The sequence below is a fragment of the Mytilus galloprovincialis genome, chromosome 11, assembly GCF_965363235.1.
Source record: "Mytilus galloprovincialis chromosome 11, xbMytGall1.hap1.1, whole genome shotgun sequence".
NCBI lineage: Eukaryota > Metazoa > Mollusca > Bivalvia > Mytilida > Mytilidae > Mytilus > Mytilus galloprovincialis.
The window spans coordinates 62,109,209-62,181,297 of record NC_134848.1 but is presented as its reverse complement, the minus strand read 5'-3'; the positions used below and the strand labels follow the sequence as shown (position 1 = coordinate 62,181,297).

At 34.6% G+C, this 72,089-nt stretch overlaps 2 protein-coding genes across 2 annotated transcripts; one reads left to right on the top strand and one right to left on the bottom strand.

Annotated features, from left to right (window-relative positions):
• The first annotated feature begins 25,803 nt into the window (after window positions 1-25,803).
• LOC143051295 (neuronal acetylcholine receptor subunit alpha-10-like) lies at window positions 25,804-56,819 on the top strand. The gene is made up of 7 exons (XM_076224245.1): window positions 25,804-26,123; window positions 45,426-45,565; window positions 49,083-49,127; window positions 50,826-50,935; window positions 51,532-51,712; window positions 54,562-54,916; window positions 56,129-56,819. The coding sequence occupies exons 1-7, from the start codon at window positions 26,006-26,008 to the stop codon at window positions 56,728-56,730; spliced, it is 1,551 nt and encodes a 516-aa protein (XP_076080360.1). The 5' UTR covers window positions 25,804-26,005; the 3' UTR covers window positions 56,731-56,819.
• Window positions 56,820-58,577: 1,758 nt separating this feature from the next.
• LOC143052565 (L-proline trans-4-hydroxylase-like) lies at window positions 58,578-70,844 on the bottom strand. The gene is made up of 10 exons (XM_076225620.1): window positions 70,789-70,844; window positions 69,549-69,565; window positions 68,727-68,805; window positions 67,997-68,078; window positions 66,841-66,948; window positions 65,215-65,306; window positions 64,621-64,711; window positions 62,133-62,262; window positions 61,060-61,211; window positions 58,578-58,899 (listed from the first exon to the last, which is right to left on the bottom strand). The coding sequence occupies exons 2-10, from the start codon at window positions 69,562-69,564 to the stop codon at window positions 58,774-58,776; spliced, it is 876 nt and encodes a 291-aa protein (XP_076081735.1). The 5' UTR covers window position 69,565; window positions 70,789-70,844; the 3' UTR covers window positions 58,578-58,773.
• Window positions 70,845-72,089: the final 1,245 nt, after the last annotated feature.

The following is a 72,089-nucleotide window of genomic DNA, read 5'->3' as shown; positions in this document are numbered from 1 at the left end:
CCCATAATCAAAAATCTAAGTACATGTTTAGATTCAGCATATCAAAAAAGCCCAAGAATTCAAATTTTGTTAAAATCAAACTTAGTTTAATTTTGGACCCTTTGGACTTTAATGTAGAACAATTTGAAAACGGGACCAAAAATTAAGAATCTACATACACAGTTAGATTTGGCATATCAAAGAACCCCAATTATTCAATTTTTGATGAAATCAAACAAAGTTTAATTTTGGACCCCGATTTGGACCAACTTGAAAATTGGGCCAATAATAAACAAATTGAGTACATTTTTAGATTCAGCATATCTAAAATTTCTATTTACTTAAACTAAAGTTATAGTGCGAAAACTAAGAAAATGCTTATTTGGGCCCTTTTTGGCCCCTAATTCCTAAAATGCTGGGACCAAAACTCCCAAAATCAATCCCAACCTTCCTTTTGTGGTCATAAACCTTGTGTCAAAATTTCATAGATTTCTATTTACTTAAACTAAAGTTATAGTGCGAAAACTAAGAAAATGCTTATTTGGGCCCTTTTTGGCCCCTAATTCCTAAAATATAGGGACCAAAACTCCCAAAATCAATCCCAACCTTCCTTTTGTGGTCATAAACCTTGTGTTAAAATTTCATAGATTTCTATTCACTTTTACTAAAGTTAGAGTGCGAAAACTAAAAGTATTCGGACGACAACGACGACGACGACGCAGACGACGACGCCAACGTGCAGTGGCGGATCCAGAGGGGGGGTTCCGGGGGTCCGCACCCCCCCTTTATTTTGGCGATCAATGCATTTGAATCGGGACATATGTTTGCACCCCCCTGCACCCCCCCTTTGCCCTGGGCTAGCACCCCCCCTTTCGAAAATACCTGCATCCGCCACTGACGTGATACCAATATACGACGAAAAATTTTTCAATTTTTGCAGTCGTATAAAAACCACAGAAACTCAGTTATATATTGTACTTGTAGACTCAATTATTTGCAAAAGTTTTTAAGTTTCTTTTACGACAATAAATTTTGAAATTGTATTATAAATGTTGATCTCCTGAATCATCCCCTGTTGTAATCATATATCATCTAGACTGTTTTACTGTCAATAACTACGTGGGAAACATATATAGATTGCAATACAATCAATCGCTCAACACATCCGTCACATTGAATAACCTACAGATTTTACAAGATTGCAAAATGAAGACTTGAAGCCAACTTATTGTCACTCTTTTTACTAAAACGGACAAACGCCCCGTTTGAACAATATAAATTGTAAATGAGAAAAATGCCCATCAAAGTTAATTTATTCATGAGTATGTTCTTATCTTTAGATGTTTTTGTCATATGATGAAATTGGCGGTTAAGTACAATATCAGTCTCTGCTGCTATCGATAAAAGCCTGAATATCGAATGGAATATCTAATTTACTGTACTTTTTAACATAGTAAATACTTGAATCTTACAATATAAAAACCTTCCTTACAATATTGCTATTTCCGATTCAAAAGTTGTTTACATTTGTCGGGACAGTAAAGTGTAAATATTTGATATTCATATTGTTTTTCTCATCATGTCATAGACGACATTACATAATGTATGACATGTTCAAATATTATGATGACATTAGGCAAAACAGCAATGCTTTGTTAGATACGAAGTTCTATATGTCATAAATTTTCCGGAATGGTCCTGTTTTCTTTTTCATTACATACCACCACTAGAACTAGATGCTCCCAAGAGCCTGTGTCGCTCACCTGTATCTACTGTGGTTTTTGTATCATCTTGTAAAATAATGTTACAATCATAATAAATAGTAAAAGATAGCCTAATAATGATTCACGCAAGTTGGGTTTAATTTGACTCAGTTGTTAAAATAAAAGCAGGTCATCCCATTGAAATATTACAACAGTCGTTTTTTTGTTTGAATTTTTCAATATAAAAAAGAAGATGTGGTATGATTGCCAATGAGACAACTATCCACAAAAGACCAATATGAAACAGACATTAACAACTATAGGTCACCGTACGGCCTTCAACAATGAGTAAAGCCCATACCGCATAGTCAGCTATAAAAGCCCCCGATAAGACAATGTAAAACAATTCAAACGAGAAAACTAACGGCCTTTTTTATGTAAAAAAAATGAACGAAAAACAAATATGTAACACAAAAAACAAACGACAACCACTGAATTACAGGCTCCTGGCTTGGGACAGGCACATACATAAATAATGTGGCGGGGTTAAACATGTTAGCGGGATCCACCCCCCCCCCCCCCCCCTAAACCCGAGACAGTGGTATAACAGTACAACATAAGAACGAACTATAAAAATCAGTTGAAAAAGGCTTAACTCATCAGATGGACAAAAATACAAGTGGACGTGGCTAGATACTTATACATCCCGACACAAAAAGACACAAATAGACTTCTATAGTAAAACATCTATGTTCTAATTTTACTGCCATGGCGGCTATGTTGATTGGGTGACAGGGTCATCGGATATATTTTTCAATCAAGATTCCCGATTAAAAATTGGCTAAGTTTAATTCTATTTAGCCAGCCCACGATGATTAAAGGGAGAAGATTTTCGTAAAAGATTACAAACATTTAAAAAAAATTGTTAAAATTTGACTATGTATGACATTAACTCCTTAAGGGATTAATTGACAATTTTAGTCATGTTGACTTATTTGTAGATCGTACGTTGCTGAACATTATTGCTGCTTACAGTTTGTTTATTATCTAAATAATATCTAGGATAATAATAAAAACTGCAAGATTTCCTCAAAATTAACAATTTAGGAGCAGTAACCTAACACAAAATGTCTGATTTGTCTGTTTTTGGACACATTTCTTTAACTAGATACCACAATAATGATTTTAAGAAAATTGTGTACATGTAATAACTTTTGTATATGTTATAACTTGTACACGACATATACATATACGGAATTATTTAATGATTATGTTTTCATCAGCCGTAATGAGGATAATATTAAAAAAGCTTTCCGCCTCAAATCCAATACAGAGAGGAGACTCAACAACCCATGGACACTGGGAAATCAAGTGTTATTACTGTAAACAAACTTTTTTTATGGATACTTTATTTCGCGTTTTACATGTACCTTTTCTATAACACTTTGAGGCTATTTAATTTCGCGATTTTCTGATTAACTTGATGTAGTTTAATGAGGAAGGTTCTAAGTTTTTCATATTTACGTTATTTTTCTATTCACGAAAGTCGCGAAATCAAGTGGTTTACATTTTATTATATCAAATTCCCTGATAACGCTGAAACCTTTATCTTTACGATATGTGCCCTTTTTAAGCAAAGGCGCTTTTAATTATAGATTAACAAAAATATGTCCTGGTAAAAAAGTAACACTACTTTTTTTGTATTGTATGTTCTTTAGCGTGTTTTGTTAAATTTATGAATTTCTATTGTAAAAGGGGACTTCGTCCCCATATAATGTTCTGCTATTGTTGGTTTTCCTTTTGTCGCTTTTGTTTTTGGTCAGGGTGCTGTCTAGTCTGTCTCTTAAGACCTATGTTTTTGGTCAGGGTGCTGTCTAGTCTGTCTCTTTAGACCTATGTTTTTGGTCAGGGTGCTGTCTAGTCTGTCTCTTTAGACCTATGTTTTTGGTCATGGTGCTGTCTAGTCTGTCTCTTTAGACCTATGTTTTTGGTCAGGGTGCTGTCTAGTCTGTCTCTTTAGACCTATGTTTTTGGTCAGGGTGCTGTCTAGTCTGTCTCTTTAGACCTATGTTTTTGGTCAGGGTGCTGTCTAGTCTGTCTCTTTAGACCTATGTTTTTGGTCAGGGTGATGTCTAGTCTGTCTCTTTAGACCTATGTTTTTGGTCAGGGTGATGTCTAGTCTGTCTCTTTAGACCTATGTTTTTGGTCAGGGTGATGTCTAGTCTGTCTCTTTAGACATGTTTTTGGTCAGGGTGATGTCTAGTCTGTCTCTTTAGACCTATGTTTTTGGTCAGGGTGATGTCTAGTCTGTCTCTTTAGACATGTTTTTGGTCAGGGTGCTGTCTAGTCTGTCTCTTTAGACCTATGTGTTTGGTCAGGGTGATGTCTAGTCTGTCTCTTTAGACCTATGTTTTTGGTCAGGGTGATGTCTAGTCTGTCTCTTTAGACATGTTTTTGGTCAGGGTGATGTCTAGTCTGTCTCTTTAGACCTATGTTTTTGGTCAGGGTGATGTCTAGTCTGTCTCTTTAGACCTATGTTTTTGGTCAGGGTGATGTCTAGTCTGTCTCTTTAGACATGTTTTTGGTCAGGGTGATGTCTAGTCTGTCTCTTTAGACCTATGTTTTTGGTCAGGGTGATGTCTAGTCTGTCTCTTTAGACCTATGTTTTTGGTCAGGGTGATGTCTAGTCTGTCTCTTTAGACCTATGTTTTTGGTCAGGGTGCTGTCTAGTCTGTCTCTTTAGACCTATGTTTTTGGTCAGGGTGATGTCTAGTCTGTCTCTTTAGACCTATGTTTTTGGTCAGGGTGATGTCTAGTCTGTCTCTTTAGACCTATGTTTTTGGTCAGGGTGCTGTCTAGTCTGTCTCTTTAGACCTATGTTTTTGGTCAGGGTGATGTCTAGTCTGTCTCTTTAGACCTATGTTTTTGGTCAGGGTGCTGTCTAGTCTGTCTCTTAAGACCTATGTTTTTGGTCAGGGTGCTGTCTAGTCTGTCTCTTTAGACCTATGTTTTTGGTCAGGGTGCTGTCTAGTCTGTCTCTTTAGACCTATGTTTTTGGTCAGGGTGATGTCTAGTCTGTCTCTTTAGACCTATGTTTTTGGTCAGGGTGATGTCTAGTCTGTCTCTTTAGACCTATGTTTTTGGTCAGGGTGCTGTCTAGTCTGTCTCTTTAGACCTATGTTTTTGGTCAGGGTGATGTCTAGTCTGTCTCTTTAGACCTATGTTTTTGGTCAGGGTGATGTCTAGTCTGTCTCTTTAGACCTATGTTTTTGGTCAGGGTGATGTCTAGTCTGTCTCTTTAGACCTATGTTTTTGGTCAGGGTGATGTCTAGTCTGTCTCTTTAGACATGTTTTTGGTCAGGGTGATGTCTAGTCTGTCTCTTTAGACCTATGTTTTTGGTCAGGGTGATGTCTAGTCTGTCTCTTTAGACCTATGTTTTTGGTCAGGGTGATGTCTAGTCTGTCTCTTTAGACATGTTTTTGGTCAGGGTGATGTCTAGTCTGTCTCTTTAGACCTATGTTTTTGGTCAGGGTGATGTCTAGTCTGTCTCTTTAGACCTATGTTTTTGGTCAGGGTGATGTCTAGTCTGTCTCTTTAGACCTATGTTTTTGGTCAGGGTGATGTCTAGTCTGTCTCTTTAGACCTATGTTTTTGGTCAGGGTGCTGTCTAGTCTGTCTCTTTAGACCTATGTTTTTGGTCAGGGTGCTGTCTAGTCTGTCTCTTTAGACCTATGTTTTTGGTCAGGGTGCTGTCTAGTCTGTCTCTTTAGACCTATGTTTTTGGTCAGGGTGCCGTCTAGTCTGTCTCTTTAGACCTATGTTTTTGGTCAGGGTGCTGTCTAGTCTGTCTCTTTAGACCTATGTTTTTGGTCATGGTGCTGTCTAGTCTGTCTCTTTAGACCTATGTTTTTTGGTCAGGGTGCTGTCTAGTCTGTCTCTTTAGACCTATGTTTTTGGTCAGGGTGCTGTCTAGTCTGTCTCTTTAGACCTATGTTTTTGGTCAGGGTGCTGTCTAGTCTGTCTCTTTAGACCTATGTTTTTGGTCAGGGTGCTGTCTAGTCTGTCTCTTTAGACCTATGTTTTTGGTCAGGGTGCTGTCTAGTCTGTCTCTTTAGACCTATGTTTTTTGGTCAGGGTGCTGTCTAGTCTGTCTCTTAAGACCTATGTGTTTGGTCAGGGTGCTGTCTAGTCTGTCTCTTAAGACCTATGTGTTTGGTCAGGGTGCTGTCTAGTCTGTCTCTTTAGACCTATGTGTTTGGTCAGGGTGCTGTCTAGTCTGTCTCTTTAGACCTATGTGTTTGGTCACGGTGCTGTCTAGTCTGTCTCTTTAGACCTATGTGTTTGGTCAGGGTGCTGTCTAGTCTGTCTCTTTAGACCTATGTGTTTGGTCAGGGTGCTGTCTAGTCTGTCTCTTTAGGCCTATGTGTTTGGTCAGGGTCCTGTCTAGTCTGTCTCTTTAGACCTATGTTTTTGGTCAGGGTGCTGTCTAGTCTGTCTCTTAAGATCTATGTTTTTGGTCAGGGTGCTGCCTAGTCTGTCTCTTTAGACCTATGTTTTTGGTCAGGGTGCTGTCTAGTCTGTCTCTTTAGACCTATGTTTTTGGTCAGGGTGCTGTCTAGTCTGTCTCTTTAGACGTATGTTTTTGGTCAGGGTGCTGTCTAGTCTGTCTCTTTAGACCTATGTTTTTGGTCAGGGTGCTGTCTAGTCTGTCTCTTTAGACCTATGTGTTTGGTCACGGTGCTGTCTAGTCTGTCTCTTTAGACCTATGTTTTTGGTCATGGTGCTGTCTAGTCTGTCTCTTTAGACCTATGTTTTTGGTCATGGTGCTGTCTAGTCTGTCTCTTTAGACCTATGTTTTGGTCATGGTGCTGTCTAGTCTGTCTCTTTAGACCTATGTTTTTGGTCATGGTGCTGTCTAGTCTGTCTCTTTAGATCTATGTTTTTGGTCATGGTGCTGTCTAGTCTGTCTCTTTAGACCTATGTTTTTGGTCAGGGTGCTGTCTAGTCTGTCTCTTTAGACCTATGTTTTTGGTCAGGGTGCTGTCTAGTCTGTCTCTTTAGACCTATGTTTTTGGTCATGGTGCTGTCTAGTCTGTCTCTTTAGACCTATGTTTTTGGTCAGGGTGCTGTCTAGTCTGTCTCTTTAGACCTATGTTTTTGGTCAGGGTGCTGTCTAGTCTGTCTCTTTAGACCTATGTTTTTGGTCAGGGTGCTGTCTAGTCTGTCTCTTTAGACCTTTGTTTTTGGTCATGGTGCTGTCTAGTCTGTCTCTTTAGACCTATGTTTTTGGTCATGGTGCTGTCTAGTCTGTCTCTTTAGACCTTTGTTTTTGGTCAGGGTGCTGTCTAGTCTGTCTCTTTAGACCTATGTTTTTGGTCAGGGTGCTGTCTAGTCTGTCTCTTTAGACCTATGTTTTTGGTCAGGGTGCTGTCTAGTCTGTCTCTTTAGACCTATGTTTTTGGTCAGGGTGCTGTCTAGTCTGTCTCTTTAGGCCTATGTTTTTGGTCATGGTGCTGTCTAGTCTGTCTCTTTAGACCTATGTTTTTGGTCATGGTGCTGTCTAGTCTGTCTCTTTAGACCTTTGTTTTTGGTCATGGTGCTGTCTAGTCTGTCTCTTTAGACCTTTGTTTTTGGTCAGGGTGCTGTCTAGTCTGTCTCTTTAGACCTTTGTTTTTGGTCATGGTGCTGTCTAGTCTGTCTCTTTAGACCTATGTTTTTGGTCAGGGTGCTGTCTAGTCTGTCTCTTTAGACCTTTGTTTTTGGTCATGGTGCTGTCTAGTCTGTCTCTTTAGACCTATGTTTTTGGTCATGGTGCTGTCTAGTCTGTCTCTTTAGACCTTTGTTTTTGGTCATGGTGCTGTCTAGTCTGTCTCTTTAGACCTATGTTTTTGGTCATGGTGCTGTCTAGTCTGTCTCTTTAGATCTATGTTTTTGGTCATGGTGCTGTCTAGTCTGTCTCTTTAGAACTTTGTTTTTGGTCAGGGTGCTGTCTAGTCTGTCTCTTTAGACGTATGTTTTTGGTCAGGGTGCTGTCTAGTCTGTCTCTTTAGACCTATGTTTTTGGTCAGGGTGCTGTCTAGTCTGTCTCTTTAGACCTATGTTTTTGGTCAGGGTGCTGTCTAGTCTGTCTCTTTAGATCTATGTTTTTGGTCAGGGTGCTGTCTAGTCTGTCTCTTTAGACCTATATTTTTGGTCAGGGTGCTGTCTAGTTTGTCTCTTTAGACCTATGTTTTTGGTCAGGATGCTGTCTAGTCTGTCTCTTTAGACCTATGTTTTTGGTCATGGTGCTGTCTAGTCTGTCTCTTTAGACCTATGTTTTTGGTCATGGTGCTGTCTAGTCTGTCTCTTTAGACCTATGTTTTTGGTCAGGGTGCTGTCTAGTCTGTCTCTTTAGACCTATGTTTTTGGTCAGGGTGCTGTCTAGTCTGTCTCTTTAGACCTATGTTTTTGGTCAGGGTGCTGTCTAGTCTGTCTCTTTAGACCTATGTTTTTGGTCAGGGTGCTGTCTAGTCTGTCTCTTTAGATCTATGTTTTTGGTCAGGGTGCTGTCTAGTCTGTCTCTTTAGACCTATATTTTTGGTCAGGGTGCTGTCTAGTTTGTCTCTTTAGACCTATGTTTTTGGTCAGGATGCTGTCTAGTCTGTCTCTTTAGACCTATGTTTTTGGTCATGGTGCTGTCTAGTCTGTCTCTTTAGACCTATGTTTTTGGTCATGGTGCTGTCTAGTCTGTCTCTTTAGACCTATGTTTTTGGTCAGGGTGCTGTCTAGTCTGTCTCTTTAGACCTATGTTTTTGGTCAGGGTGCTGTCTAGTCTGTCTCTTTAGACCTATGTTTTTGGTCAGGGTGCTGTCTAGTCTGTCTCTTTAGACCTATGTTTTTGGTCAGGGTGCCGTCTAGTCTGTCTCTTTAGACCTATGTTTTTGGTCAGGGTGCTGTCTAGTCTGTCTCTTTAGACCTATGTTTTTGGTCATGGTGCTGTCTAGTCTGTCTCTTTAGACCTATGTTTTTTGGTCAGGGTGCTGTCTAGTCTGTCTCTTTAGACCTATGTTTTTGGTCAGGGTGCTGTCTAGTCTGTCTCTTTAGACCTATGTTTTTGGTCAGGGTGCTGTCTAGTCTGTCTCTTTAGACCTATGTTTTTGGTCAGGGTGCTGTCTAGTCTGTCTCTTTAGACCTATGTTTTTGGTCAGGGTGCTGTCTAGTCTGTCTCTTTAGACCTATGTTTTTTGGTCAGGGTGCTGTCTAGTCTGTCTCTTAAGACCTATGTGTTTGGTCAGGGTGCTGTCTAGTCTGTCTCTTAAGACCTATGTGTTTGGTCAGGGTGCTGTCTAGTCTGTCTCTTTAGACCTATGTGTTTGGTCAGGGTGCTGTCTAGTCTGTCTCTTTAGACCTATGTGTTTGGTCACGGTGCTGTCTAGTCTGTCTCTTTAGACCTATGTGTTTGGTCAGGGTGCTGTCTAGTCTGTCTCTTTAGACCTATGTGTTTGGTCAGGGTGCTGTCTAGTCTGTCTCTTTAGGCCTATGTGTTTGGTCAGGGTCCTGTCTAGTCTGTCTCTTTAGACCTATGTTTTTGGTCAGGGTGCTGTCTAGTCTGTCTCTTAAGATCTATGTTTTTGGTCAGGGTGCTGCCTAGTCTGTCTCTTTAGACCTATGTTTTTGGTCAGGGTGCTGTCTAGTCTGTCTCTTTAGACCTATGTTTTTGGTCAGGGTGCTGTCTAGTCTGTCTCTTTAGACGTATGTTTTTGGTCAGGGTGCTGTCTAGTCTGTCTCTTTAGACCTATGTTTTTGGTCAGGGTGCTGTCTAGTCTGTCTCTTTAGACCTATGTGTTTGGTCACGGTGCTGTCTAGTCTGTCTCTTTAGACCTATGTTTTTGGTCATGGTGCTGTCTAGTCTGTCTCTTTAGACCTATGTTTTTGGTCATGGTGCTGTCTAGTCTGTCTCTTTAGACCTATGTTTTGGTCATGGTGCTGTCTAGTCTGTCTCTTTAGACCTATGTTTTTGGTCATGGTGCTGTCTAGTCTGTCTCTTTAGATCTATGTTTTTGGTCATGGTGCTGTCTAGTCTGTCTCTTTAGACCTATGTTTTTGGTCAGGGTGCTGTCTAGTCTGTCTCTTTAGACCTATGTTTTTGGTCAGGGTGCTGTCTAGTCTGTCTCTTTAGACCTATGTTTTTGGTCATGGTGCTGTCTAGTCTGTCTCTTTAGACCTATGTTTTTGGTCAGGGTGCTGTCTAGTCTGTCTCTTTAGACCTATGTTTTTGGTCAGGGTGCTGTCTAGTCTGTCTCTTTAGACCTATGTTTTTGGTCAGGGTGCTGTCTAGTCTGTCTCTTTAGGCCTATGTTTTTGGTCATGGTGCTGTCTAGTCTGTCTCTTTAGACCTATGTTTTTGGTCAGGGTGCTGTCTAGTCTGTCTCTTTAGACCTTTGTTTTTGGTCATGGTGCTGTCTAGTCTGTCTCTTTAGACCTATGTTTTTGGTCATGGTGCTGTCTAGTCTGTCTCTTTAGACCTTTGTTTTTGGTCAGGGTGCTGTCTAGTCTGTCTCTTTAGACCTTTGTTTTTGGTCATGGTGCTGTCTAGTCTGTCTCTTTAGACCTATGTTTTTGGTCATGGTGCTGTCTAGTCTGTCTCTTTAGACCTTTGTTTTTGGTCAGGGTGCTGTCTAGTCTGTCTCTTTAGACCTATGTTTTTGGTCAGGGTGCTGTCTAGTCTGTCTCTTTAGACCTTTGTTTTTGGTCATGGTGCTGTCTAGTCTGTCTCTTTAGACCTATGTTTTTGGTCATGGTGCTGTCTAGTCTGTCTCTTTAGACCTTTGTTTTTGGTCAGGGTGCTGTCTAGTCTGTCTCTTTAGACCTATGTTTTTGGTCAGGGTGCTGTCTAGTCTGTCTCTTTAGACCTATGTTTTTGGTCAGGGTGCTGTCTAGTCTGTCTCTTTAGACCTATGTTTTTGGTCAGGGTGCTGTCTAGTCTGTCTCTTTAGGCCTATGTTTTTGGTCATGGTGCTGTCTAGTCTGTCTCTTTAGACCTATGTTTTTGGTCATGGTGCTGTCTAGTCTGTCTCTTTAGACCTTTGTTTTTGGTCATGGTGCTGTCTAGTCTGTCTCTTTAGACCTTTGTTTTTGGTCAGGGTGCTGTCTAGTCTGTCTCTTTAGACCTTTGTTTTTGGTCATGGTGCTGTCTAGTCTGTCTCTTTAGACCTATGTTTTTGGTCATGGTGCTGTCTAGTCTGTCTCTTTAGACCTATGTTTTTGGTCAGGGTGCTGTCTAGTCTGTCTCTTTAGACCTTTGTTTTTGGTCATGGTGCTGTCTAGTCTGTCTCTTTAGACCTATGTTTTTGGTCATGGTGCTGTCTAGTCTGTCTCTTTAGACCTTTGTTTTTGGTCAGGGTGCTGTCTAGTCTGTCTCTTTAGACCTATGTTTTTGGTCAGGGTGCTGTCTAGTCTGTCTCTTTAGACCTATGTTTTTGGTCAGGGTGCTGTCTAGTCTGTCTCTTTAGACCTATGTTTTTGGTCAGGGTGCTGTCTAGTCTGTCTCTTTAGGCCTATGTTTTTGGTCATGGTGCTGTCTAGTCTGTCTCTTTAGACCTATGTTTTTGGTCATGGTGCTGTCTAGTCTGTCTCTTTAGACCTTTGTTTTTGGTCATGGTGCTGTCTAGTCTGTCTCTTTAGACCTTTGTTTTTGGTCAGGGTGCTGTCTAGTCTGTCTCTTTAGACCTTTGTTTTTGGTCATGGTGCTGTCTAGTCTGTCTCTTTAGACCTATGTTTTTGGTCATGGTGCTGTCTAGTCTGTCTCTTTAGACCTATGTTTTTGGTCAGGGTGCTGTCTAGTCTGTCTCTTTAGACCTTTGTTTTTGGTCATGGTGCTGTCTAGTCTGTCTCTTTAGACCTATGTTTTTGGTCATGGTGCTGTCTAGTCTGTCTCTTTAGACCTTTGTTTTTGGTCATGGTGCTGTCTAGTCTGTCTCTTTAGACCTATGTTTTTGGTCATGGTGCTGTCTAGTCTGTCTCTTTAGATCTATGTTTTTGGTCATGGTGCTGTCTAGTCTGTCTCTTTAGAACTTTGTTTTTGGTCAGGGTGCTGTCTAGTCTGTCTCTTTAGACGTATGTTTTTGGTCAGGGTGCTGTCTAGTCTGTCTCTTTAGACCTATGTTTTTGGTCAGGGTGCTGTCTAGTCTGTCTCTTTAGACCTATGTTTTTGGTCAGGGTGCTGTCTAGTCTGTCTCTTTAGATCTATGTTTTTGGTCAGGGTGCTGTCTAGTCTGTCTCTTTAGACCTATATTTTTGGTCAGGGTGCTGTCTAGTTTGTCTCTTTAGACCTATGTTTTTGGTCAGGATGCTGTCTAGTCTGTCTCTTTAGACCTATGTTTTTGGTCATGGTGCTGTCTAGTCTGTCTCTTTAGACCTATGTTTTTGGTCATGGTGCTGTCTAGTCTGTCTCTTTAGACCTATGTTTTTGGTCAGGGTGCTGTCTAGTCTGTCTCTTTAGACCTATGTTTTTGGTCAGGGTGCTGTCTAGTCTGTCTCTTTAGACCTATGTTTTTGGTCAGGGTGCTGTCTAGTCTGTCTCTTTAGACCTATGTTTTTGGTCAGGGTGCTGTCTAGTCTGTCTCTTTAGATCTATGTTTTTGGTCAGGGTGCTGTCTAGTCTGTCTCTTTAGACCTATATTTTTGGTCAGGGTGCTGTCTAGTTTGTCTCTTTAGACCTATGTTTTTGGTCAGGATGCTGTCTAGTCTGTCTCTTTAGACCTATGTTTTTGGTCATGGTGCTGTCTAGTCTGTCTCTTTAGACCTATGTTTTTGGTCATGGTGCTGTCTAGTCTGTCTCTTTAGACCTATGTTTTTGGTCAGGGTGCTGTCTAGTCTGTCTCTTTAGACCTATGTTTTTGGTCAGGGTGCTGTCTAGTCTGTCTCTTTAGACCTATGTTTTTGGTCAGGGTGCTGTCTAGTCTGTCTCTTTAGACCTATGTTTTTGGTCAGGGTGCCGTCTAGTCTGTCTCTTTAGACCTATGTTTTTGGTCAGGGTGCTGTCTAGTCTGTCTCTTTAGACCTATGTTTTTGGTCATGGTGCTGTCTAGTCTGTCTCTTTAGACCTATGTTTTTTGGTCAGGGTGCTGTCTAGTCTGTCTCTTTAGACCTATGTTTTTGGTCAGGGTGCTGTCTAGTCTGTCTCTTTAGACCTATGTTTTTGGTCAGGGTGCTGTCTAGTCTGTCTCTTTAGACCTATGTTTTTGGTCAGGGTGCTGTCTAGTCTGTCTCTTTAGACCTATGTTTTTGGTCAGGGTGCTGTCTAGTCTGTCTCTTTAGACCTATGTTTTTTGGTCAGGGTGCTGTCTAGTCTGTCTCTTAAGACCTATGTGTTTGGTCAGGGTGCTGTCTAGTCTGTCTCTTAAGACCTATGTGTTTGGTCAGGGTGCTGTCTAGTCTGTCTCTTTAGACCTATGTGTTTGGTCAGGGTGCTGTCTAGTCTGTCTCTTTAGACCTATGTGTTTGGTCACGGTGCTGTCTAGTCTGTCTCTTTAGACCTATGTGTTTGGTCAGGGTGCTGTCTAGTCTGTCTCTTTAGACCTATGTGTTTGGTCAGGGTGCTGTCTAGTCTGTCTCTTTAGGCCTATGTGTTTGGTCAGGGTCCTGTCTAGTCTGTCTCTTTAGACCTATGTTTTTGGTCAGGGTGCTGTCTAGTCTGTCTCTTAAGATCTATGTTTTTGGTCAGGGTGCTGCCTAGTCTGTCTCTTTAGACCTATGTTTTTGGTCAGGGTGCTGTCTAGTCTGTCTCTTTAGACCTATGTTTTTGGTCAGGGTGCTGTCTAGTCTGTCTCTTTAGACGTATGTTTTTGGTCAGGGTGCTGTCTAGTCTGTCTCTTTAGACCTATGTTTTTGGTCAGGGTGCTGTCTAGTCTGTCTCTTTAGACCTATGTGTTTGGTCACGGTGCTGTCTAGTCTGTCTCTTTAGACCTATGTTTTTGGTCATGGTGCTGTCTAGTCTGTCTCTTTAGACCTATGTTTTTGGTCATGGTGCTGTCTAGTCTGTCTCTTTAGACCTATGTTTTGGTCATGGTGCTGTCTAGTCTGTCTCTTTAGACCTATGTTTTTGGTCATGGTGCTGTCTAGTCTGTCTCTTTAGATCTATGTTTTTGGTCATGGTGCTGTCTAGTCTGTCTCTTTAGACCTATGTTTTTGGTCAGGGTGCTGTCTAGTCTGTCTCTTTAGACCTATGTTTTTGGTCAGGGTGCTGTCTAGTCTGTCTCTTTAGACCTATGTTTTTGGTCATGGTGCTGTCTAGTCTGTCTCTTTAGACCTATGTTTTTGGTCAGGGTGCTGTCTAGTCTGTCTCTTTAGACCTATGTTTTTGGTCAGGGTGCTGTCTAGTCTGTCTCTTTAGACCTATGTTTTTGGTCAGGGTGCTGTCTAGTCTGTCTCTTTATGCCTATGTTTTTGGTCATGGTGCTGTCTAGTCTGTCTCTTTAGACCTATGTTTTTGGTCAGGGTGCTGTCTAGTCTGTCTCTTTAGACCTTTGTTTTTGGTCATGGTGCTGTCTAGTCTGTCTCTTTAGACCTATGTTTTTGGTCATGGTGCTGTCTAGTCTGTCTCTTTAGACCTTTGTTTTTGGTCAGGGTGCTGTCTAGTCTGTCTCTTTAGACCTTTGTTTTTGGTCATGGTGCTGTCTAGTCTGTCTCTTTAGACCTATGTTTTTGGTCATGGTGCTGTCTAGTCTGTCTCTTTAGACCTTTGTTTTTGGTCAGGGTGCTGTCTAGTCTGTCTCTTTAGACCTATGTTTTTGGTCAGGGTGCTGTCTAGTCTGTCTCTTTAGACCTTTGTTTTTGGTCATGGTGCTGTCTAGTCTGTCTCTTTAGACCTATGTTTTTGGTCATGGTGCTGTCTAGTCTGTCTCTTTAGACCTTTGTTTTTGGTCAGGGTGCTGTCTAGTCTGTCTCTTTAGACCTATGTTTTTGGTCAGGGTGCTGTCTAGTCTGTCTCTTTAGACCTATGTTTTTGGTCAGGGTGCTGTCTAGTCTGTCTCTTTAGACCTATGTTTTTGGTCAGGGTGCTGTCTAGTCTGTCTCTTTAGGCCTATGTTTTTGGTCATGGTGCTGTCTAGTCTGTCTCTTTAGACCTATGTTTTTGGTCATGGTGCTGTCTAGTCTGTCTCTTTAGACCTTTGTTTTTGGTCATGGTGCTGTCTAGTCTGTCTCTTTAGACCTTTGTTTTTGGTCAGGGTGCTGTCTAGTCTGTCTCTTTAGACCTTTGTTTTTGGTCATGGTGCTGTCTAGTCTGTCTCTTTAGACCTATGTTTTTGGTCATGGTGCTGTCTAGTCTGTCTCTTTAGACCTATGTTTTTGGTCAGGGTGCTGTCTAGTCTGTCTCTTTAGACCTTTGTTTTTGGTCATGGTGCTGTCTAGTCTGTCTCTTTAGACCTATGTTTTTGGTCATGGTGCTGTCTAGTCTGTCTCTTTAGACCTTTGTTTTTGGTCATGGTGCTGTCTAGTCTGTCTCTTTAGACCTATGTTTTTGGTCATGGTGCTGTCTAGTCTGTCTCTTTAGATCTATGTTTTTGGTCATGGTGCTGTCTAGTCTGTCTCTTTAGAACTTTGTTTTTGGTCAGGGTGCTGTCTAGTCTGTCTCTTTAGACGTATGTTTTTGGTCAGGGTGCTGTCTAGTCTGTCTCTTTAGACCTATGTTTTTGGTCAGGGTGCTGTCTAGTCTGTCTCTTTAGACCTATGTTTTTGGTCAGGGTGCTGTCTAGTCTGTCTCTTTAGATCTATGTTTTTGGTCAGGGTGCTGTCTAGTCTGTCTCTTTAGACCTATATTTTTGGTCAGGGTGCTGTCTAGTTTGTCTCTTTAGACCTATGTTTTTGGTCAGGATGCTGTCTAGTCTGTCTCTTTAGACCTATGTTTTTGGTCATGGTGCTGTCTAGTCTGTCTCTTTAGACCTATGTTTTTGGTCATGGTGCTGTCTAGTCTGTCTCTTTAGACCTATGTTTTTGGTCAGGGTGCTGTCTAGTCTGTCTCTTTAGACCTATGTTTTTGGTCAGGGTGCTGTCTAGTCTGTCTCTTTAGACCTATGTTTTTGGTCAGGGTGCTGTCTAGTCTGTCTCTTTAGACCTATGTTTTTGGTCAGGGTGCTGTCTAGTCTGTCTCTTTAGATCTATGTTTTTGGTCAGGGTGCTGTCTAGTCTGTCTCTTTAGACCTATATTTTTGGTCAGGGTGCTGTCTAGTTTGTCTCTTTAGACCTATGTTTTTGGTCAGGATGCTGTCTAGTCTGTCTCTTTAGACCTATGTTTTTGGTCATGGTGCTGTCTAGTCTGTCTCTTTAGACCTATGTTTTTGGTCATGGTGCTGTCTAGTCTGTCTCTTTAGACCTATGTTTTTGGTCAGGGTGCTGTCTAGTCTGTCTCTTTAGACCTATGTTTTTGGTCAGGGTGCTGTCTAGTCTGTCTCTTTAGACCTATGTTTTTGGTCAGGGTGCTGTCTAGTCTGTCTCTTTAGACCTATGTTTTTGGTCAGGGTGCTGTCTAGTCTGTCTCTTTAGACCTATGTTTTTGGTCAGGGTGCTGTCTAGTCTGTCTCTTTAGACCTATGTTTTTGGTCAGGGTGCTGTCTAGTCTGTCTCTTTAGGCATGTTTTTGGTCAGGGTGCTGTCTAGTCTGTCTCTTTAGACCTATGTTTTTGGTCAGGGTGCTGTCTAGTCTGTCTCTTTAGACCTATGTTTTTGGTCAGGGTGCTGTCTAGTCTGTCTCTTTAGACCTATGTTTTTGGTCAGGGTGCTGTCTAGTCTGTCTCTTTAGACCTATGTTTTTAGTCAGGGTGCTGTCTAGTCTGTTTCTTTAGACCTATGTTTTTGGTCAGGGTGCTGTCTAGTCTGTCTCTTTAGACCTATGTGTTTGGTCAGGGTGCTGTCTAGTCTGTCTCTTTAGACCTTTGTTTTTGGTCAGGGTGCTGTCTAGTCTGTCTCTTTAGACCTTTGTTTTTGGTCAGGGTGCTGTCTAGTCTGTCTCTTTAGACCTATGTTTTTAGTCAGGGTGCTGTCTAGTCTGTTTCTTTAGACCTATGTTTTTGGTCAGGGTGCTGTCTAGTCTGTCTCTTTAGACCTATGTGTTTGGTCAGGGTGCTGTCTAGTCTGTCTCTTTAGACCTTTGTTTTTGGTCAGGGTGCTGTCTAGTCTGTCTCTTTAGACCTTTGTTTTTGGTCAGGGTGCTGTCTAGTCTGTCTCTTTAGACCTATGTGTTTGGTCAGGGTGCTGTCTAGTCTGTCTCTTTAGACCTATGTTTTTAGTCAGGGTGCTGTCTAGTCTGTTTCTTTAGACCTATGTTTTTGGTCAGGGTGCTGTCTAGTCTGTCTCTTTAGACCTATGTGTTTGGTCAGGGTGCTGTCTAGTCTGTCTCTTTAGACCTATGTTTTTGGTCAGGGTGCTGTCTAGTCTGTCTCTTTAGAACTTTGTTTTTGGTCATGGTGCTGTCTAGTCTGTCTCTTTAGACCTAGTATGTTTTTGGAATGCTCCCTTAGTATTATCTTCTTTCTCTTTTTTTTCTCTCTTTTTTTACTTGTTCACTTTTTATCTGTAAATTATTCGCAACTTTTATAAACAAGGAGCGATTAAAAGCTTAACATCATTAATTGTTACGAAACCTTTAAGCTGTCCTCTACAAGTATATGTCTTTATTTTATTTATTTTTTTTTTCTGTTGTTGGTTAATTGTTGTCTCGTTGACGTTTACCTATGTATTTATATTCTAATTTTAGAGAACGAAACTCGTTTGATAACGTTTTGCAAACTCTATTTGTATCATCATTAAAAGTAATCCACTCAAACGTTTACGTATCAAAACTTATCCCTGTGTTTCAGATCATGATCTTCCTTCACTGGAAATAGAGTATTAATAGGCGAGTGACTTATTTCAAAAAGACGCTTAGTTAACGACTTTAATGCACCCACCTAACACACGGCTGTATTATATATCATTCGAAAGCTGTTAATCTGTACTTTCTGTTTTGCCCGGTCGTAAAAAAATCGTACGGTGCAATTTTTGTTAAATCAAGGTCAAAGGTCATGAAAAAACATTCCAATTTTTGCGATTACTAAATAAAACGCCATTTTCTAATTCTTGTACCATAAAATTTTCCAAAAGATCATATGAACTTTATGGAACATGATACATAATTTCCAAATCAAACAAAAAATACGAGATTCGATGCGCAAAATTTCCCGAAAATTGAAATTTATCACAAATCCTAAAAAAATGAAAAATTATTCAAAAAGCAAAAAATATCTTGGGGAATCGATATTTGTATGCTCAAAAAATTGATCAATGTATATGTTTTAGGTCAAGGAATATTTGTTTTGTAATTTTAAGATGCAATTATAAATTATTGTTCATGGAACAGCCTTCTATTGAAGTGTTTGCAGTTGCCCAAAAATCTGCCATCTGCAAATAGCGATCATTTTGTTAATCTATGTTAAAATAGCACATCGCTAATTGTGAATATCAGGGAGGGGAATGATTTTCCATAATAAAAGAAGGGGTATTTAAAGTAAGAAAAGAATATATGCGAGGTAATTGAGGTTAAAATATGTTTTTTACGAAGTCAAACTTTTTTACTTTTTGTAATTATGTTTAAATGCAAACATTACTTTGCGACTAAATCGTAGGCAACATTGAAATAAGTAACCTTGTTTAGAAACACTTGGTTGTCTAAAGCGGGATGTAAACGAACTAAATAAAATGCGGCTGCTTCTTATTTAGTTTAAAATCGTGTTATAGTAAGTCATATTAAATGTGTTTAGAAGTTTAATCGCTTTAATTATTTGAATAAAAGATGCTTTGAGTATTTTCTACATAAGCTTTAAAAATACAAATGTATTTCATTGTGTATGTAAAACACTATAAGCAGTTGTGAAATAACAAAATGAAAAAGTTAAATACCCTTCCTGACCTCATGAGATCATTCGCTGTTTTAGGAGTGTTCGTTTTCATGGTATGCTGTGTTTTTTGGACTGTTGTTCGTCTCTTGGACTTTAATTTTATTTTGTTCATGGTTTTAATTAACTTTATTTGATTCAATGGTTTGAGATGTTGATTGTCCCTTTGGTATTATTTTACTTTAAAGACATTAACTTGCAGTAATGAAAATCGGCCAAAAACCACCTCAAAGTAAAGTGAAGAAGATTAACGCAATAAGACAAATATCCGCGAAAAAAACTTAATTTGCTCACGGTGATATATATATAGAACCAAATCGTTATCATGATACATTTAGCTACACTGATATATAATTGTTAAACCTTTTACTACTTGAATAGTGACGAAATATATCAAAGGGACATCAAACTAATAATTAAAAACGAACTGACAAAGCCGGGCAAAAAACGAACAAGACAAGCAACAGTATACAAAACACAACATATAAAACTACAGATTGAGTAACACCCCCCCCCCCCCCCAAAAAAAAAAAAAAAAAAAAAAATTAGAGTGAACTCAGCGGCTCCCAAAGGGTAGGCAGATCATGTTCTACATGTGACACTCGTCTTAGTTTAAACATATTTATTTATAGTGGATTGGGAAACAAGTTTTGCAACTTAAATTATTCGCTTTTCACTTTGCGGGTGCGAGTGCTGCCTTGTAGCGGCATTAGCCTGCTCTTTTTCGAAATCTACAAAGGTGTGTTTAACGTGCAAGAGATATGGCTCTCTCTTAACACAGGTCTGCCATTTATCGTCCCCTTCCGATGGACTTTCATCGTTTCCTCAAGACCATACTCACAAATGGTGTCAAGGAAGAGCCGAAAATTCAGTCCCTGAAATTTTCATCACGGAACGGGAATCGAACCAGAAACCTTTGTGTTAGTAGTCCGATGCACTAACCACTACACCACGGCTCTCTTTTACCCGTCTTGTGGCTCATGTATTTCCTAACTCGGTGCCAAGCCTTATTCGGTTGGTGACATTCATGACAGAATTGACGGCAATTTAGTTACGTCGATGGAACTTATCAGTCGTCATCTGGCGAAACAGATATCTCATAATTGTCAACCAACTCGTAGTGGCGTCCATGAAATTTTCAAAGGGATGATTTCAACTTTGCATTTGAACTCTGGTTTAAAACATGTTTAAACCACCATTTTCTTCAAATGTCCTGTACCAAGTCAGGCATATGGCAGTTGGTATCGAATAATTTGTTTCTTTGTATGTTGGCGTTTGTTTTTGTAGCAGTTCTGTGTTTCTGTTATATCGTTGTGATCCTCTTATAGTTGATGAGTTTTCCTAGTTTTTGCTTTGTGACCCGGATTTATTTCAGTTACTAGTAAATCGATTGATGACCATTGAATAGCGGTATACTATAGTTGCCTTTATTTCAGAGGAGTTGAGGCTCAATGAAATCGGTCTCCTCCTTTAGTAGTATAGATATGCAGGCGTTGCTATAATGTTGTTACATAGAAATGAAAAGTTTATAATTTGGTAGTAAGGGGTGTTTTTATGGGTTGTTTTATGCTCATCTCTTTTTTCGTAAAACTTGTTCTCAACCAACCCTTATCAACGATTTCAAGATACGTGATAGAGTAAACTATATTTGTTGAGTCTTTTATTTTCAATTTCAATGGAAAATACGAGTCCAACATTGTCACAAATTTTACACTATTCAGTGAGATGACATCATCTATATAATGGAAAGTGAAGTTTCAAGATAATGATAGCTTCTTGTCAGTCGTCATCAGAAACTTTTGCATGAAGTCATTCTCGTATGAAAAATGAACTAGTCATTCAAGCTATTCAGGAAGTCTAGAATCGTTGCGTATTAATGGATATTTTTTCTTCAAAATTATTCTTATTTGATGAATTGATGCATGTAAACTATAAACAACACAATTCAAGCAATCAAGTAGTCAAGTTTTATAATGTGTTTACTAGTTTTTGAAATTCTTTGAAATTTCAATTTTCATCAATTTATTTTCTATTTATTTTGGTCTAGATTTTCAATTCACATTAAATAAATAAAAGGTCTTTTCACTACATCAATATTTATAATGAAGCTACAAATCAAACAATTAGAAAAGTCGAAATATGTTTATTTCAGTCTGGTACATGTAGTTACAATGCAGATTGCAATCTCTTGGTTTCACCCCCTTTATTTCAAGCAATAAGATGATTCGCGCACATATTTTTTTACTCTAAATTTTTCAGATTCTTAAGAATTTGTTTATTAAATCTTATATTGACCACAAACAATGTTTAAATAGGAAGAAATGCTTAAAAGCTGTTTTTTCGCAGATGGTGGTATTTGGGCAACTGTATGAGTTGTTATGATTTGCTGTTTAGAAGTAAGCATAATTTTAGGAAATTTAATGATGTTAAAAACTTCTTTGATAGTCATTACAGGGTTTTACTTAGTTTTAATTGATTAGCTTTTGCACCAAAAAGAAAAATTTGGGTTTTCACATATTTTGTTAACTTTTACTCGAATTTCAGGAAACATGTGCTCTCTGTCAAACATGTCAAAAACACGCTTTAAATATTAAAAAATGCATTTGAATAATGACTGTTAATCTCTCTGCTAAAAGTTTAAATTTTTTGCATATGTGAATTTAGTATATAAAAGTCATATTATGCAATCAGGCTGAAATCTTAGAAAATATGCACTTATTCGTCCTTGACCTTTGATCTTGATTTGACGGAAATTGCACCGTACGATTTTTTTACGACCGGGCAAAACAGATAGTACAGATGTGTAGCTTTCAAATGATATATAATTTAGCCGTGTGTTAGGTAGGTGCATTAAAAATTTAATTTTATGGTTAAAGTCACTCGCCTATAACTTTGATATTAAAGTCTTTTGACACTATACAAGATTTGTGTAAGGAAATTGTCAGCTTATATACGGTAAATGATTTATATGTCGAAACTTTACGACTATTTTTGATCGATATGTCCAAAGGAATCTTGTTATTAGAGAGAATACGAATGTGACCGTTCGGATCTCCCTCAGGAACCAGGATACATCCATTAGTTCATGGATAAAACGTGTTTCTGTCTTAACAGATAATTGACAAAGATTTTGTTAAATCCCACAGTGAAATTGGAAGTAAATGTTAAATAAAACAAGTTTCGATATCAAATCTTTATAAAATCACGTGTTTCTGTCTTAACAGTTAATTGATAAAGATTTTGTTAAATCCCACAGTGAAATTGGAAGCAAATGTTAGTAAAACAAGTTTCGATATCAAATCTTTATAAAATCACGTGTTTCTGTCTTAACAGATAATTGACAAATATTTTGTTAAAAACCCTCAGTGAAAGTTGGAAGCAAATGTTTGTAAAACAAGTTTTCGATATCAAATCTTTATAAAATCATGATAATAAAGTTGTTTTTCACGTTAAAGTTTCGTACAGATTTGCCTTACTATCTATCTTCATTAGTTCTAAATCCGATGATAGACGTATGTATATTACTACGTGACAAGAGGGTCTAGAATATACAAACTATGTTCAACAAAATATTTCGTTAAATATATCTGATGTTCTATCTTCATTATTTGCAAATCGGATGATTGATTTATATGTCTGACTATTTCTCATTGTTGAAGGTCTTGTGGTCGCCTATAATTGCTAACAGTTACTTTCTTTGAACTCTGGCGGAGAGTTGCATAAATGACAATCTGTTTATTATGCCCCACCTACGATAGTAGAGGGGTATTATGTTTTTTTGGTCTGTGCGTCCGTTCGTTCGTCCGTCCGTCCATCTGTCCCGCTTCAGGTTAAAGTTTTTGGTCAAGGTAGTTTTTGATGAAGTTGAGGTCCAATCAACTTGAAACTTAGTAAACATATTCCCTATGATATGATCTTTCTAATTTAAATGCCAAATTAGAGGTATTACCCCATTTTCACGGTCCACTGAACATAGAAAATGATAGTGGGGATCATCTGTGTACTGGGAACATGTTCTTGTTATATTTTATGAACATAACAACTAAAAATTTTAGACATGTACGAAATTGAAAATGTGTATAACGAAGAATTGGTTTTTTTTTCAGACGGTTTTCTATCTTCAGTTATAAACCTTGTTTGATATTATATTCCAGCTGACATTTTATTCAAAAGTTATTTTATTGACATACAATCTCAAATCTTCCTAACATTCACGTTATGTATATGTTATAATCAACCTACCAAAGAACGAGAATGCAATTAACTATAAGTTCATGAACGACCTGTAACCAACTGTCGGATGCCATATGTGGTGCAGGATCTGCTTACCCTTCCGGAGCACCGGATATCACCCCTAGTTTTTGGTGGGGTTTGTGTTGCCTATGATCGAGAATTATGACAGACAGCAAACCATCAAAAACCACTAAATTACAGAAGTAGGACCGGCAGCAGCCCATCAAAAACGATTAAATTACAAAAGTTGGACCGACAGCAGGCCATCAAAAACGATTAAATTACAGAAGTTGGACTGACAAAGACCATCAAAAACCACTAAATTACAGAAGTATGACCGACAGCACACCATAAAAAAAACCCACTAAATTACAGAAGTTGGACCGACAGCAGACCATCGACAACCACTAAACATTAATTTCGCCTTATATATCTGAATGAGTGATATGTGTTTTTTTTTTATTGCTGAAGGCCATACCATGTATGCATATTTAAAGAAAAATGCATACATTAATAAAAAAAAAAAAATAAGAAGATCTTTCCTCCAGGTTCAATACTTTGCTGATTAAGTATATATAGGCACACATACAATACATATTTGTTTGTCGTTTTTAAGATGTATTATTTTTTTGAGAATTATTGTGTTAATTCAAGATGATACATTATCTAAAGAGCGTATTTGAAATATTGATGTGTAGTTAAATATTTAATTAAAGCTACAAGGGCCATTTATTAAATTTGTTCACAATCCAATATTATACACGGTGCTCATTTTACAAGTTCTTATATAGCCATGTTGCGTTTTGTATTACAAAAAAGTTAAATCACAAAAATACTAAACTCCGAGGAAAATTCAAAACCGAAAGTCGCTATTCAAATGGCAAAATCAAAAGCTCAAACACATCATACGAACGGAAAACAACTGTCATATTCCTGACTTTGTACTCGTATTTTTGAACCAACATTACCAGTCTTCAAAATTAAAAAATACTTTTTTTATTATTATCTAACTACAAATTGAAATATTTGAAAAATTACATGAATGAAACTGTTAAAAGTAACCTATGAAATTTATGGATGACGTCATGACACTTTGACCTTGATGCCATTGGTGTTTTCATGGTTATCATTCTCTAATGTAACATATTCACGTGCTTAATCTAGCGAAATACCGCTCAATAAGACAATCACTTTACAATAGACAAACCAACGACGGAAACAATATAGCTGTACTGGTTTGTAGTATTTTATCTAACATTCAATCTTTTCTTATTCGTAAACTTATCGACAGACTTTGCAGAAAACTAATAACAGTGAAGTAGTCATGCGGATATGGTAAGAATCAGAGATATTGAGACGTGCTTGATATGCCGCATTTATTCACCAAAGGTATCAATTGAAAACAAAACCATGTTATTTAAAATGGAAAACAATCTGTCAACATTTTCTTTAGAACAGCGGATTTCGGGAGAAGTTGACTGTGCTATTTTAATTCATTTAACTGTTCACAAGGTTAATCATGAATTTTTGGTCCTCTAGGTCGAATAGCATTGGTTTTGTTTGTATATAATTGTATGTTACTTAATTGGCGAAATGCGGTCACTGCCGCTGGACCTGTAACATGTAGTCTCCAAAGGAATAATTAACTCAAAAGAGATTCAGTACTATCTAAAGAAATCCGTTGATAAATTAATAAGATACATTAAAAAAAAAACAAAAAGAAACAAACAACGCTTCCAATAATCGCACACAAACTTGCATGCCATAAGATGAATTCAGCTTTTTTATGGAGGTTTGGAGGGGGGGGGGGTGGGTATTTATTCACTGTTGTATTCATGTTTCTATTAAAAAAAAGATGTGGTATGAAAAAGATGTGGTATGATTGACAATGATACAAAAGACCAAATGGCACAGAAATTATCTGAAAAAATATATTATAATAGGGCATCGTAAGGCCTTCAACAATGAGTAAAGCTCATACCGCACAGTCTGCTATATTAGGGCCCGAAATTACAAAATCTAATACAAAACAACTCAAACGATATAACTTACGGCCTAATTAATGTATAAACAAATGAACGAAAAAGAAATTTGGCTTTCAAATATTTAAGTCGAGGTTCATGATAAGGTTCAGTGGCGGATCCAGGGGGGGGGGGTCCGGGGGTTGGAACCCCCCTTTTTTGGCCGATCAATGCATTTGAATGGGAGCATATAGTTGGAACCCCCCCTTTTTTAAATGGCTGGATCCGCCACTGAGGTTATACGGACGACGATACAAAATATTAAGAGTTATTTGACATTGCTAGTAGCCTACTGTTTTTGAATTGTTTTGATAAATCTGAAAATTATCTTAATTTTTCACAGAATAACAAATGATTTTTTGTATAGCATCTATACAGATGGCGGTACCAGCTGAGGATACCAGTGCGAATCTTCCTCGTTAACGTAAATGATATTAGAGATCTCGTTAAATATATGATTGGACATACTTATGTAGGATATATATATATATTTATAACAAACAAAACATCCGGAAAAACGGAGGTGATCATTGCAATGTTAATTTCCCACAGAGAAGTTTAAAATGCTACGTGCACTCATTTAGACTGTTTCGGAATGGCCCGAGGTACGTGAATCGTGTTGTCATTTGATTCTCTTTAAGAAAACAGCTTTTCGGAACAAATATTTCCACAAATAAAAAAATTAATCGCAATTTTTTGGTGGACAGCAAAACTTGAGCCAGACTATAATAGTGTATGATGTCAATTCAATTGATTTAGCATTATAATTTGACTTTCTCAAAATAGTACTTATTTTCGAAAAGAAGAACATCTTCAGATGAAATTGTTTTATTCTAAACTTATCAATAGATTTAGTAGTTTAATGTATTTTATTTATTTAACGGAATACTTTTTTAAAAATAAAACCGTGCGACCTCAAAATACAATTAATCTCAATCAATAGTTTATGTGTTATCATGAATAAATTCGCAAGCCTGCTGCAGTGATAGAATCCAGAGAGAAAACTTTCTAAGTTTCTGATCCAATTGTCGTTGACTTAGTCAATAGCAGATATGTATAAACTAACTATAGTGAAAGTTAAACGTCTAGAGGAAGAGCGGGATATCTTTAATGTTTAAAAGTGAAGATCCTTGATGTTTTGTTCGTTAGCTTTTATTCATGATGACAAAAGGAGAGATTTATTTTCTCGTGTTAACGTCAGCATGTTGGGTTCTGGATACTTTCGGAAATATAACGGAAAACTCTGGTAGGACCGGAAATATTACGGAAAACGCAGGTAAGAATTATTGTTTGTTCCCTTTTTTCATATTTTTTTTTACGTTATTGTCTAATTTTGATTATAATTTGAGTTTTTGTTTAATTGAAATGTTGGTGACTTATTAGTGTGGAATTCATCATTCGTTCTTGACAAGCTGAATAATAAGAGTTTAAGAAATTCCGAAACATTTCCTGACTCAAAATATGATTTAAAAGTAAGAAAAGAAATAGGTTATAAGTAGCATAGGAGACCGGCTGTATAATACCATATGTTACTAAAAGCTATGGGCACCATACTTTGTATCAAAGATTGAACTTTCATATTACGACATCTATGCACCGACCATTACCGTAAACTTACTTGTTTACACATGGTTCATTCATTTATTAGTTTAAATTATACTTTAGACTAGTTTTCTGCAACTGTAAGAACCTACAAAGACCAGCTATTTAAAGTATTTGATTACTGTTATTAGTCTCCGTACTAATAATATCTGATGACGCCTTTAGGGGTGCCTTAACAAAACAAAAACAGTTTTTGGACACTGTTTTGTTTATGTATCGTTTTTTGTGGACTTTCGATAGTGACTTTTCGTCGATTTTCTTTTTTACCATGGTTGGATTTCTTATTCTTTGAGTTATATTTTGGCAATTCTTTTTTAAGCCATTCTTTTGGTATCCATTGTTGTTGACATTATTGAAATACACTTCTAAAGGATGTATAGTCAGGTGAAATTTAAAAAACAAACACCTAGAATTAAAAAGGATACTTTAAATGTGTACCAAGTCAGGAATATGACAGTTGTTATCCATTTGTTTGATGTGTTTGAGCTTTTGATTTTGCCATATACATTTGATTACGGACTTTACGTTTTGGATTTTCCTCGGAGTTCAATATTTTGTAATTTTACTTTTTAGAAGAAAATTATTTGAGGAACAAAATAAGATAAAAATGATATAGGTCACAGAACTCCTTTTCGAGATATTTTGTCAAGGTAGGGAAAGGCTGACTCTCAAATTTAGCATTAGCATTATTTGGGTGTCAAATCGTAAGAAAAGAAATTTAAAATCTGGTTAAATTTTGGTAATGATCTTTTTATGAGCTTTTAGAGTCTTTTATAAAAAGAAAAGTGGATGCTATGGGGCAACATATTTTACTCTGTATCGTAGGTTTAAAACCACAGGATTACGATTATCTGACAAAGTTTTTAAAAGCGTTATATGACTATGTACAATGTAAAGAAAAAAATAAACGTTTATAATTCGCACTTTTTTTTCTCTCAAACAAAATGATATTTCAATTGCAATTGGTTTATTCAAATTCTTCCTAATCAACATGTTATGAAGTTAATCCTTCAGAATTTTTCGATGTTCCATGTTGGAAATATTAATTAAACGCGGGAAACAAATTAGAGTATTGAAATGGTAATGCCTTTGACCCCTTTAATGTTGTTTGTAATTGTTATATTTGTTTCAGACAAATTGATTGATATTTCCAATTTGTCAGCAAGTCATTAATTAAATGTATTTAATCATTTTTGGCATTTTCTTACAGAAGGAACGATACATATTCTATATAGTGTAGAGCAACTTAATAATGAGAAATATTTTTTACATGGTTAGGGTGACACATTTTCAATCAGTATTCATTTTACTTATTATATTTTATACCAAATCAATACAAAGTTTACATTGTACATGAAGGGTAAAAGCAACGAAACAAAACATTACAAAAAATACACTAAAATCTCAAAGTTGTATTGAATGTTATAGGCCTGGATTCGTGTGATCCATGTTCAGACAGTATAAAAGAAAACCGTTGTCGCGTATTCTTCATTTATCTAAACTTGACCAATTTACCTTTTTCATTTATTTATGAAAAATTATATTTGCATATATATATTATATTTGAACTGATGAGCATCATTTGCTCAATTTAAACAAGAATGTGTCCCCAGTATCCGGATGCCCCACTCGCACTATTATTTTCTATGTTCAGTGGACCGTGAAATTGGGGTCAAAACTCTTATTTGGCATTAAAATTAGAAAGATCATATCATAAGGAACATGTGTACTAAGTTTCAAGTTGATTGGACTTCAACTTCATCAAAAACTACCTTGACCAAAAACTTTAACCTGAAGCGGTACGAACGGACGAACAGACGAACGGACTGACGAACGAACGGACGTACAGACCAGAAAACATAATGCCCCTCTACTATCGTAGGTGGGGCATAAAAAAGAATTAAACTGCACCACATGTGATTTTCGACAATTATGTTTGTGGCAAAAATACATAAATACCAAAGGTAAATAGAAAGGTTGAAAAGCTGATATGATCGAGAAGGACAAAAAGTGCTACCAAACCCGAACACAGAATAAAAGATAATGCTTGAGGATGACACATTCCTTTATTTGAAAGAAATATGATACTGCATATTTTTGATTTCGATTTAAAAAAAAGGAACCGCATAACTTACAATGTATTTTAAAAGAAATGTTTCTTCGCTTCCAACGTTATTGAAAACTCAAAATGCAATCGACATGACAAGAATTATATTTAAATAGGCAACATTTTGTAAATTAGCAAAAATAAAAAAACACTAAATGAAACACAGGACAATGTCAATGATACTCTTACATGTAGTACGTTGCTCATCACTACTCTTAAAGTTAGAAAAGGCTTATGTGATATACAATAGGTTTGTAAATAAGATCTCTAATGCAGCAATTATTTCAGAAAAATATCTTTGAATTCATAGTTAACACTTACATCTTCATAACGATAATTGATTCGGAAATACAATATAATAAAGTAAACAGTGTCAATCTCAGCGCAGCAATTAGTTCAGACAAAAACAAATACAGTACAAGTACATGTTGTTATATAGTCTTGTTCCAAAGGCATTAGGGAGCTACCATTTGATTTTTAAAATTTTTTTTTAGTTGTAATCTCTGTCCTGACTTTTTATTTTTCATTCTGTTCGGTCCTGCCTTTTTTTTTTAGTTTATCCAGACTTTTTTTTACCTAAATTGTCGTCCTGACTTTTTTTTTTGCAAGTGTCTCATCCTGCCTTTTTTTTTTACTCAAAACTCCTGTCCTGCCTATTTTTTTCAAATTTCATCCTAGCCCCCCCCCCCCCCCCCATAAAAATCAAATGGTAGCTCCCTTACATCAGAATAAAGACGCAACCATGAAGTGACGCGATAATAGAGGTTATCGGTTCAGGTAGCGATAAACAGTTAGGAAAAAAGATTAAAATTTGCCCTCATAAATTTTACCATCCCCTTTTCAATGCTTTCTTGCAATATTAAGCTTAGTATACTGTTTGTGTCATATATGTACATAAAAAATTATGTATGTAATCAGAATCTTCCATATATTTTATATCCAGAATATAAAATGGTAAAATATAATTTCTTCTGAGTGTACCCATGGCAACAATTTGCATTTATTTGTTATAAAATATTGCAAAAAGGGGGGAAAAGATGTCACATATTTCCCCAAAATTTGGCTAAAATTAAATTTGATACCTTTTCTGAAACTGTGTACATATGTCATTCAGTAAATCCAATGATAATCATATGTCTTTCATCTAATTTGTTTGTTTTTGTAAAATTGCGTCCAAAACTTCGTGAAGAAAAAAGTGTTTGTTGTGTATTTATAACTGCATTTGGGTTCTTATATATATATAACACAACTTTCTAAATAAACGTGACTGCTTCTATAACTACATTTTATTAAACTGAACTATTTCATAGATACATACATACATGTAGGAAAGTATGAAAGATAGAAACCAGATGATATTTAATTGCCTTATTGTTTACAATGTCAAATTCTCTGCTGTAGGTTAAAAACTGCGTAGTATTTATAATCCGGTGATTTATAATAGAAGATAAAATAAACAGTCACACTATAGCATGTATAGGGAAAACGGTAGTATTACATTTTCCCAGCATTAGGTTAGCCTTTTGTGTACCCAAGAAAGGTGAAGGAAGTCAACGTAGGAGCGCTGTGATTGGATGTAGGGTACAATATATTTTTTTATTTATCTATGAATAACTGCAGTGTGTAAATTTACAATATAAATTTTTAAACCTATTGAAATATTTTCTAGAGAAATATTCGAAAAGGCTTCCAAAATTTCATAAATTTGGTGCAAAATGACGGTGGTCATGGATAACATAAACAAGCTCCGTTGGAAATTGGTCATGATACTATTGGCTTCAAGTTTTAGAATACAGTAATAAAGTACTAACACCACACATAACTGTTTTATCCAGGTTTTTATTATAAAAACTAGTAAATTTAGAAAATGTTAGTATTGTCGCCTATGGCAGAATAAATAGTACCGTTTTCCCTATAGTGTTTGTAAACATTACATTAGTTTCTGGACCGATGGCCGGTCTAGCTATGAAAATACGGATTGTCAAACAGAAAATGGCCTGTTAAAATAAGACATGTAAAGAATAGTTTTGATGCTCTTATAAACAATCTTTGAAGGCTAAATTAGTACTCAGCTGTCTAAAAATGAATTTTATTACACAATAACTTTCATATTTGAAAAATCCACCGGGGCCAAAATGCGAAACAAAACTCCTAACTATGTATTGATACCTAAGACGCTCTCAGAAACAAATAATGCTATACGTATATTGAGAAATGTGGGTTATAAGAAAATTAAACAGCAGCACAACGAAAAGAGCATCAAAGAGACAACTCGATCTAGTTATGTTTTCAATTTTATCATTCGATCGACCTCTCGTCTATACAGATACAGGGTGGCAGATAACATGAACCAATATAAACGTTGACTATAGACGTTTATATCCTTCTGGTATCCTATTCATGTTGCGAGCGAACGGTAATGTTTCAATGTGGGGTCCTCATTGTGGTCTGCGTTTAAGTCATGTCATTTAACTCAACAACGAATTATAAGGTTAAGCCATATTTCTTGATGAGCCAAATCTAAAATTACAAGTTTCTATTTTATTTTTCCATGGCGGAAAATTGTCGTATGGAAATCAAAACACATCATGTTCTAATACATTGGAAGTAACGCTTCTGACTAAAACTCGTGTTTGAATTCAATAAAAATTGCACTTCATCGTGTGTTATTGCAATGAATAACACGTATATATATGTAACACTCAGAAACGTGTCCTTCCCCCCAAACGTGTCCGATTCCCCCAAACGTGTCCACATCGACGTCACTGAACTGCAAAAACATGTCTAGTTGTCAAAGGGCGCCAAAGCGTGTCATTTGTATAAACGCTCAAACGTGAACATTTTTTAATAAACCCCCAATCGTGTCCAATCCCCCAAACGTGTCCATACCAAGCTTTTTATTTTACTGGAACTATCATTCGTGTTCATATTATAAAACGTAGGTTATTTGTGTGTTGTTTTTTTTTTTTTTTTTTTATTATTATCATTGTATACTCATTTTACGATCTTTTACTATTTCATTAAAAGATAAAAAAAAAAAATACTTAAATTCTTTTTCTATGCGCATTAAAATGTTTGCAGCATTTCACTCTATATAATGTGCCATACGTTGTATTTTGGAAGGCATTATTTTTTTTAATTTGTGCAACTTTTATTTGAAACGGCCTCTATATAACATAACAGACATTGAAGTAGTTTCTTACTGAAGTCATAAACAAATCGGTCTTTACTCGCATATATTTTTCTTTAGATTAGTGGTCATCCCAAATAACCATAAAAATTAATGCCCAATAATAAATTCCCGGTTTGATAATATAACCTATCTACAGTATATATCGTTAATATGATATCGTTCAAAAAACGAATGAAATATTTGGCACTGGACGTTAATTCTCTTGTTCGTGTGTCTTTAGTGACGCTCGTATCCTAAAATTTATTAAAAATTCTAACATGACGTCCTTCAAACACTTTGAGTACACACCCGTGGTAAAATATGAATATATTGGTTGGGCTGTTCTGATTGTACTCCCACGTCATATGATTGTTTATGGATGGAGTACACGACGTCATAGAATGATAACGTAATAGTTTAAGCATTTTTCGGGAAAATACACGCTTCTGATACCGAAAATCATCACCAGAATGAAACGTAAACAAACAATACTAAAATGTGGTATAAGCCCTTTTTTATATACATAGAAGATATATAAGTAAATTATCATTAAAATTCATCCAAATCTATCTAAATATATTATTGGAAATAGTTTGAGCATGTCACTAAATCTGTTTGCTCCGTTCTTTACCGCCAATCTTAAAGTGGGTTAATTTATGGGAACGGCAAATATTTGCCTCCATCTAGTGCGCTTTGAACCAAAACAATTGCTATATTTGTCTTATCAGAATCGAAATAATTCATGGGGGCTTGAATATATCTCAATTTTACCACGGGTTGTCCCTTTATGCCGATATTTTACCCCTCGCTATCGCTCAGGGTAAAATATTTGTCATAAAGGGCCAACCCGTGGTAAAATAACGATATATTCAAGCCCCCATGAATTATTTCTTAATTAGAACTGTTAAAAAAAGATGGAAGGTCAATTCGACTGAAAGCCCACCGTGCGATATTCTGATTAATATAAAAGGCATCATCGGAGTTTATTAGTATAAAATAATTTACATAGTAAACGATTAATTGAACTGTACCAGAATTATTTGTATGTTCGCTTTAAATGAGCATGAAATACTTGCAACTGGACAATAAGCAAAATAAGTCAAAAGTTAATGCATATGTTACATATTCAATTTTCAGTAATGATAATCATTAACAACCGGCATTGAACAAGTTAATGCTAATAAATTACCACTTCATCAACTATGTCCCCCATCATAGAACTGCCGTGAACGTTATTGATGTCGCGTTTAGGACATGTATTAGCGCTAAAAGACGCCAGACGTTCGGGCGTTTAAAAGTGGACACGTTTGGGCGAATAACAATAGTATCGGGCACGTTTGGGGGTTCTAAAATCGGACACGTTTGGGGAATATTGAATATTATGGACACGCTTGGGGAGAATAGACACGTTTGGGGAAATCGGACACGTTTGGGGGGAAGGACACGTTTGGGAGTGTTACATATATATGTGTGGTAAAGAAAAATGTATAAGGTCATTTCAAGGTGAAGGCCGTACGATGATCCATAGTTCGTTTAATCTGCAGTGGATAGCACGCTTTAAAGCAACCAGACCTTATCAATTTATATATCTTGATACACAAAGCATATATATTTGATACATAATGAAAAAGTCAAGTTCAAGCAATTTCAAACAAAATCACCACAGCTCAGATGCATGCTTCGGCGTGAGCAATGGCTCCGTGTTGAAGACCGTACTCTAACCTTTAATGGTTTACTTTACAAATTGTGACTTGGATGAAGAGTTGTCTTAATATTGGCACTCATACCGCATCTTCTTCTTATATATATTCAACAATAAACAGGGGGAATGTTTGCAAGCGCTCATCCTTCTCCTAACCTTGAAAAGTGGTGTAACAGCACATTATAATAATACACTAAAAATCAGTTGCAAAGAGCTTGAATCATCAGATTGTCTCGAAGCACAAAAGCAACAAACAAAAAGACAAAATACCCAACGGTTCCGATCTAAGAATACTTCTTGTTTGACAATCCGTATTTTCATAGCTAGACAGGCCATCGGTCCAGAAACTAATGTAATGTTTACAATTCATGTGTGTTTTTAAATTTAGGTCATTATATGGTTTGGAGTTTAGTGTGACATCCATTCTCATTGAATTAGTACACATTTTGTTTAGAGGCCAGCTGAGGTCTGCTTCCTGGTGCAGAATTTTTCACTGTGATGAAGATTCATCGGTGACCTTCGGCTGTTTTCTGCCCTTTGATCGGGTAATGTCTTTTTGGAGCATTCCCCATTTCCATCCTTAATTTTATTGTATTACCGAAAGCTTGTCGAAAGCCAATTACAACTGATAATAAAATACAGCTTTCCCTTACTCGAAGATCAATCACTGTTCAATCAAAGGGTTTAGTGTATAAACGTCATAAACAATCAAAATACATATATCTATCGACACAATGTACATGTACGTAGGACCAAAACTGTCATAAACCAAACGCAATACATATTTAGTTATAATATATTTCGTTATCTTACAATCATTATGTACTACTATATGTTTTTTTGTTCTTCAAATGAGCAACTAATTAACATAAATTGTATCTTGATATATATTTATTTTGTTGGGTTGCTGTCTTATTACAGTATACAGATATTATCTCAATTTCATAACTTACACAAGTACATGTATGAATATGATGACCTATCTCTTCATATAAAAAAGAAGATGTGGTATGATTGCCAATGAGACAACTATCCACAAAAGACCAAAATGACACAGACATTAACAACTATAGGTCAACGTACGGCCTTCAACAATGAGAAAAGCCCATACCGCATAGTCAGCTATAAAAGGCCCCGATAAGACAATGTAAAACAATTCAAACGAGAAAACTAACGGCCTTATTTATGTAAAAAAAATGAACGAAAAACAAATATGTAACACATAAACAAACGAAAACCACTGAAATTACAGGCTCCTGACTTGGGACAGGCACATACATAAATAATGTGGCGGGGTTAAACATGTCATTTTACTGTTCCTAGATTTTACTTAAAAGTGCACTTCGTCAAAGCTTATTTTTTAAGTACTAGTTCATCATGATCTTTCTAGACTGAATTTCATTTCATAATGCTAAATGCGCTAACATTTAATTCAGAAAACATGTAAATTTAAACAATGCAGAAAAGCGTACAAATGTAAAATGTCTTGGTGTGATGTATTATACATTTTATATTTTAATAGTCTATCCACGCAGACTTTATTTATCTGTTCACGATTTTTGAGTTAATCATCCATGTAACTGCAATCATGGGAATAATATTAGACATATCTTGTTATCTGATAATATGTTCATCTTAATGCAATTGCACCAGGAACGCTTGTAATAACTTCTCAGGGATCAATACGTAGATGATAATATTTGCAAACCATTCTTTTCTACGTCTTACTAATATACCGTTATTACCAGGCAACAATAGTCAAAAGTTCCCGACCAACCAACTGTTACATGTACACCTTTATTGTCAAACAATAACCGAGGAACACCAAGTGTAGACCGTTTGACTACGTACTACTACATATAAAAAACCCAAATACCTTGTTGAGGATATATTTGAATTGAAAAAGTTTTGCTAGATCTAAATATAGAGAAGAAGTGTTCTGATTTCTTGTGAAACAAATCTTCATACGAGACCAAATGACACAGAAATGAACAACTATAGGTCACCGTACGGACTTCAACCATGAGTAAAGCCCGTATCGCATATTCAGCTATAAAGGGCCCGATAAGACAAATGCAAAACAATTCAAATGAGAAAACTAACGGTCCAATTCATGTACAAATAAATGTACAAAACACAGGAACAAACGACAACCAATGAATTACAGGCTCCTGACTTGGGACAGACAGACACATATAGAATGTGGAGGGGGTTAAACATGTTAGCGGGATCTCAATCCTCCCCTTACCAAATATAGGGGTGTAACAGTACAACATATGAACAAACTATATAAAACAGTTGAAAAAGTCTTAACTCATTAGATGGATACAAATATATTTTTTTTTAACAAATACACAGAGGACGTGGCAGGGTACTTGTACATTCCAACAACTAAAAGAAACTAGTAAGAACAGATTTAGGAGTACAGATATGAGAGTTCTTTACCTAATTCAAAGCCAATACCAATTCGCAACCATGCAATAAAAGAAATCAATACATGCATCTTAAACTAAAGAATCTAATAGATAAAATTGAGAATGGAAATGGGGAATGTGTCAAAGAGACAACAACCCGACCAAATAAAAAACAACAGCAGAGGGTCACCAACAGGTCTTCAATGTAGCGAGAAATTCCCGCACCCGGAGGCGTCCTTCAGCTGGCCCCTTAACAAATATATACTAGTCCAGTGATAATGAACGCCATACTAATTTCCAAATTGTACACAAGAAACTAAATTAAAAATTAAAATAATACAAGACTAACAAAGGCCAGAGGCTCCTGACTTGGGACAGGCGCAAAAATGCGGCGGGGTTAAACATGTTTGTGAGATCTCAACCCTCCCCCTATACCTCTAACCAATGTAGAAAAGTAAACGCATAACAATACGCACATTAAAATTCAGTTCAAGAGAAGTCCGAGTCTGATGTCAGAAGATGTAACCAAAGAAAATAAACAAAATGACAATAATACATAAATAACAACAGACTACTAGCAGTTAACTAACATGTCGCATCTCCAGACTTCAATTAAACTGACTGAAAGATTATGATTTCATCATATGAACATCAGGCACAATCCTTCCCGTTAGGGGTTTAGTATCATACCATCATAACATATATGAGAAGAACATAACCCGTGTCATGCCAACAACTGTTTTTAGAATAAATGTGTTTAGTTCCGATGCAAAGACCTTATCAGTGACTCAATATTAACGCCAAAATATGCAATCTTTAATGACTTGACAACAGTATCGTTATTATATCCCTTCTTAATAAGTCTATTCAAAGGTTTTGTAAGTTTCTGAGGTGAATACTGACACCTTTGTGCTTTATAATGAATATTTCCATAAAAAATTGGATGTGAAATACCTGAACGTATTAGAAGTCTGCATGTTGAGCTATATTTACGAATGATGTCTTTATACCGATGATAAAATTTAGTAAACGTTTTGACTAGTTTGAGATATCGAAAACCCTGGTGTAATAATTTTTCAGTAATACATAAATTTCTCTCGTTAAAATCTAAAACATTGTTACATACACGAGCGAATCGTACAAGTTGAGATATATAAACACCGTAAGATGGTGACAAGGGAACGTCACATCTAAAAACGGATAATTAACGATAGGAAATGAAAAATTATCCCTTTTATCATAAATTTTAGTATTCAGCTTGGTATATATAGATTCTACAAATATAGTCCCTAGTGCTGACAGTGGGTTACTTGCCAATATGTTTTATACCCCTTCCAAATTTATTTCCCCATGTTTTATGCCTTAAATTGCAAGTAGGAGTGAAATTACACTATAAAAATATTTGGGTCCAGAATTTTAAAGGAAAGTAGTGATTTGGTCCAGCTGAAAAAGGTTAAAAATTAGCACTTCGGAAGCTGTAAAAAGATTTCAAGACGCCCTAAACATAAAATTGTCCATATTTTGTGTTAGAGCCGATGAAGTTTTCTGTAATTTTGATATAATTTGTCCCAAAAGTATTACACTGTAAAAATTTCATTGAGAAAGCGCAGGTTTGATTTTTTTTTAATTTTCATTTATGTTCTAAAAGAAATGCACTACGAATTAATTGTGGTCTCGGACCATACATTTGTATTTATCCACATGTTCTTCTATTTAAATGATCTGCAAAGCTCAGGTGTTTTTTCTATGTGAAGTTACCAGGCATTGTCGTCTTTTTACATGGAAACTCAGAGGCCAGAAAATATGACGACATAATCAAATTTTGTATTTTTGTAAAATTTAATCAATTCAAACAAAATATGTATCTGATTTTTTTTAAAGTTTTAAATAAAAAATAATATTTGTTTAATTGTCACACACAGGGGATTTCTGTTGTTAGTGGATACAGTTTATTCATTTTTGATAAAGAGATTCATGTTTTCTATTACTGAAAAGATAAAAGAAAAATAAGTCGGATTAATTGCTGTTTCAAGTTTTATATAAACACAAACTGGTGTTAATAAAAGACAGTTCCAAGGTCAACAGTGCATAATTCATATAAAAACGATAATGAGTATGTTCATATTGATATAAAAATAATTAGGGCCTTTTAATCTAGATAATTTGCTCTATAATGTTTATTAAATAACGTAATCAACATGTGATTAATTAATTTTATTGTCAGTTTATCTTTCTGCTAATATTATTATCGATAAAGACGTTAGAAGCTTACTTTTTAATCGTAAATAATAATAAATTCACTACCTTTAAACTTAAACACCCAATAATGTATTAGTTGAAGACCTCCAATGCCGTTCCGTCTGAGATCTTCTCTAATGTTTATTATCTACATTTGTTGTAATGGTTGGTATCATCAACTTTGACAGCACAATTAAGTTACTAGTTTCAAAAGAAGCAGGTGGAATGAATCGATTCTTTCTCTGTTTTGGTTTACATTTGTCTTCATGTTAGTACAGTGAAACCTGATAAAACCGAACCCTTAATAAACCGGAAATCTGTATAATCCAAACTTTTTCTCAAGACCAATCATATCACTTTTTATGTATTGTGAACCTGATGAAACCGAATCCTGCCAAAGCCGAACAAAATCTCAAGTCCTGAAAGGGTTCGGTTTTGTCAGGTTTTACTGTATTTCACTTATATTTGCCCCACATTCATTTTTCTGTGTCATGCAATGCAGGACGAATATCAATATTATTGTTCTGGTTTGAACTGTTTCACATTTGTCGTGTCTGGCCCTTATATAGCTTGCAATGCAATATGGGTTGTTTTTCATTGTTGAAGGCCGTAGTATCGTAACCTATTGTTAGAAATGTCTATGTTATTTAGTCTCTGGCGAAGAGTTGTCTCATTGTCAATCATACCACATCTTCTCTTTTTAACTATGATAAACATGCAATACTAAGTGTACATAGGGGACTTCATTCATCAGTCGACTCTGCTATATAACTTCAGCTTGTATGCAGTAGTACAGCGTACTTGAATATTTAATATAACTGGTACCCCGTCCTTTAGCATGTTTGAACATTAATGTATATTTAACTGGTACCCAGTCCTTTAGCATCCGTGAAGATTCAATATGTAACTGGTACCCAATCTTTTATTCTTTCTATCAATATGTAAATGGTACTCAGTTATCCTTATTGAGCAATTATTATGTTACTGATGTCAGATATGTAAATGATATATCCGGAGTCAAATCATTTTATATTTAATGTGGTATGGGTGGCTTTCGCCATGGTGGATTGTGAAAAAACAAAGAATCTAAGGTCCTTATTTACAGTTAACAAATGTGAATTTGCATTTAAAAGAACACATTTTTAAGATTTAAACTTATAGCTATTAATATTTTTACAAGTGTGAATTATGATAGCTTGATTATTAATATTCATAATAGGTCAATTTAGCGGTTTTAAGTGAAAAATAATACATTCGATAGTGCACTCGTTACATTGTAAATTGTTTTACAAATTAATTTAGATGTCCGCGTGACTTAATTTATATTTGTTCCCTAGCTATGCATCGCTCGTTCAGCTCAACTTAGCGGTTTTAAGTGAAACATGAATACATTCGATAGTGCATTCGTTAGCTTGAGTCAAGAAACTGTTTAACAAATTGTAATACTTTGAAACTATTAAGCCATGCCGTTGTTCTATGTTTAACGGTAACCGTACATGTATATTCCGAAAGCCTCGGTCACACCTTAAGCCTCGGTCACACCTTACCGGATAGCACGAACGGACGCCTAACGGGTGAAAATAAAAGTTGTCCGTTGACAAAATTGTTATCCGTTGGGCGTCCGTTGATGTACTGACCGAATAAAACGGACGAGTAACGAATGCATAACGGACACACACCGGATATGCAACGTAAGAGAATCGGAAACGTAACGGACAGAACGGATGTCGAACTTACATCCAACGGACGAGTACCGCATTAAAGGGACACCTAACGGAAGCGTACCGGATAAAACGGATGAACAAGATATACGGAAAAGTTAAAGTCGACAATAATAATACATGTAAATCGCATAAATATTCAAAATGTTTCTGTGTAACTGGTTTTGGTTTGTTCTTCAAAATGCCGCCAAAGTGCAGTGTCGGGCCCGAATAAGAGCTCTGCTTGATTGTGAATACGTACCCTTACTCTACGATCGATTATGAATAATAAGAATTGATGAACCTTAAGAAATCTGACATACAAATAATTGGCATTTCTGTCCGTTCGAGCTATCCGTTAAGGTGTGACCGAGGCTTTACCGGATAGCTCGAACGGACGCCTAACGGATAACTTTTTTTCAATCCGTTCATGTCCGTTATACGTCCGTTGTTATCCGTTAGACGTCCGTCCATATCCGTTGCATGTCCGTTAAGCGTACGTTTTATCCGCCGACGTCCGTTCTGTCCGGTGGATAATTTTGAGCATGTTCAAAACTTTGAACGGACGTCCAACGGATAAAATGTCCGTTTTGTACGGTACTCGTCCGTTTCGTTTCCGTTTTGTATCCGTTACGTGTCCGTTATACATCCGTTGGAGGTCTGGAAGATAAATTAACAAACGGAGTTCTACCGGACGTTTAAAGGATAAAACGGATGTTGAACGAAAAAGAAACGGACTTCTACCGGACGTATAACGGATGATGAACGGATCTGAAACGGATTTATGCCAATTGAAAATTTCGCGTCAGAAATGCCAATTATTGGTATGTCAGATTTCTTAAGGTTCATGAATTCTTATTATTCATAATCGGCCTTAGAGTAAGGGCGATTCTTCACAATCAAGCAGCTCTTATTCAGGTTAGACACTGACCTTTTGCGGTATTTTTAAGAATAAACCAAAACCAGTTACACCTAAACATTTTGAATATTTATGCGATGTACATGTATTATTATTGTCGCCTTTATTTTTTCCGTATATATTGTTCATCCGTTTTATCAGGTACGCTTCCGTTAGGTGTCATTTTCATGCGGTACTCGTTCGTTGGATGTACGTTCGACATCCGTTCTGTCCGGTACGTTTCCGTTTCTCGTACGTTGCATATCCGGTGTGTGTCCGTTAGGCATCCGTTACACGTCCGTTTTATTCGGTTAGTACATCAACGGACTCCCAACGGATAACAATTTTGTCAACGAACAACTTTTATTTTCACCCGTTAGGCGTCCGTTCGTGCTATCCGGTAAGGTGTGACCGAGGCTTAATCTGCAGACGTTTGAGATCTGAACATCTGCAGCAATGACGCTTTGTAGTTAAAACAAACTTCAGAACGACAAACCGGTAATCGTGCTGTCTCAGAAACAGTTCGAAATTGCGGTGCATTACAACCCTCTAAATATCTATAATGAGCTCATTTATCGCCTCATAATCTATACATTATTTGTATATCATACCAATGATACAGATGAGTATAATTCATAATGTTGGCCAACCAAATCATTTATTTCTAAAATACGACATAATCTGATATTATTTTTATATTGAAATTGGAAATAATTCTTAACGTCTAATTAATCTGAAGAATATTGTTTAGTTGGCTGAGTTGTAAGTGTAATGAACCATTTTATTACAATCTAGGGAACATTGTGAAGTATAATATACAATATATATAATTAATAGCGCTGCTATTCAAGATCATGTTATGAACTCTATATGCTAATTTGATAGATGTCTTTGGAGGTCTGTATGAGAATTCTTCATTTCTTTATTTTTCGAATTTTGACCATTTTTATCAATGATTATACATCGTTTTTATCTCATCATACATGTATATTATAGCCACGATCTTTATTTTATCCCCCTTTATTCTTGTACACCCCATACTATTCGATCTGTATACACAATCTAGACCCTCAGTGATGTACATTGTACTTGCAGTAATAAGAAGAAATATTCCGAGTATGTTGAATCCAAATACTGGTCCCATAATGTTAAAACAATGATAACAACTTATCTTAAAGTTTAATATACAGTAAAACCGATATAAAAAAAGTCCTCTTTTGGAGCAGATAAAAGTAAAGTAAAAGGTGATTTTTAATTGAGGTTCAAAATGCACTATGATAATTATAAGTACAGATGGACTGAAAGACTTTTAAAGTTAAGACAGTTTTTTTAATGACAGAAAGACCTTGCCAAAACAGGTTTTTGCAGGTTTGACTTATTTGACTCAGGTTCAATAACTTTATTTAGAAACTGTTGACGTATACATATACTTCAAATGATAAAGTCTCCTATTTACTGGGAAAAAAATAATTAAATCCTAGACAAAAGTTCTGAAATGATTTACCTTTGACTTAGTGTTATCAGGCTTATGAAACTACCTCGAATAGGCGGAGATTTTAAGATTTATGTACATAACAATTGCCTAACAACGAAACAAGATTGAAATTAAACATAACAAAACGTTTATTTATCCATTTAGTTATTTCAAATTATTCAGATCTGAAATTTTTTTTCATGATTCCTTACAATCAAACTTAGATTGCTTTGTTTTCGGGAAGATTATATTACAGTAAAACCTGACTAAACCGAACCCTTTCGGGACTTGAGATTTTGTTCGGTTTTTGCAGGTATTCGGTTTCAACAGGTTCACAATGCATACAATGTGATATGATTGGTCTTCAGAACAAGTTTGGATTAGACAGGTTTCCGGTTTATTCAGGGTTCGGTTTTATCAGGTTTCACTGTATATATTTATAATGGCCTTTTGCTCTGCTTTTTATGCATTTATTGTATATATCTGCCATTAAATGCTAGTGCTTATATTTATTTATTTATTGTTTTTATGCTTTTAGTCTGTTATATTTTATGATCTTCAAGTGATTTGCCGATTCTCCCGTTTCAATGCACATAGAGGCGCTTGCCACATGAACTTTGACTCTGGAGGCTCACAAATCAAATATATTTGCTTTCATTATATTGCATGTTTTTTTCATTTTTATTTGGTAGTATTTGCATGATGCTGCATGATTTTTTATGTGACAGTCGGTTAAAGAGCTCACCAGAGCTCATGTTTCCAGAGCTCATGTTTTGTCTGTTATTATGTATATATACATGTATGCCGACTCTAAATAAAATTTACTTACTTACTTACTTATACATCAGTACCAGAAATAATAATAAAAAAAAAACCCAGAGTATTTTAATTTAGAGAATACGTTTTAGAGATTAATGAACACCAGACTAAGCACCATTTATTACGATATGCAACAAGTCAATGGAGAAGCAATTAATAGAAGAAAATCGATCAATCCTTGATTTGAAATGTCGAAAATCATTGAAGTGATAAAGTAGACATATTGTGTTACTTTACAACGATGAAGCCCGAGAGGTGTTACGCTGTAATTAAACCTACCATATCTGTAGTACTAAACAAAATGTGTTTTATCAGTTCGGAAATGAAGAAATCCTATATTAATCTTTACTGAATTTATCCAATAATAGCCTGTTTATTAACCTGAAAAAGTCACTGTTTGTTTTTGATGTCCACCGACTAAAGTAAATGAAGAGAAAATGAAGGGATACGATGAATTGTTCATGAAATAAAAACCCTTGTCCAATATTCATCATTAAAGCGTTTGACAGATAATGATTGATTTGTCTTATATTAAACGCTAGGGTTACATTGATGTTGATTTTTTAATTGATTTTTTAATATTAAAAAATCAGCGTATTATTTAATATTGAAAATTCGATTTATTAATATAAAAAATGATTTTTTAATATTAATAAATAGGGAATAAATTCCACAACGGCTTGCCATATACATGTTTACATTGAAGCAAAGGGACAAAGCTTCGATTGCCGTTCTTGGTCCACAACCCCAGTTAGGCCTTTAACAGAAGACTTAACTCATTCATAAAAACAATAACTAGAGATTGGTCTTTACCTAACATCCCATTGCAAGTCTTAGACAAATTCATACCAATAGCATTATCTGACTTCTTTGCTGTATACCGATAACACTACAGTCATGCGCTGTAGAACAAAGACGAGCTATTTGAATATAAAAGCAATAACCCAAAATTAAACGTTTGCAACTTGTTTCCATTGCCAAATAAGTACAACAAGGCATGTTATATTTTCAGTTAACCGTACGCAAAGGGCAGGTTAAAATGAATATGTGTCTGTTAATTATATGGTATAATTGGCAAATAGATAACTGATTATGTCCCTTGGTTTGGGAATAATGATGCCAGTGTTAATTTTACGTATTCGCTTGTTGAAGCTTTGAACTTACTTGATCTAACATTCATTCATTCGTACACAATAATAGACCACACACATGTTTCCACCATATTTGTACATTTGCCGTTTCAGAATCTAAGTAATGTATTCTGGGTAATATTTTCACAGGCGAACAGAAAAACATTGTGATTGTTTAACAACGGGCTTAACAATGAAATTTCAACCAATGTCATGACGTTATTTTCATCTTTGGGTACGAGCAATGTAATTACCCGTGATAGTACTTTTCATTCTGAAACAGTGAATTGTTGTAGAAGATATGTCGTTGATCTGAAAATAATGTTTGAAAATTTTGATAAAATAGGGGAGGAATTTCTAAAAAAAAAATTGCAAATCACATTCAGGCCTTACTTTCATTATGTCAAAACGTGATGCTTGATTAGTCGATTTGCTGATTCTATAATTGAGCCTGAAGTGTAAGAATATGTTCCCTTAGGAAGGAAACAAAATGTTCATTGCCAATCAAGAGCGAGATAAAAGATCAAATCGGTCCATGCTGAATGCATGTAATCTGTAATTTATTCAAACATTTGAATATCAATATTCAATTTCAACAACAAATAATAAATACGCTTTATTTCATTTTTAACTTATCATGCTGTGCATAAGAAGCAACCTTTAGAACCAGTCTACAATTGGAAAAGGGAGACAACTTGTGCTTCTTTTCATGTGTAAGCCTATGTAAGCATTTACGGAATAGTGCTACTATGTGCTCATGGAAATCATATCACATCGCCATACCTTTTATGCCTCATTGAAAATGAAAATCACAGTTGTACTGAATTTCACTTTTACCTTATCATGCCGGCTTTTTTTTTACAATTGACAAAGGGAAACAACTTCTGTTAAAAGTGCATAATTACAAGAATCAGAAATAGATTATCAAGGCTATTGTTTATTGTCATATACTCTGTATTCACATTTCATAATAGTAAATGATTTATGAGGGTCTTGATGGAGGGTGGGGGTTTAGGGGGGGGGGAGGGCTTCATTTCAGTACTCTTTAACTTTTAATGCCATTTTTATATGACATATATTCTTTATACTTTTGCTTATTATTCTCTTTTCTTTATATTTTAGCACCTCTTTATTCTCTCTTCTTTATTTTTTTGTCATATTTTCTCTATTCTTTTTTTTACGTTTTGTCCATCATTATCTATACTGTAAACCCCAATCCACCCCCATTTATAAGAAATTTTCGATTAATTTAAATAGCCGCGCATTAGCCACTTAAACTACGTATATAAATATATTTGACAATTTTACAGACTGTTTTTCAGAATTTGACAACATGTCGGCTGAGCACAAACTTATGATTAAGTTGATGAGAGGTTACGAGAAATCAATACGACCTGTGATGAACTCATCAGAGGCTGTGGATATCAAACTCGGACTTGCGCTTACCCAGATTCTAGATTTAGTAAGTACAACACTGCTTACATCTCTGAAAATATTAAAATAATGAGATGTGTTATTGATGCCAATGAGATAACCATCCATCAGAGAACAAAAGTACGTGGATGTAATCTACTGACAGTTTTATTCAAAACTTCTAAATAAATTGTTTTATCTGATAAAATTTTAAGAAAATGCTGTGGAGAAATCAGTTCAGGATATCTACCAATTTCGATATTTAGTATATAATTATCTGGATGTCCTTAAATAAGCATTCTTTATTTTTCAATGCACATTTTCTCTATTCTTTTTAAAATTTGCTCACTTTTATCTATTCTTTATATTTTAGCACCCCATTAGTTTCTATTAGAATATACTCAGGATCTGCTTACCCTTCCGGAGCACCTGAGATCACCCATAGTTTTTGGTGGGGTTCGTGTTGTTTATTCTTTAGTTTTCTAGGTTGTGTCATGTGTACTATTGTTTGTCTGTTTGTCTTTTTCATTTTTAGCCATGGCGTTGTCAGTTTATTTTAGATTTCTGAGTTTGACTGTCCCTTTGGTATCTTTCGTCCCTCTTATAAAGCACTAAACAACTTTGGTACTGGCTGTTTCTACGCGATATATATGCCTAGACTTAATTACTTGTGATGACGGAATCCCGAGCATCATATAGAGGATATGCATTTTGCAACAATTGACATGCTTGGGCAGTTTCAAATATTTGAAATATATACTTTCAATAAGTTAAGATTATGAGGAAATAAAGTGTATTTGTCAAAAATATATAATCAGTCATCTTTACAGTCTATTTTTTTAAATAAGTAGTTAAACTTCAAAATGCCAGCTGTATTATAAATAGTGCAAAGCTTTGACGTTTACTACAGACGTCGGTTGTAATGTCGAGTAACATTTAAGGCCAATTAAAAATAATTGATAGATTTTCATCCCCGCCCGCCCCTCTGAAATCTTCCCGCCCCGATTTTTTTTATTTTTGATTTCCGGTTTTTTTCATTTTTTGTACCGGTAACCATCGATAATTTCGTTTCATGTAAAACTTCCTGTTTCAAATTTCGGTTTTCGTTTTTCTTCTAAGCATAGTCTTACTGAATGAGTATGTCGATATATTCTGCTGATCTATGATGACAACATCATTTACCGAGAATAGAGATTGATTACGAGAAGGGGGTGAAAAATTCGGGTTACGAGTAACAGCTGTGTCCAAGAACGCAAATCGCCGTATGTCACAAATGACACAAATGTTTGTGAGTAAAACACCTTGGATTTATTTTATTCATGCAATGACTTTGTGTCCAGAAATTTGGACTGTGAATGAAACCCAAAAGCGTTAGAATCGTGGAACACATTTGACTGAAATAAAGAAATTAACACAAGCATGAACTTTTTACATTGGTGACCGTATATTGAGTTAAAAAAAATCGACAAACATACGCATTTTTAATTTATTAATTTATAGCAAGCTCTTAGATTTAGATTTAGCCTTAATTTCGTCTTTTTTAGAAATAGAGAAAACATCCTCTGTCCCAATACCCAAGACAGAGTCATTAAACAACTTTATGTTCTACATTGTAATTATATTGACAGATTGCATGTTAAGGACCAATCCTATTATTTAAACACTGTTTGAGTTTTCATTTTATTCTGTACTTGTGTTGCATACCAATGCATTTGCTTCATTTTATTAGGACAACAAAACATTGTTTAGAAAGAAAAACACATTTGATGTAGGTAGTCCAACTGAAGAGAGCATTTCTCCACATTTCTGCTGTTTACTATAAAATAGAATTCTAAAGCGGCAATTACATGTAGAACAGTGATTGCTAATCAGAGATATATATTTATGAATTTGAAAAAAGCGGCACCAGCATATGGAGTATATGCATGTGTCTCAGTTGGTACGTTACTCTAGAGCTATAGCTCAAAGTACGTTGATTTTGTTGAACAAGGAATACTGCTTTCTCAAAAGTTGCTAAGACAGGGCTATCAATCAATCAAATAAAGGTCATCACTCAAGCAATTTTATAGTCGCCATCATGAGCTGATTGGCCATTATGACAAAAGTGTGTCAGAAATCATTTCTCCGTGATATTCTTCCTCATTCATAACAACCTTTCATCATTACCGAACTGAACAAGGAAATAACATGACGGGTGCTGTATACGGTGCAGGAAATGCTTACCATTCCGGAGCACCTGAGTTCACTCCTGGTTTTAGTGGAGTTTGTGTTGTGTCCTACTTATTATTTGTAACTGTTGGTGTACATGTCTTTTGGTTTTATGAGTGTTTTGTTACTCCTTGGTTTTGATTGTTATTGTCTAATACACGATACCTTATGGGTGTATTTAGATGTTATAAGCTTATTATTACACTTGCATATATGAATAACACATGACAAGAAGGTTTCATATGAAATAAAATTTAAAAAATAAAATCCTCCCACCCGCCTCATTTTTTTTCAAAAATTTGGATGAAAATCTACTAATTAATTTTAGTTGGCTTACTAAACCGAACACTGTGCGTAACGTAACGTCTCTTTATTTTCTTGGTCTATTTTTAAAATTTTTGCCCTTTATACTGCTAATTTTGTCCATTATTCTCTAATCTGTAAACCAGACCCTATAAAGGAATATTACTAGAGGACACATGTTGGCTTTTGACGTTAGGTAAGGTTAACTTGTAACAGGTACAAAATGTAAGAGAAGGGATAGATCATTTATGTTAGTGATCTTCGTCCGTCTATTTGGCCGTTTTATAAGGACAATGTGTAATTTAATTGTTCGTACCCTAAAATGAAAATAACGTTATTATTGGTTGAATTTCAATTGTTAAGGACGTTTTGATCAGTAGATACATTTTGAATTTACATGAGACGTAAAATAAAATGGAGACAATAACACATTTAGGGAGCTACCATTTGATTTGTATGGGGGGGGGGCTAGGTTGAAAAATGTTGTCCTACATTTCTTTTAGTTGTATTCCCTGTCCTGCATTTTTATTTTTCACTCTTTTCGGTCCTGCCTTTTTTTCTTAGTTCATCCCGACTTTATTTACATAAATTTTCATTCTTTTCTATTTGCCAAGTTGCTCATCCTGCTTTTTTTTTACTAAAAACTCCTGTCTTGCCTTATTTTTCCAAATTTCATCCTAGCCCCCTCCCCCATAAAAATCAAATGGTAGCTCCCTTACATATGATTAACAGAGCTGATATTCAAAATCCATGTTTCACTGAGAAAACAGCTTCTTCTTATGCTAAACAGTTTCTCAAAAGATTGGGTTCTACTGCTATCTTAATTTCTCAGCTATAGATTTAATATATAGTATAATGTAACTTTTTATTTTCATCTGGCCAATACACTGCATTTATTTTATTAAGCACGAACACATCTTTTTAAACACGCCAAACTAGTCATCTCTCTTAGAATATTGTTTCATTTTTATTTGAAACTTTTCATAAGTATTCAAAGATCTTCAAAATATACGATGAAGTTTATCATTTAATTTTTAAAATTATAATAATTCCAGGATGAGAAAAATCAAGTATTGACGACTAATGTCTGGATGGAAGTGGTAAGTGATATTTAGAAGTGCATCTTTGAACTTGCATGTATAATGTCAATGTAATATTTTATAAACTAATAGATACCAGGATTAAAATTATGTACACCAGACGCGCGTTTCGCCTATACAAGACGTGGCATCGAACACTTATCAGGGACCCAAAGTCCAAAGAAGTGTTGCCAAATACAAGTAAGGTAATCTTTTCCTAGAGTAGACAATCCATAGTATTTTAATGTCTCTTTTGTTCATTTGATTCTACACGTTTTTTGGTATTCACAAATCCTATGGATTTAAATCATCTGGTTTGAGCGTTCCTGATCATGCTTATTGAGGTAACTCTAGAAAAAAACAAACTTAGAACGCATACATGTACAAGTAATTTAGTGTTAATATATAAAAAAAATTAACACATGATATATACAGTAGAAATCAACATAGTTTTACTATTGTTAGATAAGAATAAGCGAGTATTCCTGGAAACAAAATATATATAAAACGATTTGTATCAATAGAAGATTGAAATCATAGACATTAGGTCGGGTTTACAAACAGAGAGCACTTTTATAGCTTCATAATGTTTCAAATTTTAATAATAACCTGAGAAGACATATTCATGTTATTTGTGTCGTTTGGTTGCTGTCTCTAGATTTTGATTTCTCATTGACATATACCACTAATCTCCTTTTGTCATGTATGTATATACATAATGTTAGTGTCAAAACCTACCACACAAAGGTTAAAAGCAACACATTTACATATGCTTCTTTTTCAATGATCGCTGTGCCACGCTATAATCATAATTTATGCAACTGTACACACACCGAAACCGGAAGTGATATCATGTGTAACAGAGGTATATATAAGAAGATGTGGTATGAGTGCCAATAAAACAACACGAAATCCAAGTCACAATTAGTAAAAAGTAAACCATTATAGATCAAAGTACGGCCTTCAAGACGGTGCGGCTCAGCCTTGGCTCACACCGAACAGGAAGCTTTAAAGTGCCCCAAAAACTTGTAAAACCATTCAAACAGGAAAACCAACGGTATAATGCAAGATTGTGAAACACTTGTGAAGATATATATCATGAGGTCACACATAAACAATTTGACTGTAGTATACATGTAATGTACAGTTTGTGATGACTATTATTGGTGTCTAATGTATTAACTTATTTATATAGGTTATAGAAAGACAAATCAACTGTAATATACATACGCTATTTGCGTTTCAATCTTTGAAAGATATATTAATCATTTTCATTTTACATAATCTTTTCAAATTTAAAAATATTACGATATATAAATATATATAGTTTATTAATTTTGTTTCATTTGCTCTTTTCGGAATATAAATTAAAAACAGAGTTACTATCATTTTTTTTTTATTTAGTCTGTTCATTTACTCCTGTGACCTGTCCTGTATATTTTTCTTCGCTCCCTTTATTGGTGAAAAAGGATTGTTTGGTAGTCCCTAGTTACCCGTCTAAAGGTGAAGGTTGATTATTCTTGATTTTGAAAATCAATCACTCGAGAAGAATATAGATCTGCTACAAAATCTTATGAATAGCGTTTGCATGGTCTTTTTTTTTTTAATTAAATGTTTGTTCTAAATACCGAATCAGAAATCAATTCTCAACAATCAAATGTTTGTAAACTGCTCTATACATATTGGTATAGAAATTAACAATGTTTATGTCTGTCACAGGAGTGGTACGACCAGAAACTCAAATGGTCATCACAGGACTATGAAGGGATGAAAAGCATCCGGTTGCCATGTGACAGGCTATGGCTCCCGGATGTTGTTTTGTATAACAGGTAAAATACTGTAATTTTGGAACTTTAACTTAAAATATTTATGATACAGTAAGCAATCGACACAAACAACCAAAATAAATTATTTTCATTTTACATGTATTGTATTTAGAATTATTTGAATGGCACTTCACCTAAAGTTTGTTGTTTATACTGCGAAATCATTGTACAACTTCTATCAATAATCTATTTGAAGACTTTTAGTATATTTTGCCTAACTATGCACTTAAACTACATGTATACGTAAATTTAATTACTTTAGCATTATATTTGTACGACTATCTTGGACAACCTACTGCAAGATGAAGGTTACTCTTCCAAAGACACTAACGAACCATACAAATTGAACTAGGATATTTGATAAACGCTATTATTTCAGTTTTCGTATTGTCAGCTTCCTGACTTTAAGTACGACGCATCTCAGTTGATAGGCTTTGCCGATATGATATTATAGAGCATATATGCATTTGTTTTCGCTTTTGCCAAACATTATCCGTGTTAACCCAAAAATACTGATGTCATCTTTTGTAATAATTTAAGGAATTGTAAAAAATCTATTATGCCGAAACTTTATCTACTTATGAATTACAATATTTCAGTGTTGACGATTATACATCCGGATACATGCCTAGCCTAGCAATGGTTTTCGATTCCAGTCGAGTTTTCTGGGGACCAGTTGTGAGGTTCAGAAGTTCGTGTAAAATAGATATAACATATTTTCCATTCGATGATCAAATGTGTAAATTAAAACTAGGATCTTGGGCGTATCACGGTCTACAGGTACAGTTACTGTATGTTATTCATTCCCTTTTCAATTTGTATCAAAATCATTTAATGATAAAATTATATATGTCGTCTTTGAACCCCGATGATGGTAGTACTACATACTTTTAAAACGCCTTTTTCTAGATGGGCATATATGCGCATTTCATTTCAGGTAGGCGGTAATCATAGCCCTCAAAAAATTTCCTCAATTCCTCTGTTCATATCGTACGTAAACTTGGATATGTATGATTGCTCGTTTCAAAGGTGAAGAATTTTCACATATGTGGTTGAATTTTCGGGCTACGAAGTGAGATTCAATTTTCCGTAAATAAGCACACCGATGCGGCTTTCCGAGGTAAACAAATCCCTTTTTTTCACACAATCAGGTCTTTGGAAATTTAGTTTTCTGCATACATTAAATTAACTCTTAGGTTTTACAAATTTATTCTATCGTCCTCTACTTTCCAAATAAGCACAGTTGGTTTAACCCAGTCACTTGTTAAACACACGAACATGTCCGTTATCACCACAGATTTTTTTTTGTTTACGCACAATTTTTGTATTCCTCAATTTGAGCTGCATTAGGGATATTGACCCAGATGATGTACGATGGTTTGACTCTAATGTATTTGATCACAATGAAGTGCGATGGCGGCATTGTGTAGCTATTTTATGGGTAGCCATGCCGAAGTTTGTTGGTGATATCGCTTTAAAATGTTTTACAAGTTCGTGTGTCCATGTACAGTCAATTTATTTGTTAGATGCATTTATTTTTTTAATAAGTCATCGAAAGTATAAAGCGTTTAATTAACTTAAGTCGGAATAAAAAGTCATTGTATTTTCAGTCATAACTATAACGTTATAGTTTATTTTATTCTTAAATATTTTTCATCGTTTCCACCTTTCTCAACCGAAAATTTCTTCCGAAACTGTTCTCGGCAAACGATTGGTCTAAATCTAATTAAGATGTAAATAGGCTTGGACACATATAAGCCAACGTTCGTTCACCCGGTCAGGATGATTATGACTATAGACACTATATGTAAGTTAATTTTCAATTAAAACCTGTTCTATTTTAACGAATGAAAATTGTGGTGCATGTAGCTGTATGTTCCAAATGCAATTGCTGCTCGATAAGTCGGAACGAAAGAGGGGCGAAAGATTCAAGAGGGAGAGTCAAACTCATGAAATAAACTGACAACGCCATTTTCAAAAAGAAAAAAGACAAACAGACAAATAATAGTACACAAAACACAACATAAAAAACTATAGACTAAGCAACACCAGACCCGAAAAAAACTGGGGTTGATCTCAGGTTCTCCGGACGGGTAAGCAGATCCTGCTCCACATGAGGCACCCGCCGTGTTGCCCATGTTCTTACAAACAAGGTAAATAGTCTAATTTGCTAGGTCACATTAGTGAAAAGGGAAGAAGATTATAGTTACGACATAAGGGACATATCCGATATCGTTTGTGAAACGGTTATTCCATAACAGTCAAACAACTCGTGATGGCGTCCGTAAAATGTACGAAGGGATGATGTCAACTTCTCAATTTGGAACTCTAGATTTTATAGTCTCGTTGTGAGCAGCAACCCTCTATCAAGGAAATCATTATAGGTAGTACAAGCCCGGTAATATCGTATCAACTGGGAGATATACTAGTATACTCCGTATGCAGGCGATGCTGGAATGTTGCTACATACGAAAAGATTGTTCTCAATTGGTAAGCAAAATTTATCTCTTTTGTCGTAAAGGTTTGTTTCAACCGACCCTAATTGTCAATTTCTAGATGTTAGTCAAGATATGAGGCAGACTGAACTGTATCTGTTGTATCCTTTATCTCTAGTTCGATGGAATAGATGTATTCAACATAGTCACTAAATTTTGAATTATTTTGTGAAAGAACATCATCTAATATATGGCGTAGAGTAAAGTCAAAGGATATTGCTAACATCTTATCTTTCTTCTTAAGAAGTTCCTGTATGAAGTCAGCCTGATAATGATAAAGAAACAAATCGGCAAGAAGAGGGACAAAATCGGTTACCATTGGAATGCCGATAGTCTGTTTAAAAACACGTCATCCAAACGTAACAAAAGATGTTGTCAGTAAAAATCAAGCATCTTAATAATGTCAGTTTCGGAAAATGTTTTGTTTGAATCAGAGTGATATTTACAAAGTAGGATTTATCCCTCTATAAGACAAGATACTTGTATCTACGTTGACCATTATTTTTTATGAAACAAAGCATTACCAACTCTTTCAAATTATATTGAGTTTGGAAAGGGGAATACTTGTGTAAAGTGTAGAAAAGTCAAAGAGTCTTCGATTGTATATTCTCTAAAAAAACAATTTCCACATCTGATTCACGCCACCTCTAGAATAGGCAGTTTCACTATAACTTTGAAGCCCGGTTTTGATTGCTGATAAAATAGATATTACTAATGTAGAAAAAAATGTTTCGTGTTGCACTTGAAAGACCGAGCAATATACCGTTGTTTGTAATGACACTTATGTAGTTTAGGTATCCAATACATTTCTTCATCTTTGGTTGAAATTCCAAAGAAACATAGAAAAGACCTATGATTATCCAGGATTTCCTCTTTGGTAAGTGTCGTGGGGGGTATATGTTGAGTGTCCAAGTGAGTTATCAATACCTAATTCATTTAGCAAGCAAATTATGTAATAAGATTTACACACAAAAACAATGGTGTTTTGGGCTTTATCTGCGGGGACAACAACTAACAGAAAAACACACCCGTCTGTTGTAAATACAACAAGAGATATTGTAACAATCGATTACCATAAACACACTATTTTTCTAAGTGTTATATTAACATGGTGAAGTAATTGTTCAATTTTAGGTAAATGTTTTTAACAGATCTGACACCATAGACGTATCTAACCTAGTAGATAACGGCGAATGGGAACTTATACACGTACGAGTGGAGCGTAACGTCATATATTATAATTGCTGTGAGGAGCCTTTTCCTGATGTAACATTTTACGTCCATCTTCGACGAAGAGTAAAATATTACTTCATGAATATCATCATTCCATGTATCATTCTATCGTTTCTGTGTATCTCTGGATTTTTACTACCACCTGAGAGTGGAGAGAAGATAACCCTGGGTCTGTCTGTGTTACTTACCATAACTGTTTTTATGCTAATGGTTGCAGATAAAATGCCTTCTACGTCAGAATCTATATCAGTGATCAGTAAGTATAATCTTTTTCCCGCGATAGTTCATTTATCGTGTTCGATTTCATTTTACACAAAAACGTCACGTGATAACGTCAGAAATTTATTCAGTTTTTGGGTTAGTTTAACATCGTCTACTTGAAAACATTACATTTGTATGACGTTATTTTAAGACAGGTTTGCATGCTTCCACCAATAAGTGAAAGTCAAACAAGAAAACATCATCGATTTTCTTTAGATGTAAATTTAATTAAACAAAACATTTGCTTAAATAGCCTATTTATAAATGATCTATATATATAGAAGTAGATGCATGTGCATAGAATTTTTTTTTCACAAAATGGACGATTTTTCAATCTTAATATTGAAACACCAGCTTTCCGGAACTCTCCAATTTGATAATATCGGTGTACTTGTAACCTTTCAAGTCAATCATTATGCCAAAAACATTACCTGTTGATGCGGATCATGAATGCTTTAATCATTTACTTTCTGCTTCAGTTAATTGTGGAGGTAATATTCTTACAACTACATGTAGCTTGAAAATGCTTTTAAAAGCAAATGGTACCACCAAAGTTAACTAATATTACCATAGTAATTTAATAAAATGACAGCGACAAAGCTCAAACAAAAGTTATATATTTGATTTTAAAGAATAACTTAGCTCTTGTACCAGTATAAACCTTATCGTAAATTACATAATAACGTCAGTCTTGAACGGCAGTCGTACTCCCTACTTGTCGAAATCAATTAATATCCACTGTCTAGCAATGTACAATACTTTTGTGGAACAAATTATGACCGGGTTTTAGTTAGAAACTGTCAATTATTGACATGTAAGAATTTGGTCCGGATTCCAACAAAGAACGAAAGACAAAAAAATAAAAATATTAATGATATCCAGAACAATAATGCCCATAAGTGGTATTGGCTATCATTACACATACAAAACAAAATCAAAACGTGCAAATCGTAGGAATCGTTATAAAATTGATTTAACTCAAATAAAATATGTTTAAACTCGAACTGGCGGTCAAAATTGTGGGAAACACGACCAGAAAGATAATGAGTTACTCATAGCCGTACATCAGATTTTCATAAATAACGGTTACCGAATCATGCATGTTATTGACCGGAATAACATGACTGACAGGAATTTACTGAAATTTCTAAAAATACGAAACTAAGTTACGGAACTAATAATTGTAATGTATTTTGATGAATTTCAGGCATTTATCTGATGGTTGTTTTATCCATGAGTTGTATGTCTGTATTGTCATCAGTTTGGATCTTATGTATACATCATCAACGAGGAAAACCCAAAAGAGTTCCAGCATGGTTACAATGTCTAGTGTTTCGATTTCTAGCGAAACTATTTTGCATACGTATTTCAAAATGCAGTCCGAAAGCTAAATCGAAAATTATCAATGTGTCTTCAAAATCTCGGGTTTCTATGGAAGAGACCGATAATGTCCGAAAGAATCATTTACATTTCGAACTGATGGAATTATCAAACAATGTTGAATCACATCAGACGGAAAATACACGTTTCCGAACTGGTATGATCGATAGGGACGATAACTCTAATCATCGTACTGAACGGAAGGAAAGCATTAAGCGTTTAATCGACCGAGATGAGTGGTGTAAACGTTTAATAGATATTCTAGAAATAAAACAGTCTGAAGATGACGACGACGAGGAATGCTATCGTGAATGGAGGGACGTTGCCTTTGTTTTGGATAGGTTATTTTTCATTCTGTTTTTGATATTGACGTCTTTATCAACATTGTGTATTCTTGCAATGAATCCTGGCGATCATTTCATATTTTAAAATCATGCAATGTGTTCTTCAACAGATATCCGTACACACAAATACAGTTATTGACTCAAATATGTATCTTTAAGTTATTATATATAAACATATATTTACATCAATTTAGTTATAAATAAGGATTAAAAGTACTATATCTGATGAGAAGGGAAAACTATGAAAGGGATATTTAAATGTATAAGTCGATAACAAACTGGCAATGTCATAGCAAACGAAAAACGACACGAAGACACTAGTGTACAAAATACAACATAAAATCTAAAGACTGAGCAACAAGAACCCCACAAAAAAAACGCAGATGATATCAGGTGCTCCGTTAGGGAAAATATATCCTACTACGTATACAAATGTGGCAGAATTCGTGTTGTCAATGTATGTATTAAACCAAGTGTTTCGATAGGTAACATTCGAGGAAAAGAAGGTATTTAAGTTAAAACAAAGCTGTCGTCATCTGTAAAACAGATATTTCATAACATTCAACCAACCCATGATGGTGTCCGAACATTTTTCTAAGGGATTATTTCAATTTTTCCTTTTGAAACTTTTGCTTTAATAGTTTCCTTGTAAGCCAAATCGCTTTATAAGGAAACTCATGATTTGAAATGCAACATCTAAAATATAAACTCAGATTAACATACTTCATATGCAAGTGCTGCTGGAATATTGCTACATATGAATTGAAAGTTCACAATTGGAAAACTAAAATCATGTCTTTCGTCGAAAAGTTTAATTCTCAACTGACATTGTATTATATAAAATGATATGGTTGCCAATGACACAACTCTTTACGAGAGACAAAATGACACAGAAATTAAAATCAGTTACTATAGGGAACGGTATGACCTTCAACAATGAGAAAATCCCATACCGCATAGTCGGTTATACATTTGTGTTACAAGCCCCGCAATGATGTATAAAACGAACGGCCGAATTCATGGACAAAATAACGAACGAAAATAAATATGTAACATAGCTACAAACGACAACAACTAATTGATATGATCCTGACAGGCACGTACAAAATATGGTGGGGTTAAACCCTATCTTTAACATTGGACAGCTTAGACAGTGGTGTAGAAGTATAACAAACTAGAAAAAAATTAGAAAAAGGTTAAGTTCATCAGATTGATACAAAAAGAAACACACCTAACAAAAACACATAGTGGACGTGGTCTCGTACATCCCATTATAAATTACATGCATCTAAGACTAGAAAGACCTCACAGACTTAACCATTTCCGAAAACGCAGTCAATTCCCTCTTTTTAGTTTGCCTGGCATAATGTTTGATTGAATCCATCAGTGTTTTAAAGGTAAGTCAAGCAAACGTTACTATATCTGTTGAATAGTGTATCTAAAAGCTCTATGGGATAGATGCTTTCAGCATTGTCAACAAGCTTACAAGCTTGGAATTATACAGTTAGAGATCATCATCAATATAGCGGGACGTAAAGTTAACGGAGAATCCTAGATTTGTCGGTCTTCCGAAGAAACTCCCGTATGAAGTCAGCCTTGTATGAACGAAGAACAATTCGGCAAGTATATGCAGACCATTAGTCCCATTTAAAATGTTGATTGACTGTTGAAAAATACGTCATCCAAACGAAATGCATATGTTGTAAATCCAAATATCAAGAATCGTGATATTGTCATTTTCAGAGAATTTTTGTTAAAATCAGAAAGTTTTTACAAAGTATGATTTAAACAAAACCTAAGACAAAGTAATTAAAGAAAATACGTAGGCCACTTCTTTTAATGAAACAAAAAAATGACAAATCTTTAAAACTGAATTGGTCTATTATGTTAAGGATGCCCAGTTTATATTTTATACACTATTGCAAGACGAAAGAGACTTAGTTGGTATGTACTTAAACATACCTTTTAATATGTTTAGTATCCACATCTGATGCCAATCTCTCAAGAGTAAATAGTTTTTGTGATTTAACTTTTTTATCCGTTGGACTTGTACGGGAAAATTAACATAAAAAAATATTCATAGAATTGTTGCTCACATTATTGATACATATGAAAGTCATCTATTCAATTATGTCGTGTTCGCAGAATATTTAGCAAATAATTCTGCAATGCTTGCATTCTGACTCGGATGAATAAACTCCTTTCCAGAAAGGTCTGTTAAATTAGTGCATTCTTTAATTGCAGAATTAGGTACCTGAAATAAAACGTAGGATAGTTGTGAAGACTGTTAAAAAAAAGAAAAATACGTGTATTTCCTACATGAAAGCAATTTCATTGGTGGCTCCTTAATTTAGTAATATATTTGTTATGACAAAAGATAGATTTTTTCTTCAGCCTAAGTAAGTGGCTAATGTAAAGCTTCAATATGTTGACATGCCACATACTTAAGTTGTCTGAACCTAATCCAAGCTTTGTCGTGGTTATGTGTTATTTGGAAAACTATGAAACAGCGAGTCAAAATATATGCAATTGCCCAGTTTTAAGATCCCCTAATAATACTTTCATGTAATCACATATTATTCAACGTTTTACTTAGTGTACAGATTTAAATTCTGTCACAGACAACATGATATGCTGTATATTTATCAATATGTTCAGCACAATTCTAAAGCAATTTGTACAACTGTTTGGATTACACGACGACGACGTGTTAGAACGATAAATAACATGTTTCTGATGCCTGTAACTTTAGGAAAACAACGCTATTTGGATACCTTGCCTTGAAGTCATAAAACTTTCGAGTCAGTTTTTTGTACTCGTACTCCAAAATCAACCAATCAAAATGCTGTATTTCGTGTTTCGAGCATGATTTTTGTGCTCCAAACACTGAGCAAAGTTTTGTGACTTCAACCCCTGGAACTTAATGGTTGTTAATTTTTTTTTTCAATATTTAACAAATTGATCACATTTCCATACTACAAATCATCTTTCCGTAAACTTTCATTTCAATCTTTGTTGTAAACATGCACAATAGGTTTTGCATTTGTCGTCCTGTAGTTTACTTATAAGGACTGACTGTTAGTTAATGTATGCACCTAACAGTCAGGATTCTACTTCGTCAACATTATCTCCCCATAACGCCAGTTCATTTTCACAATCGTAGAAATGGAAGCCATTGTAGGGATGACGCGTTACCAATTTTGCTCTTTGAAAATTTATCCACATTGCACCATTACGATCCTTATATGTCAGTTGTATTTTAAAAGACAAATGTATCAACTAGCTAATGAGCATCAGTTAATGATCTTTTCTGCATTGATTCAACTTAAAACTATTGTCTGATCGGTTGTCAGGTGGAATTTTCGAAAATTCATAAACATTTTAAAAAATTCGAATTAAAATATTTCGTGGAAGGGCAGACTAGATTTTTTTAGTGGTTGAAGACTATAAACCCTAGTTATCACACACAAAAAATTATAATTTTTCGAAGATATGCATTTTCATCATCCAACTTGAAAGACTATCGTCAAGTACTTTCAGTAAAGAAATAGCTATTCGAACCCACCTGCTCTGTTTTTGTGATTCATTAGATAGGTATTTCACTTGACCCATATATTGCATCTTTTAGTACTGTGATTTTTTTATGTTATAAAGTCAACCTGTAGCTTTGATATATATAAAAAAAATTGAATCTGAACATGCTGAAGCGAGACGATGTATGAAATATTCTTGATTTATACGATATCAAGACAAAATATTCAACTCAAACACGCCCTAACATAAAAAGGTGCACTCGATTTTCTCCTTTCGATACCATTGTTACTCATTTTTTGGAATTTTGTCTTGAGTCACATAATGGAAGGGCAGACACGAAAATTACTGAACTGATAGATTGATATGTTTTCCGTCCGTGGTATTTTTTTTTTAAATCGGAGGTTATACATTTTTTTCATCCAACTTGAAAGATACCCATGTCGTCGACTTGATATCTAATTGTTCTGTTTAGCTATGTACTAGATAAATTGAAAACTTATGCAAATGGTGTTTTTAAAATAAAACACTTCGTAATTGAGAAGAAAATTGTAATTTTGTTTGTTTCTATTAACTTTTAAATTTTTTGTCACTATAGTAAACATTACAGTACACATTTATCGCCTTCTCTAACAAATAGCTTCGATTCTTTTGTTCTATTTCAACCGGGTTTCCGACTGCCTAAGACTTTAACAACCTTTCGCAAAAAGTTTATTCATGAAATGTTTACATCGAAATAACGACTTAAGTGGATACTTATTTTGCATTAGAATCTAGATGCCAGTTTTGTATTGCATGCTGGACCTCCGCAAGAATATACAGTATGTATCTTTAGTCAAAAGAATATGTAAATAAGAATTTAAAAAGAAAGAAATATTGATACCTTTTCGATAGGAGTGTACTGGGCGTGATGGTGGGCAAATGTTGGGTTGTTTGTAGCCTTGTTGTAACACATGATATACGCCCATCGTCTAAGATTACTACGATTAGCGCTGCTATGGTGCAAGGTGTTGCAATGGAAGAATAAAGCGTCACCTGTATAAAGGAAATACATCAACTCCTCCTTTCTATTCTCAATATTATAGAAATAATACATTTCATTAATTGACATTAGGTGACATTCCCCATTTCCATTCTCAATTTTATTTCAAGTCAACTTAAATTGTGATATATTAATAGGCTAAAAAGTTATTAATTGTACTGACAACAGAAAAACTAAAGTCTCTTTGTTATGATCGAGTTGAAATTATTTTAGTATGCAAAACCTTATACAAATGTTTAAGTGTGGGAGAAACCATACTAAATTTAACGCAGTGCAAAATTGTTTTGAACCTTCTTTACGATCCGCTATATAAATCTACATCACAAAAGTCATTTTGACTTAGAAAATTAGGATCGGTCGATAAATAAACCTTACGTCAAAAGAGATGATTTCAATGTTCCTTTTGTGAACTTTCTGTTTTTGTAAATTATCATCCTAACATCTTCTGAATGGAACTATATATTAACCTTAGGTGGCATGTATTTCCTATTATTAACGCTTTGATATAGGATTGGTGCTAACATTGAAGTTATTTGTTTAGATTGATTAATTGATTTAATTATACTCTGACGCCACTTGTAGTACTATGTACTTGCTATTGGCTACTAATTGGCGTCCAATTTGTATTTTATTTTTAAACTGGAATGCAATGAGTGTTCACAAGTTCAGGTTTTAGCATTCCCGATGAAGGATACAGCCGGGATACATTTACATTCATGAGACGTTGCACAACCAATTTAATTCTCTGATATCTGTAGTAGGTAACCTCTTTATCTGTATTCCTCAATATCAGGTGAATAATAGCATAAAAATATCAAAATGTTCTAGGAATATCACAAAGACATATGTTACAATTATGTTATAATTAAAAACTTTGCGTGAATTGGCGGAGAAGAATAAATTGTATATAAAACCTGGATTCATTTCCGCGTATATGTGAGGACACTTTTCCCTGATGACATCAACCCTTGATTTCTGTGCTACTATTTGTCCATCATGTGGATGGTGTTCTATTCGTCCACAATTGTTTGATCCACTTAGTATCTGTAAAATGTGCAATAAATTACATTTGTTTCCTTTTAATTGTTGCTACAAATATTAAACATGAAATATCAATAATTCAATAGGTACCAGGATTATAATTTAGTACGCCAGACGCGCGTTTTGTCTACATAAGACTCACCAGTGACGCTCATATCAAAATATTTATAAAGCCAAACACGCACAAAGTTGAAGAGCATTGAGGATCGAAAATTCCGCATTGTAGATCCAGTGTGAACATTGTTCACAAGAAATGTTAAATATATGTATATTGTTTGTTTTGCGTTATCTTTCTTGAAGGTAGTTGATGATCTAAGATAAAAAAACAAACTTTAAAATCTTCTAAAAGGGGAATGTTTAATGTTGTTTCATTATGTGCATATCCGATATCATCATCTTATCTAAAATAATAACTTTCCTAACTAAATGTTTGCAAGTTATTAAGTTGTTTTCGCCTTTTTCACACTTTTTATCATCATGAGAAACACGACACGACTGATAACACTACTAGAGTAGGAACATCATACATTTTTTGATGCACAGTGACACGATGCTGGCGTCGGCGCATCCTTGTGTTTATGTGTTTTGTTGTAACTATTGATTGTTTGGGCGATGTGTTTATTTTGACCACTGTGATGAATTTCTGTATTCGACTATTGGGTTTTTTGTTTTCTATTGACGTTCTGTTACTGCTGGTGGAGTTTTATTTCCCCGAGGGTATCACCAGCCCAGTACTCAGTACTTCTGTGATGACATGAATTATCATTGATATGGTCATATCTATAAATTAACTGTTTACAAAACTTTTGAACATTTGAAATACTAAGGCTTTTCTGTCTCAGGAATAGACTATTTTAGCTGTATTTAGCAAACATTTTAGGAATGTTGATTCTCAATGATGAGTCTTTTGAAGACGAAATGCGCATCTGGCATAACTACAAAATTTTGTCCTGGTATCTATGATGAGTTTATTTATTAATCTTTGAACAAAAACGACGTTGAGGTTTACTCATCTGAGGTCAATGAGAAGAAAACGGGTTTTTGTTTCAGTTCATGTAAATCAGTCTTTAAGTTTCTATGTTGTGTTTTGTATACTTCTGTGTGTCTGTTTTTTTCCCCCATTGTTTTGTCAGTTTATTTCGACTTTAGAGTTTGAATGTCCCTTCGATATATTTCGCCTCTCTTTGGCAATTTTTCTGCGTTGTAAGCCGACAGTTTTGAAACATTAGGTAAAAGGAAATACACAATATTACAAAAACTATATAAAACACAACACATTTAATATGGAGTAAACAGTTCGAAAACCAACACATTAAGGGCATACAATACAATTTTGTTCCCATATTGAAATTTTGCTGACAATTGACATCTAGGCGGTTTTTGAACGTAATTTTCCTTTCGACAGATATACATAACGTTTTTGTTTAAAAAGATAAACACAAGCTTTTGTTAAGTTATTTGTAATTTCGGTTTTATATAAGTATCCTATAAAATATGATTTTTTGGTTTAGATATAGCTCATTTCTCAAATGTTCTTGAATGTAGAAAAAACGTCATTTTTGCTGTATGTTTATAAAATTTTTAAAAATTGCACTGTTTTCGAATAAATTTAAGCTATTTCTAAACAAAGAAATCATAATTTATAGCACACATAATCTTCGTACGTAATCAAACCAAATTGCATTTTAAAATAGAGAGGTCCATGAACCCGTTTTCAAGTTAAATCAGTTTGAATGATAAAAATCAGCCGAAAACTGCATCTATTTCCGATAAGTCATCGTTTGACGTCGCGAAAATAACAATTTACGTTAGCAACGTCTCCCCTTAACTGTATTGTATGCCCTTAAGGAAAACAATTTTTTTATTTTAGATACCAATAGATGATGTATGATTAATTTGTAATAACATTCTTAACCATTCCTCACACAAAATATTTAATTGATAGAAATAACAAACTATGCCGATGTTTGACAATTGCATCATTAACATATGTTATGACTTAACAAAACAATGTTAGCTAGAAATCCTTATACATCAACCAAGCAATTGAATTTAAAAAAAGATGTGGTATGATTGCCAATGAGACAACTCGCTATAAGAGACCAAATTACACAGAAATTTGCAGCCATAGGTCACCGTACGACTTTCAAAAAGGAGCAAAGCTAAATTGTTTATTGTTGGATTTAGCTAGGCTATCTGTTGTATTTTGTGCAATGAGTGTAATAATTACTTTGTTCTGAGCTGGAGTTCTAATTACTACTACATTTGGTATATGTATTTACAAATGATCCAATAACTTACTTCAAAATAGGATTTTACATGTAACATACATATGTATTTACAAATGTCACAATAACTTACTTCCAGACATGAATTTTCTTTAGTGCATTTATCTAGAGCTACCCATACTGTCATCATATCCGGATACAGATTTCCGCAATTATACCAGTATCTAATGAAGAAGAAAATAATAAGTTTGTATTTAAACAAATATAAATGAATGAAATTGAGTGAAATGAAATGAAATAGTCACATTGTTTTGTAAAGCTTGACAACGTGTCTTTTTCTATATATAGCTATATACAAATAACATGTAATATTTAAGGTTACCGGAATTATTCTTTTATTAGTTTTATTACTCGTACCATGTGATCAGAAAACACAATATTTAGCAATCGTCTTGATATATTCACAAGTCTGTATATCAGTACTAAGTGTTTTTACAATGAAGATTTTGTTTGCCTTTGTTTGTACTCTTTTAATCGGCAGAATATGTTCTGAGTGGTTACTGTAGTCTGTTGTACAGCTGTTTGATAATTGATACTCTTATATACATTACACTTTATCTTTTTGGGACTAGAAATGTTTTAAAACAAACAAATTAATATAAGGTTAAAGAAAGAAAGAAGATAGACAGAACGAAAGAACGAAATAAAATGGAAAAAGAAACATTACCCATAGTCTTGGTGCCAGTAATGTGGTGCTGTAATTTTAGCATCTTTTAACATATATTTTGAATGGTAATGGTATACCTCGCCACCAAGTAGCTGTAAATCAAAAGAAAATTACAATATGTGCGTAAAAAAACCCCACACATACCATATAATATATATATACACTCGTACAGAAAAATATACAAACGTACTAAACTATATTCACATGAACGTACACGGACGTAATAGAAATATAAACACACAATTTTCGATTTATTAATAATACGTTACATGTATTAAACCTATTTTTTGAGCGCCTAAAACCTACGCAATGTGAACGTGTCATCGATTATTATGGGAATCGGATAGATATTAACATATTTTATATTTTAGAAGGATTGTATAATGTCAGGATTAAGCATCTAGACTTTATTTACTCTCTAATTTCAAGAAATTTCTAAATATTGATATAAGAAAATTATTTTATAATGGTTATATTTTCCCACTGATAGATTATTGTTGTATTATTTGGAGTGGTTGTGCTAAAAATGAGCTAGTCAGAATAATAAAATTGCAGAAAGGGCTGCAAGACTTATTTTAGATGCTGATCCACTTTCATCATCAGCTCCACTGTTTAAACAGCTTGGATGGATGACAGTAGAGAACATAATCTCATACCACAAATCTGTCTTGATGCAGAAATGCCTTAAGAATGAAGCCCCTGTATATCTTACTGAAAAATTTAAAGAAATGCCAGAAATAAACCAATATTGTTTGAGAAATGCGTCTTGCAAACATTTACAAGTTCGAAAAGCCAAAACAGAGCTGTATAAGAAATCTTTTATATATTCAGGATCTATTTTATGGAATAACTTACCAATATCCTTGAAAAATTCAACCTCAAGTACAAGCTCATTCAAAAAACATTTAAAAAAATACTTGTTGGAACATTAAGAAACTTTGAGATTTTATATGCATAATAATTTTCACACACATACTCAAACTTATGATATTGTTGATGACAATACTATATATGTCATTTATGAATTTGTAACTTTTACCTGTTTTGAAAATAGTATATTTCACAATTTTTTTATTTCATTATTCATGTATCTGTGTTTGTTTGATATTTTGAAATTGTTTGTTATATTTCATTGTATTTCATGAGGGCCTCATGGAAGATTATAGTTTTATAGCTAACTGTGTAACCCTCTTTAAATAAAGAATTATTATTATTATTATTATTATTATTATTATTATTATTATTATTATTATTATTATTATTATTATTATTATTATTATTATTATTATTATTATTATTATTATTATTAAAAAAAAAGAGGAGAGAGAAGTGAAGAGAGTGGATGCGATATTTTGAAAGTAGGAATAATTAATGTATTAAAATTATGTATATTAATGTTTTATTCATTATTTCCCTTGTGAATCGAATTTGCAGGTCTTGGTTGGACTCATTTTTATCTGCTAAGACAGAAGTTTTTATTTTTTCAAATTGAGACAAGTTTGTGGTAGGCGATTTTGGAAAAGCGATTCTTGCTCTTTAACTGTTTATGATCAACATGGAGTTAAAATATTGTTATGTATTTTGTATCACTTTATATATTTCTCTATATTCAAGGTTTTACAATACCTTTTCGCACGTGTTGACCACCTTCTCCGATCTAGCCGCTAATCCGGTCACGTCACTTCCTGGATGACTCCATGTTATTCTGGGAACTTTTCTTTCCCCGGCTTCTAGCTAAAAGTAGACAAGTGTCAAAATTATTTTTCTTACTACCCATATATATGCATTTTACGACTAGTTATTCCACTGTTTGTATAACATATTTTGTTAGATATCCTCTTTATGGCAAAAAAAAAACAGCGTTGATTTTGGGAACGATACGTACAATCATATGAATAATAACATTTTAATGTGTTATTTTTTTTATGCATTTTTGAGGGGTAATCAAGAAAGAGCCTATCTAGTTAATTGTAATATTTTGTTTTAAATGCTCCTCAACATGTTCTAAGTTTTGAATCCTCATTGTTAAGTTTTTAATCCTATATCAAAGAAATCAGTTATAATCCACCAAAAGTAGAGAAAAACAACTCGCGATCGTGTCTAATAAAATGATGTTATTAATTGTACATGATTCAATGCACCACATTCGGTAAAGAGCTCAAACTATTTTAAAAAGCAAACAACAAACAAACATCCAAACGAATAAATAAACAAACCAACAAATTAACAAAAACTTGAGTGTTACTATGTGTCTGTTCCTTTATTTTATCTTGGTTATGATGTCTGCTGTAGTCTGTTTTTCTTCACCTTGTGCTGTTTTTACGGTGTCGGTTTTCACCCCTTTTCTTGAATTGCAAATTACCAATACAAATAACAGAAACATCATATAAAGGAAACGTATTCTGTGAACACCCATAATTCAAAACAGCATATATACATGTTTCACCCACCACATTATTTATACATGTATCAAGTGCCTGTAATTCAGTAGTCAGCTGATTCATGTCTGTCACATTTGGATTTTGTTTTTTTTAGAAAATCGTATTGCTATAAAATAGACCTTTTATTTCTCGTTCGGATTTTTTCACATTTTTCAATTCGTGTCATTTTACATCTGACTATACGGTGTGTGTTTTTCTCTTTATTCAAGACCCTACGATGACCTATTATTAATTATATCTTGACCTCGAGTTGAAAGTTATCTCATTTGTAATCATACAACATCTACTGTATTTATATACAAACGTTTTGTAAGCCGTTGGCATTGTACAACTAATCTTACTACATATGCGTTCTTGTAGAAGGCATCGCTGTCAGTCATTGCTTTAATAAACTTCTCAACCTCATCTTTATCAAACAAGTTCCTAAAAACAAATACAATACTAAATTCATTATTTATATATATGTAAAACGCCTAGATAACAATAGGAAAATTAGAGGATTGCAAGAAAAGTGACGTAATTTGATTTATGTATTATAGTCTACCACTGCTTCGAGTGCGATAGAAACTAGAACAGTAAAATCTTTATAGTTGGCTTACTAGAGAAAAGCAAAATAAGTTTTGTTCATGTATTATTAGGCTCCGATCCTGCGATATTTGTCAATTACAGAGAAAAAAAAATGTTACAATGATAAACGATAATCTTATATATCTCCTTACTGCTAGAAAGAGCTGTCATTTTGTTCAAATAGTTTTTAGAAGCACTGTTAAATGATGCAACATAATTTTTTTTCTTCAAAAAATATACTCGATCGAAATAAAATATGAATATCTAATAATAAATATATGCGTTTATTTGCTAGTAATTTTTTATATGTATTGATGCAAACAATTTGTGTTGTTATCCCCAAGACAAGCCTTTAAGTAATATTAATTTAATGTACTGATCCTGTTTTGACATATTATGGTTTACTTTTATAAATTGTGACTTGGATGGAGGGTTGTATTCTTGTCACTCATACCACCTCTCCTTTTTTCAAATGTAAACGTAAGATACAAGAAATACACATACCTGACAAGAAGATAACCTTTGTCTTTAAAATCTTGGACCATTTGGTCAGTAGTCTCAAAATTATCAGTGAAGTTATACTCTGTCAAACAGAACGATTTAAATTATCTCACTTTGGTATTTCAAAGTCGTATGATTGACAAAATCAACACGTGCCACAAAACAAGGAAAACAACGAAAATCTGAAAATGACTTTAAAATTTAATTTTACATCTGCTAAGAACTGTCGCACAGGCTTTTCCTGTTTCTTGTACATAAACGAAAACCAATATCTACAGTCAGCAAGCACGAGGTCTTCAGAAGTTACATTATATCCTTTGTGTCCGTATACACAACTTTGGTTAAACTTTCGTTTTGTTATGCGCTGTGTGTTCATCAATAGCTACGTTGTGATTCTGATTTTTTAAGGTCACTTTAAACATACTTGAACCAAAAGCACCGAGGAGTATTTTGAAGATTTATATAGTCCGATCTTACAAATTCAAAAGATGAATATTATGTGAACATGTTTTTCGTTCATATTTTGTTCATAAATCAAGCCGTTAGTTCTCTCGTTTGGATTGTTTTACATTTGTCAATAAAGACCTTTAATAGCTTACTGTGCGGTATGGGATTTGCTCATTGTTGAAGGCCGTACGGTGACATATAGAAACTTTATAAATTTCTGTTGTTGTTTTTGTTATGCAATCATACCACATCATCTTTTTATTTCTAAAATGTCACCTATGCCGTTCTGGTCTTTCATTGACCAAAAGGCTTGAAAATCAGTAAATTTACATTTTTATAAGAATTCAAATATAATATGAGTTAAAAATAAAAACATACCAGCTAGCTTTTCCATGCTGAAAAGGTTATTAAATTTCATATAATTATATATAAAAGATAATGACAAAAATTGTCTGTTCCATTTTTTGTAAGTGTCAGTTTGTTCTTTTTTTAACCATGGCGTTGTCCGTTTATTTTCTACTTAAATGAGTTTGAAATGTCCCTCTGTCATATTTACCTCTCCACTAAATAACAAAGCTATTGCATTTATAAATATGTATCAAATAGAATTTGATTTCATCTGCATTACAATGGCTAATGAGATTTGTTTTAACAAATATAAAAGACAAAGAAACATTGTTTTTAGCCATTGATATTTTAGGAACAAAACAAAATGTCATAAGGTCATGAGATTAATTAGCCGTTATAGAATCTAATGCATCCTGGGTAATAATTTCAAATGTGTACACCAAAACGTCGTAATTGGTAAAAAATGCCATTAACAATGAAAATTCAACCAATGAAGTGACGTTATTTTCATTTTGGGGTACGAACAATGAAATTACCGATAATTCTTTAGATTCTGAAACGGCCAATTGGAATCTAATACGATTTGACAATGTCTTCTTGTTGTCATAATTTTATTGGGGAAATGAATAAATTAATCAATCAAAGTTATTTGGTTCAGGAAGCTTTCTAACCAAAGTCCTAATATGACGTGCTTTTCTTAGGGGGAAAACATCTAATCGTTTTTTCTAGACATACGCAGAACGATTAAAGAATGAAAAAAAATATTTATGTTTGAAAACATTGTCTTACATAGTCACTGGCTGCTAGAAATTATGAAAAAATTAACCGTTGTATATTCGTTAAACGTTCAGTGGAAAATATATCATACATATATATAGTCAATTGATTCTATGTATTATTGTCAACAATGCTTTGCTTGTTCGCTATTATTTCTTGTTTGACGTGCGGTTCTCTTTAAACAGTGTAAATGACATTGTCATAGTTTTATGACATTGTCTTTTAACTTGAAAGACTATTTACTATAGTATTGTCACTGTGTTATCATGATTGAAAACTAAATTGATTTAGAAAAAGTGCTTTGTAACCGCTGAGGAGACGTTGCGTGTAAAGGTGGCTGGAAATGTGATCTACCACTATTAAAAGATGTTGTACCAGGTTATTGAAATATTTTGCATGTCACCTGTTTAAAGAATGCTTCTGGAAATGTTCTGTTATTGTTTGTAAAACAAAACAAAAAACACAAACACAAACAAATACAATAGAAATTTACCTTGCAATACTGTTCAGAAATATGTTATCACAATCGATTATCTCAATTGTAACGACGTCCTTAAATTTGAACTCTTCATACATGTATATCAGATTATGTACATGTACATTACATACAATTAAGTAAATAGAGAAGTGAATCTGTAAGTTAATAAATAAACATAACCTTCTATACTTGATTTTCATTTATTGTTGTGTACAGTCTGTTCTTTTTTTTTTTGTTGCACCCCTGTCGTACGTCTCGGGGAAGGGTTGGGCGCCCGATAACGTGTTCCAACCAATTCTATTATATATGTGTTTGTCCAAAGTCAGGAACCTGTAATTCAGCGGGTTTTCTATTTCTGCTGTATTTTAAAAATCAGGCCTTTTATTTTTTTCGATTGAATTGTTTTATATTTGTCATTTCTAGCGCCTTTTATAGCTTGCCGTGTGGTCTAGGTCTTGCTTATTGTTTTCTTATGTTGTAAGGACGCAAAAAGCATCTTCCTATGCTGAAGCTCACTTTTTAATTAATTTAAGATTTCTATTGATGATATTTTTTTTTTTTCTTTATTCATACAACTCAGTGTTCTGGTTTAAATATATAGCAATTTAACAAAACCAACTCAACCATTGGTTCTTTTGCCATTCATGCATGACATTCTATCTCAATCTCCGGCGCAGAGATCATACCCGTTCCGTTCGATACTTCGTAACACTACATCCAATATGACCTCTGTCATATTAAGTGCAGTATTGCGGAGCATGTTTGGAAAGGATATGAACACTTCGCCGGTGATTGATTCTATCTTTGTTTAAATGATTATTATTTCGCTAGCACAGCCACTATAATGATGTTGCGCAGCGAATGACAACAAATTGAAGGTTTCTATGGTAACTTGTATAGTTATACCCAATGGTATTCTTTCTCTTTGTAATAAATCATCATCAAACATGTACATTGTAGGTGCGATCGACTCAAATCTCAATTCGTCGTTTTAGAATCTAATGCATTCTGGGTAATGTATTTTAAAAAAGCGTACACCAAGACATTGTGATCGGTTAAAAACGTTCTAAACAATTAAAATTCAATCAGTGACGCAACGTCATTTTCATTTTGGTGTACGAACAATGAGATTACCCATAATCCTCTCGTTTTTGAAAAAGGCGAATTGACTAGTATTGTCAGTTTTTTGCTAAATTTCAGATTTTTCTGGACTACGTCTACCAATAAAACCACACCTTCACGGTAGTGTAATCAACAGTGCAATGAAAGTGGTGTTCAATACGAGAAATGGATCAATCAATCAAATATCTATTAGA

What these genes read in the sequence shown, in the direction of transcription:
- LOC143051295 (XM_076224245.1), top strand. Translation starts at nt 26,006, where the DNA reads ATGATGACAAAAGGAGAGATTTATTTTCTCGTGTTAACGTCAGCATGT. An exon ending in TTACCCAGATTCTAGATTTA is followed by an intron (nt 45,566 to 49,082) that starts GTAAGTACAACA and finishes TAATAATTCCAG; the next exon opens with GATGAGAAAAATCAAGTATT. An exon ending in AGAATCTATATCAGTGATCA is followed by an intron (nt 54,917 to 56,128) that starts GTAAGTATAATC and finishes GATGAATTTCAG; the next exon opens with GCATTTATCTGATGGTTGTT.
- LOC143052565 (XM_076225620.1), bottom strand. An exon ending in AAGAAAATTCATGTCTGGAA is followed by an intron (nt 62,263 to 64,620) that starts GTAAGTTATTGT and finishes CACATTTTACAG; the next exon opens with ATACTAAGTGGATCAAACAA. An exon ending in AGTACACTCCTATCGAAAAG is followed by an intron (nt 58,900 to 61,059) that starts GTATCAATATTT and finishes GTTTTATTTCAG; the next exon opens with GTACCTAATTCTGCAATTAA.